Source organism: Papio anubis, chromosome 14 (genome assembly GCF_008728515.1).
Source record: "Papio anubis isolate 15944 chromosome 14, Panubis1.0, whole genome shotgun sequence".
Classification (NCBI taxonomy): domain Eukaryota; kingdom Metazoa; phylum Chordata; class Mammalia; order Primates; family Cercopithecidae; genus Papio; species Papio anubis.
The window spans coordinates 78,593,686-78,665,774 of NC_044989.1; positions in this window are offsets into that span (position 1 = coordinate 78,593,686).

A 72,089-nucleotide genomic window follows, 5' to 3' on the forward strand; every position below is an offset into this window, starting at 1 on the left:
GGCTGCAACTTTTTCCAGAGAGTGCAATTCACTGGCTGTGTACCAAGTCTCATGTGGGCACTGTGGTATCCCCTTGTGAGTCTTGTCAGGGCAAAGCCTTTGCAATTGCCTATGACTGAATGTGAAAAATGACACATAGGATTTTGATCTGAAACTAGACAACTAGGTCTGTCTATGTAAATGATAGTAGAAACAAGATAGTAGCCAACTAAGCTGGAAGTTTTTAATGAGCACAGGTCTTGGTTCCATGTATTGAATAGATCATAAGGGGAAGTAAGCGTGGGCATGGGGAAGTGCTTTACCCCAATTTTCTGGTCAGTGTAAATCTCCATGGAGCAATTGTAAAATTCCAGTGAGGAGGAAACAGTTCCCCAGCCTTGACCATGATTGAGTGAGATAAATATTTCTCACCCCCAAAAGACAAGATATTAAAGAACAATTAAATGGGATTAGAAAAATTAAAACAACGTAACATTTCTGAAACTGGAATGTATAGAGCAAAAATTATACAGCTATAAAAATTATACAGCTATAAAAATATACTAGTTAGGATTGCATTCAGGAGAAAGTAACAAACTAAAACTGGTTGCAAATATGAGGCCATTTTAAATTACCTAACAAGACAACAAGGTATAGGCAATTTTAGGTTTTGTGTAATGACTCAGTTGTGATTTCAACCCAGGATCTGTGTCATAATCCCTATAGTGCAGGTTATTTGTCTTTGTGCTAAATGCCTCACGATCGTTCAAAGAAGGTAGTGCTGTAGATGCCATGTCCATTATTGAGTCAGGGAGAAGGGATACAAGGGGCAAGTTAAGCAACTTTCTTTCATGCTTGATACTTTAACAGAGAGCAAGACTTTTCCAACCAGCCCCCCAGATGTCATCTGCATATATACCATTGGTTAAAATTGACTCATACAACTACTCTTATCTGCAAAGTAAGCTGGAAAACCAAGTAACTCTCTAACAACTGTGTAGACTTGAAGTCAATTTGTAGTCTACTCTGTAGACTTGAAGTCAATTAATTTGTGTACACAAATTAAAGCTCTATTTTTAGAAATTATTCTAATTCTTAGCATATCAGTATTTTCACTCATTATTCTACATTGAATAATAATTGACACCAGGTCTATAAATGCTTTGTTTAAGAAACGTTCTTAGGATTTAACTGCCTTGGGATTGTTATTGTGCCTCTGTCAGAAATGAATATTTAGTTTACCTGTGGATAACTGATCATACAGCCAACTGACAAAATTTTTTTAAAGTTAGACTTCTAATGATAAGTATATTTCTTGAGACCTTGAATTTTTGCATCCGTATTGCATCTTCCAGGGATTCTTATACTGTACATAGAAAACGTACAGAAGATAATCATGGCTTTTAATTGCTAAACAAAGGCAGTGCATCATATTAATTTTATGTTTATCTTATCAGAAATTGTCTTATTTTGATGTCCTTGGTACGATTTAGGAAAGGGATGAGCAAATACGTTTACCTTGAAACAAAATGCCATTAAGAAGTTTGCCCTAATATAAAATGCCATCAAGACAGGTTAATTCTCTTGATAGTAAAGATATATTTTTTTGTGAAAATATTCTCCATTTCAAATGTATATATTCAGCCATTTTTCTGTAAGGTTGAGAGTGGTACTGTTGAAAAATACCTGATAGTCTTGTCAAAGAAGATAGATTAAGTAAAAACAAATCTAAATTAATGTAAAATACCATACCTAGAATAATGTAAAAGTGCAATTTTTAATTGGAAAAATGTCCATTATGCATTCCATATTAAGAAAAATATAAAATAACAAATTTGAATTATTTGAACAAATCCCTGTAAAATATAAGTATGCACGTTTGTGTCAATTTCAAAATGCAAAGACAAAAATGTGGAAGATTACAAACCGATGTTAAAAGTTTATTGACAGAAAGTAATCATTGTGGTTGGCTACTTATGTATTACTCCAAATGTAAAAATAAGCACATTTTTATAACAAATGACTGAAGTAAATGTATTATGCAGGTAAAATTTAAATATTTCTGAAAGGCAGGTAAGCCCTCATTTGTGAATTACTGAAGTATATAACAGTGTCACATTTATTTTTAGCTTAGCCTTTATTAGTTTTTGAGCTAAGAAAAAGTATATGAGAGTATTAGTGCATTCTCATGCTGCTAAAAAAGACATATCCAAGACTGGGCATTTATTTTTTTTTTAAAAAAAGAGATTTACTGGATTCACAGTTCCACATGGCTGGGGAGGCCTCACAATCATGACAGCGAAGAAGGAGCAAAGGCATGTGTTACATGGTGATGGGCAAGAGAACATGTGTAAGGGAACTGCACTTTTTACAGCCATCAGATCTCATGAGCTGTATTCACTCTCATGAGAACAGCACGGGAAAACCTGCCCCACTGATTCAACTACCTGCCACTGAGTCCCTTCCATGACACATGGGGATTATGGCAGCTACAATTCAAGATGAGACTTGGGTGGGGACATAGCCAAACCATAACATTTCACCCCTGGAGCCTCCCAAATATTATGTCCTCACATTTCAAAACTAATCATGCCTTCCCAACAGTCCTCCAAAGTCTTAATTCATTTCAGCATTAACTCAATAGTTCACAGTCCAAAGTCACATCTGAGAAAAGGCAAGTGCCTTCCACCTATGAGCCTGTAAAATAAAAAACCAATTAGTTACTTCGTAGATAAAATGCAGGTACAGGCATTAAGTAATTACACCCATTCCAAATGCAAGAAATTGGCCAAAAGGAAGGGGCTATAGGCCCCATGCAAGTTCAAAATCCAACAGGGCAGTCAAATCTTAAAGTTCCAAAATAATCTCTTTTGACTCCACGTGTCATACCCAGGTCATGCTGATGCAAGAGGTGGGTTTCTATGGTCTTGATTTTTGTATGTGGTATCTAGTTTTATTCTTCTGCATATAAATATCTCATTTTCTTAGCATCATCTAATGAAGAAATTGTCTTTCCTCAAAGTATGTTTTTTGAAAATCAGCTGGCTGTAAATATGTGGATTTACTTGAGTTCTCCATTCTGTTTCAATGATACGTGTGTCTGCTTTTATGCCAGTACCACATTGTTTTGATTATTGTACTTTTGTAGTATATTTTTGAGACAGGTAATGTGATACTTTGGTTAATTGGGGTCTTTTGTGGTTACATACAAATTTTAGAATCTATTTCTGTGAAAAATGTCATTTGCATTTTAATAGCAACTATATTGAACCTGGGTATTGCTTTGGATAGTATAAAGATATTAACAATATCAATTCTTCCACTCCATAAACATGAGATGACCTTCTACTTTCTTTTGCATTCTTTTATTTCTTTCATCAGTGTTCTGTAGTTTTCACTGTAGTACAACCATTATGGAAAACAGTATGTAAGTTACTCAAAGAACTAAAAATATAAATATAATATGATCCAGCAATCCCACTGTTAGGTATATATCAAAAAATAAAATAAAACCAGTATGTTGAAAAATATCTGCACTCCCATGTTTATTGCAGCACTATTCATAATAGCCAAGATAGGGAATCAACCTAACCATTCATGAATGAATGAATGAATGAATGAAGAAAAAGTGGTATGTTTACACAATGAAGTACTATTCAGGCATTAAAAAATGAAATTCTGTTATTTGCAGCAACATGGATGATCCTGGAAGAGATTATATTAAATGAAATTAGCCAGGCATAAAAAGATAGTGATAGCATGTTCTTATTCTGTAAAAGTAAAAAAGTTGATCACATGGATGTACAGAATAGAATGATGGTTACCAGTAGATAAGACAGGTAGGAGGGAGAGGGAGATGAAGAGAGATTGCTTAATAGATACCTAGATATAGTTAACTAGAAGAAATAAGTTCTACTGTCCAATAGAAGAGTAGGATCATTATTAGGATCACTATAGTTAATAATACATTTCATATTTCAAAATAGTCATATAAAGAAGATTTGGAATGTTGCCAACACAAATAATGATGCTTTAGATGATGGATAACCTGATTACTCTGGTTCAAACATTATATATTATATGCGTGTATTAAAATGTTACATGTATCCAATAAGTATATATAAGTATTATGTATCAACAAAAATAGAAGCAGTGTGCTGAGAAGAGTAGAAATATAAAAGGAGATTAGGTTTCTAGTATCTATTGAGCCATGATACCAATCCGCAACTCCTTATTTTTCAATTCTCTTTTTGAAAGAGTCACATTTGTACTGTTCTGATTAAACCATTTTTATTTAGGGTTTCTAAAATACACAATTGAGTTTAATTGCTACTAAAGTCTAAAGATTTATGCCCGTTTATACGTACATGTATGCATTTTTATGTGTATACAGATAGATTACTGCAGAATTGTTACATACAATTAGAAAATTACTGCCAAAAATTGATATAAATTGCTAAAAATTCTCCGATGTAAGGATTTTTTAATACAGATTTTGATTTAAGAATAACAAGTATGGTTAAATGATTAAAACAATCATTCCTAAGAAAAAAATTACATATTAAGCATCACTAATTCAAATATTCAAAATCTGAAGTGCTCTACAATTCAAACCTATTTGAGTGTTGACATGACACGACATGCGCAAAATTCTACACCTGACACATTTGCTTTCTGATGACTCAATATTAGTTTGTTTCAAGCACAAAATTATTTAAAATATTCTATAACATTATTTTCAGTCTATTTGTATAAAAATATATAAAACATAAATAAATTTTGTGTTTAGACTTTGGTTTCAAATAACTCATTTATGCATATGCAAATATTCCAAAATCTGAAAAAAATAAATAAATCTCAAAAACTTCTGATTATAAGCATTTCCGATAAGGGATATTAAAACTGCATTTTATCTATGACGTTTTAAAAAATATTGTTCTTATGATGCTTTATCAAAATTAATTTGCATAGAAGATAAAATATGTTCACACACACACACGTGCACACACACACACTAAGCAATAAAGAAGTGGCTTGAATTAATTCTACTCATCATAATTAAGCTTTATCCAAGTATTATGAGTTTTTTTTATACATACATGTATTTGAAAAACTTTTACTAGGTTATCTTGTAATGAAAAATATAAAATATACTGAAAAAGAGAGAGAGCCATTTTGAATAAGCAAAGAGATAAAAATACATATAAACGATACGTACTCCTCAAAAGATTGAGGCAATACCTCCTTGTTAGTGGTATCTTTGCTATGGGCAGAGTGGTCTTGACTTCAGATAAATATTTATTATGTCAAATGCAATTTCGTAAAAATGTGCTTTTTGGACTCTAATCTTACATGGTTTTCTAATTCACAGTAAAGTTATTTTTCACTATCATTAGCTGCCCTATGTAACAAAAAATATAAATTACCACATCTGTTGATCTATCTACCTATATAGACATCTATATTTATATCTATATAAATTTCATGTACACTTCCTTATTATAGGAATTTTTTTGCTAACAATATTCAGACAAGAGCAATTCTTAGGCTAGGCAACTTGGTGCGAACTCAAGTAAATATGCTCTGGTAAAGAGCTTCAGTGATTAAAGCATACACTTGGAAATTAGTAAAACATGAACTTGTATGTTGATGCCAGGTCATCTGCATCCCTAATATTTCTGGTGAACACTGAATGACACTAAATGGATAAAATGTTCAAAAACTAATACTAAATATTTGTATAAAGCCTAAGTATTGTTTTGTTGGAGTCAAAAGTTCAAACTATTTAGTAAGTAAATTAGGAAGCAAATTTGAGTTATTATTGGTTTATATTCAATTGAGCTAATAAAGATGAGTTTTAATGGGAAATCTATTGGCTCTGCTTACTTATAGTCCCAAAAATGAGAATTTTTATTAGACTTATAGGATAACATTAGGAAAAAATAGTTGAAATAATAAATGTTCAAACCTGGAATCATTTTTTCCATAATTCTTCAATGTTTCAAAAAAACGTAAACCCATGCATATTTGTAGACATGTATACAAATAGCTAAAATATATCTATAGCTTAAAAATTGCTTATGATCTCAGAAATTTTGTTATAGGAACATTTCTAATGGAGATGTTGATATTATATGTGAGTGATAAAATGTATTCCCCTGAAGTTCTCCCTAATGGACTTGGTATAGGTGTTGACTGGGCATCAGATTTTACAGGGGTGGTGCTCCCAGAGGCTACTGCCTCCATTCAGTAAATAAGCACAATTGATCCTATCATCTTGTCTACCTTTTTCAGCTCTCTGAAAATTATTTCATATTTTGTGTTGATCTAACTTAGTAATTGATTTGGAACTACATCACAGGATTGATATCATCTTCCTAGAATAACCTGTAAGTAAAGTAGGTCAGCATAGCCTGGCAGCAACTGACAGAAAGTGTTTTTATAGCATCAGTGAATGTAAAGGTAAACCTTGGGCAAAATTTTGAAACGTGTAATACCGGCCACCTGCATCCATCCATACATCTCTTTTCTTCACCCCTCCCTTCTACTAGTGTCTTCTATCCTTTTTCCTTTCACCCAATCAAGATATGTTATCAGAAAACAATAGGATAAAAAGACCGATTGTCAAATAAAAAATAATTCCTGGCCATATCAGCACCTATGGCTTTCAGATGCAGTTACATCTCTAGACCCATCTCATTTTTAGAGGAACAAAAAGTCATATTGATAAATTACGTATTCTACTGCTAGTTCTGCCTCTGAATTAACTGGATGACTTTAGAGTGGTTGACTTGTCCTTGTAGATATCAGTTTCTCAGTTGAAAAATAAATTCAACTCTATCAGAAGTGTCGAAATGGGCCTTAGTGAGCTCTAGTATGCTCTGTAAAGATTCATGGAGCCAGAATTGAAGAAAAAGTCAGGCACAATCCATTAAATATACTTTCACAAAAAAAAATACTATTTACCTCAAAACTGATTCTGGGACTCTGCAACACTTTTAAATGCAACCATATCGAAAATCACATTTTACTCCATGATTTCATTGATTGTCAGACTAAACTTTAGGCCATATCAAGATACCCAGAGCCTCCAGATTCCTCAGGAGAAACTTCAAGCTTGCTTCTCCCCTAGCAGATGACATAAAATGGGAGAGTTTGTCCATGAGACAAGGAAGTAGAGAGTTTTTGGTTTTGTTTTTCCTGTCAAAGTGGTCACAAACTTCAATTTTTAAGGAAAACACATCTTAATATGCATTTCTCGTCAAAGTCAACGTATGTATCTACACTATTCTTTACCTTCTTGGATGTATTAAATGAGGGCAACTATTTGTTTCAATGGTGGAGTAAAGAAAAGGAAAGACTAGAAATGACAAGAAAAACTACCATACTAAGGTTTTAAGCTTCCTGACATATCACATGGGTCTGGTGAAAAAGCAGAGGAATGTGCATTTAAAGATTTTTTTAAAAAATAGGAGAGACAATTTGGGTCTATAGGAAGTAAGAAATGTGACCATGAACATGGGACTTTGGGTAAGAGTTTGGTGTTAGAAAGCAAGTCCATTTTGCTGGGAGGAAGCATTGTGCTATTCTCCTCACCACTGCTTCTTAACGTCTCATGGGTAAAGTGTAGTAAACTGTTTTTAATGTGGTTGTGAAGCATGTTAGTAAAATATAAAAGTGCTTTATATGCATGACTGTATTTGAATTGTTATAGCTGTGTTGACAATATCAACACAACTTCTTGGTAATGGACCTTCATTTTCCAACACATAAGATTAAAATCTAAGTTTAGGGAAATTCTAACGTTAATGTTACTCTAAAGACTTAATAAGGTTTATCACATAAAGTGTAACATATAATTATATTAGAAGACATTCTTCAATGCTCTAAGAAAAAAGGGAATTTTGTTCTTGTAACATTGTGTAAATTTTATTTGGACATGTTTTAGAAGCATAAGAAGTTAAAAGGTGATTTTCATTATTTTTGTCTATTTTCTCATTTGTTTTATTCTAAAACTAGAAGAGAAATTAAAATTCTTAGGTCTATCTATGATAGAAAAATCTTATTTAGTTCAGGAGCTGAGCCGTAACCCTCACTTTAACAGTTTACTTAGGTGACCCCACCGGCGAGTCCACCTCAAGTCTATTACAGTTCATGTACATTCATTTACTGAATAATAAAAGCTTTGAATCAATAGTTCTGAAGATAAAATTTGTGTCAGCACCCCACAAGTTGATAGTCACATTCCATTTCTTAAATTAGAGGTGGGATAAAATGACTTTGCCCAGTATGTAGTCTATGATTAAGAAATTAAAAGAGCATAATATGAAAATTTTCCAGTTAAAAAAATATATTTTATGTGTTTTCTCTCTTCAATTAAAAAGTAATTACTATTCCAAAGTACAATACCACCTGCCAGACAGCCAAAATATATTTTCTCTGAAATTCTTATTAACAAGAAATCAGTGTTACTTGTGTTTTGTGTTTTGTGTTTTATGCAAGATTGTAATAAATCTCCATTAACTAGGTAAACTACACGTCTTTTTCCTGAAACTTTATACTTTTAGTAATCTGTGATGATATAGTTGATTACGTATAAATCCAAAAAATACCACCAAAATGAAATATTGGAACCAACAAAGAAAACGAGCAGTTATTTTTAATAATCAGTAGTTTGTAGATAATATTTCTCAAATGCCATAATATATACATACATTAAACATCACCTTGTACCTGTCTTGTCCATTTTGTGTTTATTGTAACAGAATATCCGAGACTGGATAATTTATAAGGAAAAGAGGATTATTTGGCTCATCATTCTGGTGTCAGGAAAGTTCAGAGTTGGGTAACTGGTAATGGCCTCAGACGGCTTTCACTCATGGAGGAAAGCAAAAGGGGACAGGGTGTGTGCAAAAGGGGATCGCGGTGTGTGCAAGACAGGATGCAGGGAGAATGAAATTGAAGAAGTTAGACTCTTTAACAATCCAACCAATAACAGTAGATTTGTTTCCCAGAATCTGGGAAACCAATTCTTCCCTATGAGAATGCTTCCAGTTTCACCAGAATGGCAACTCGTTTGCTACTTCAAGTATGGCACCAAGCCATCCTGAGAGCAGATCCCTCATGCACAAATACCTCCCATTTGGCCCCACCTTCCAAGACCACCACATTGAGAATCAAGTTCCAATATGAGTTTTGGTGGGGACAAACACACCATATCCAAGTGACAGTAGTACTCCATATATATACAACTTTTACTTGTCAATTATATATATATATATATTAAAAGTTGAACTCAGAGAAATGGAGAGTCGAATGAAGATTATAAGTAGCTAAAGGAAAGGAGGATGGGAAAAGATGGGTCAAAGGGTGTAAAGTTTCAGTTTGATAGGATGAAGAAGTTTTTAAGATGAATTGCGCAGCATGGTGACTATAGTTAATAATAATAAAATGCATACAGTTAACTCTTGAACAACACAGGTTTGAACTCCATGGGTCCACTTAAATGGCAATTGTCCTTCTCTGCCATCCCTGAAACAAGACCAACCCATCCTCTTCTTCAGCCTACTCAATGTAAACAAGAAGAGGATAAAGGTTCTGATGATTCAGTTTCTCTTAACAAGTAATAAATACTTAGCTTAATTTATTGTAAGAATAGACTTTGTAAGACATATAATACATATAATATACAAAATATGTGTCAATTAACTGTTTATTTTATCAGTAAGGCTTCTAGTCAACACTAAGGTATTAGTATTTAATGTTCTTAGAGAATCAAAAGTTTTACACAGATTTTTAACTATGCAGGAGGTCAGCACCCCAACCCCTAGGTAGTCCAAAAGTCAGCTGTATTTCCAAATTACTAAGAAAGTAGATTTTAAATGTTTGCATCACACACACACACACACACAAAATTAGTGTATATGAGGTAATGGACAGGTTAACCAGCTTTCTTTAATCATTTCATAATGTATCCATATATACATGAAACATCTCTTTTAACCACATAGGTAAATATAATTATAATTTAAGAATGAAAATAAAACAATGAATTAAAATATATTTTTAAAAGAAGCTAAAAATCAAGGAAATATCACGGAAGTAAAGTTGAAGTTGAAAGGAAATACTAGTCACTGTGGAATGAACAGTTGAAAAACACAGTATATATAAATTAACAAAACAAAACAATAAAACAGTTTTACGATGTCAAGAAAATTAACATAGTCATAATAGGTAAGCAAAGAAGATCTAATAGATTGTAAATATATTTAGCCGAATAGAATAGTAGATATGCCTAATTGGGGCACAAACATAAGAAAACCAAATAATCAAATGTAAATCTAAGAATGCATTCAAGAAGTGAATACAGAGAGAGAGAGAGAGGGAGAGAGAGAGAGACCCTATATAAAGGATAACAGGAACAAAAGCATCAGCACCACAATATAACCTAGTAAAAATTCTGATCTTTTAAATATAAAGATTCCTTCTCTGGCCAGGATAAAAATATCAAGTAACTTATGAGAGGAAAAAATAAAGTTTGCCTTCAGATTTATTCACAGCAAAATTTAATGTCACAAAAGAATACAGCAATGCCTAAAAACACTCAAAGGAAGACATTGAGCCAAGAATTCTGTATCTAGCCAATCTGTCCTTCACTATAAAAGTTATAGAAAACAATTTTGAAAGTGTAAAAATTTTAAGATTTTTTTTTCTTGACACTGTTTTAAGCATTCTAAGAGTTCACTTGAGGAACTATGGCAAAAAAAGCTGTCAATAAGCTGAAATTTAAAATTTAGACTAAACAAAATACTTGTTTTAGAGTGACAGTGTAGAATGCCTCAATAATAGGGAGAAATAATTGAATTCAGACATGTGGGAAGAGGACAGAAGGAAGATAGGAAGTATCTTCTATTTTTGCCTCATCTGTTTATCCGTGAAGTTAAATATATCATTTTATTCTTACAAATCAAACAATACAACAGTTTTTACCAATTTCCTTATGTTTCTAAAAACAATGGGTATTATGAGGTTGTTCAGTAAAGCATTCTACGTGTATACAATAGGTACATTTAGTTAATAATGTTGTTCGATTCTTACATACTTTTACTGAGTTTGTGCAACATTTTTCTGTTTACTTGATACATTTCTGAGAGAAGTACATAAAAATCTTTCATTTCAGTTGTTTGCATGGGAAAATTAAGGTATTCGAGCACCATTTGTTGAAGAGACTATTCTTTTCCTATAAATAGTCTTGGCACTTATGTTGAAAATCAACTAATATTTCATGTTTGTTTCTATTTCTGGATTCTCAATTCTATTCCATTGGTTTATAGTTCTATCACTATGCCAGTACTGTGTCCTTTTGATTGCTGTAGTTTTGTAGTAAATTTGGGAAGGCCCCTTACAATTCCACATGAATTTGAGGACTGAAATAAACATTGGTAGAATTTTTGTAAGAGATTACAATGAATCTGGAGATCACTTCGGATAGTAAAGACATCTTAACAAAATTAATTCTTACAACCCATGAACGTTTGATGTCTTTCCATTTTTAAGGACTTTATTCCTTCTGCAATGTTTTATAGTTTTCTGTGTAAAAATATTTCACCTCCTTAATTAAATTTATTCATAGGTGTTTTATTCTTAAATGCTTTTGTAAAACCAACCATTTTCTTAATTTTCCTTCAAATTGTTTAATGCTGGCATACAGAAACACAACTGATTTGTGTGTGTTCATATTTTATATAGTTGTATTTTTAAAATCTGTAATATTTATATTTTAGTAGTTATTTAAAGATAACAATATGTAGCCTTAAATTACAAAATTTAATGTTAAGTGACATTTTTATTTTCTGCCTGAATAAGGCAAGCATCTTAAAAAATTAATTTTACCTCTTTCACTAAGTTATATATATACTATATATATTATATATGATGTTTTATAAATATTTTCTTAAGACATATGTTATTGTTGCATATCGTGTTGATTATTTATTATAATCCTTTTCCTCTTGGATAGTTTTTTATTTTTTCTCAGAATGCTCATTAGTATTCCCTTTAGTGTGGGTCTGCTGGTGACAAATTATCCCATTTTTTATTTATCCAAAAATATTTTTATTCATCCTTAATTCCTGAAGGATATTTCCATAGGTACAGTATTTTATCCCCTTTCAATACACAAAATACACATTTTTCTCTATAATTCATTAATTATTTTAAGAGGATAGGCTCTCAGATAAATTGTCTTTTTAAATTTTTATAAAATTCATTGTGTTTTAGAATCAGGTCTTGCTATGCTGCCCAGGCCAGACTTGAACTCATGGGCTCAAGAGATCCCTCTGCTTCAGCCTGTTGAGTATCTAGGACCACAGATGCACACCAATATATCTACCTAAAATTGTCTTTTGAAAGCCTTTATTCTCTGTTTTCCTTCCTTCTTCCTATACGATACTTTAATAGTCTGCTTTTTCACAGTGCACTGTTTTTGCTGATATATGTAGTTCTGTATTTTATCTTTTTGAACATAATAAGCTTAACTATGATAAAATTTGAAATGTTAAAGATGTAAGTATAGGTTAAGCATTCACAATCCAAAAACTTGAAATCTGAAATGCTCCAAACTCTAAAACCTTTTAAGGACTGATATGACACCACAAGTGGAAAATCCACACCTGATATCATTTGGTGGGTCCAGTCAAAACACAGGCACACAACAGTTCATTCAGTGACTCTAAAGTAAAAAGATCATCTCACCCATCTTCAGCTGGAATGTATCTGTATGAGTCCATTCTCACACTGATAATAAAGACATACCTGAGACTGGATAATCTATAAAGGAAAGAGGCTTAATTGACTCACAGTTCTGCAGGACTTGGGAGGCCTCAAGAAACTTACAATCATGGCAGAAGAGTAATCAAGCATGCCCCTCTTCACATGGTGGCAGCAAGGAGAACTGCAGAGCCAAAGAGGCAGGGGGAGCCCCTTATAAATCCATCAGGTCTTGTGAGAACTCACTCACTATCATGAGAACAGCATGGAGATAACTGCCCCCATGTTTTAATTACCCCCTACCAGGTCCCTCTCATGACATATGGAGATTGTGGGAAACACAGTTCAAAATGAGATTTGGATGGAAACACAGCCAACCATACCAATATCTTTCCCATGCATGCCCAGATTCCCCTATATAAGCATGCCACAAATGTTAACAAAATCGCACTTATGAAGGCCATACACATCAGTGGCAAGTTCCTTACAATGCTCTACATGGGGCCAAGACCTATGTCCACTAACCTTTGATCTGTAACGGAAAGGTATTGTATTGTTGAAAATGTCAAAAAGACCTGCAGATACCTACATCAGTAACAGTGATAAAAGGAGGAAACATTTTTTTTTATACTTAGCACAGAATTCAAGCTACTAGAGACTCTGAACAATGGTGAGAGTTTGAAATATACGGAAGAGTATGATACTGGAATGTCCACCATATGTGACCTGAAGAAACAAAAAGATAAATTGCTAAAGTTATATGCTTTAGTGATAAATAGAAAACACCGTATGAAGCTAAAAATGAAGATCTCAACTGTGTGTTGGAAGAATGAAACTGTTAACATTGTAGTGAACACATGCCACCTAATGGTATGCTGATCAAGAAACAAGCAAACATCTAAAACAACAGAAAATTGTAGAAAACTGTGAATATTCAGTGGGCTGAAGAAATTCAAGAAAATACATGGCATTAAATTTTTAAAGATCTACGGTGATAAAGCATCTGATAATCATGAACCCATGGAGAAATTCATTGACAAGGTTGCCAAAGTCATCACCAATGAAAATGTGATGTAGAACAAGTCTCTAATGTTGATGAAACATTAGAGTTTTGACATTATTGCCACAGAAAGACACTAATGAGAAAGGAACTGATGAGGCAGTTCCTACAAAAATTGAGAATGCCAAGGACAGAATAACTATGCTGGAATGTGCCAATGCAGCAGGCAGGCATAAGTGTAAATTTGCTGTGATAGGCAAAAGCTTGCATCCTCACCATTTTCAAGCAGTGGATTTTTTGCCAGTACATTATGCTAACAAAAAATCATGGAAACCAGGAACTTGTTTTCTGATTGGTTCCACAGAGAGTTGGTACTAGTGGTTTATGCTCGCTGCAAGAAAGCTGGATGGGATAACAACTGAAAGATTTTGTTATTTATTTATTTGTTTGTTTATTTATTTATTTATTTATTTAGACAACCGTTCTTCTCATCTTCAAGCTCAATTTTTCACCAAAATACTTTATGCTCTGTACTTTCCTCCAAATTTGACTTTACTGATTGAGCCATGTGACCAGGGTATCTTTAGATCAATGAAGAATAAATATAAACAGCACTTCTTAAATGCTTTCTTAAACAGCATTTTAGCAGCACTAAACGGAGGCATGGGACTGGAAGGTTTTCAAAAGGAATATAGCATGAAGGCTACTGTATATGCTGTTGTCAATGCTTGGAACTCAGTAACTAAAGACACAGTTGTGCATGCCCGGCACAACCTCTGGCTTGTAACTGTGTTCAATGATGATGATTAAGAAACTGCTAGCTTTGAAAGATTCTTTATGTTGAGTGGGAAAAAAATGGAGAGAAGATGCTAGTAGAAGGGAGGGATGAAGAAAAGAGATGTATGGATGGATGCAAGTCTGATCTTACATATGCAAAAAAATAAATATATCTTCAGAGTTTGTCAGTAAGCTGGAAGAAGTAGATATTGAAGATGTTTTAACATCAATGATGTGGCTCTGGTTGTTTATTCATTGGCCATTGGTGTTGATGAAGCAAGGTGATTATGATATCAGTGATGATGAAGATGATATTGCTAACACTGAGAAAAAATGCCTAGAGACAACGTGAAGAAAATGTGTGATGGGCTTTTTGAAGGATTAGAGTTGTGTAAATTGGTAACAACAAGTTTTTATGTTAGTTTATAAAGTCAAAGAAAGGTTTCTAAGACAAGAATGATTATTAATGAGACAGATGACTCTGGAGGAAATATTTTTAAAAGCCTTTCAACAGAAAACCTCCTCGCCACTAGAGGAACTGCTTCCTGGTCCATTAAATGCTTCTAATGTTTTTCAACAAAAAAATTAAAACCAGTGTATATTAATACTTTTTTCTGAGATAGAGTCTAACTCTGTTGCCCAGGCTGAAGTGTAGTGGCGCAATCTCAGCTCACTGCAACCTCTGCCTCCCAAGTTCAAGTGATTCTCCTGCCTTAGCCTCCCAAGCAGCTGGGACTACAGGTGTGCATCACCACACCTGGCTAATGTTTTTGTATTTTTAGTAGAGATGGGGTTTCACCACGTTGGTCAGCCTGGTCTCAAACTCCTGACCTCAAATGATCCGCCCTCATCAACCTCCCAGAGTGCCAGTGTACGTTAACTTGTATCAAAACACAGCGTCTTAATTGGAGACTGAAAGCCTGCAGTTGTTTGTTTTTGCTTTTGTTTCACAGCTGATCCAGGTATTCTCGTGATCTTAATGTGCTGCTTAGTTACACTGAACACATTATATTTTGCTGCATTAACGATATTTAAAATTTTTTAAGTACTTATGTGTGAATAAGTTTAAGAAATTTTCAGGCGAGGATGGTGCCAATCAACTAAGATTGTCCACATAGGTGGCTGAGATAGTGACATCCTTGCTTTCTGATGGTCCCATGTACACAAACTTTGTTTCACACACAAAATTATTAAACAGATTGTATGAATTACATAGAGGTTATGTGTCTAAGGTATATATGAAACACAAGTCAGATCAGAATGTATTTCACTAGACATTTATTCATAAATTATGATTTTATTAATTATTTTACATTCTGTTTTTGTTTATTTTATCTTAGCTAGTTTTTGACACATGTGCATCTTCAGCATATTATTTTCTTATTTATTTACACTGCAGTAGAATTTCATTGTAGAAGTTCATTGTAAGCAAGGAATAAAGTATAATTCATACCTGGCACCATATAGTTTTGATGTACTAATTTTACAAAATTAAATGTTATATTATTTACAAATCCTTCATAAGTGTTATATATATTATCAATCATCATTTATATATATTAACAAAATGGGCTAAAAACTGAGAAGCCATTGTTATTTTCAACAAAGGACTTGATTTAGAGAATGAAAAATGCCTACACACACGCAGACACACACACACACTCACATACACACATTCCTGATTAATAATGCAGGTTGTCACACAATTTAAGGAATAATTGAACTAAGCCTTTTTAAGGACAGGCAACAAAACCATTCTATGTATCTAAATAGCAGGTTTAAAGTATATGAGATAGAATTGACAAGATTCAATGCAATAATCCAATATTTGTGTCTCTTGGGGAAGACAAAATGCCTATTCTATCCTAATTTAGGGGCTCACTTTGATAGTAATCAACTATGAACCAAGTAGCCAAGTACATGGATGCGATTTAAGTGTTATCCCTGTATAGAGAACCATTCTTGATGAAGAATCTACTACATCAACTAAAAGAATTTAAGTCTAGCTTCTTTCATTTTTTAAAATCTGTCATGATGTTTTGATTAAGGTAAACTTACATGAAATCAGATAAAATGGAACAGAGACACACCCATTCAACAAAGAATATGGTCCCAATATTCTTTATGTGCTAGCTGTGGAAAATTGAGTAAGATATTTACTGTCTCTGTTCCTTGATTTCCTCATTTCTAAGTAAGAATAACATTTTTATTAGTGTTATTGTGAGGACTAGATAACTTAATGAATGAAAATCCTTGAAATTAAAATAGTGTCTGGTATATAACATAATACATAATAAAAGCATCTAAAAGTTAAAATATTATTGGTAATATGACTGCTTTTATTATTATTACTATTTTCACATGATAGAGATTTTTCTTGTGGCAGATAGAATGACAATATTATCTTTCTGAACCACAGTGGGCTCTTCAATGGTCTTGACACACTAAGAATTTTACACAAGAAGTTTGGGCTTACCACTGAGCAATTCATAATCTAGATAACTGTCTGGTAGGGTGATTGACAAGTTCAAAAGAGAAAAAGGTGCAAACAATGCGAAGAACACTTAAGGCAAGTATTCAACTACATATTTGGAAACAAGTGAATGAAATTGTTTATGTCTCAAATAGAAAAAATATTATAGCAGTCTACAGGTGTTGCATTAGTGTTGTGTGCTTGTCTTTACAACTGGACAGATAAATAAAAACAAATATGTTTTTAAAATTCCAACATGTTGTAGTTTGAAAGTGTGTCTCTCTCAGCAAGTGGAATCATAAAATTTGGCTCAACTTTTAGATAAATTTGGAGTTAAATACAAACACACACACGTGCTTCTAGATGAATTTATATATATATATATATATATATATATATATATATATTTTTTTTTTTTTTTTTTTTTTTTTTTTTGAGACGGAGTCTCGCTCAGTCGCCCACGCTGGAGTGCAATGGCCGGATCTCAGCTCACTCAGCTCAGTGCAAGCTCCGCCTCCCGGGTTTACGCCATTCTCCGGCCTCAGGCTCCCGAGTAGCTGGGACTGCAGGTGCCCGCTACCTCGCCCCGCTAGTTTTTTGTATTTTTTAGTAGAGACGGGGTTTCACCGTGTTAGCCAGGATGGTATCGATCTCCTGACCTCGTGATCCACCCGTCTCGGCCTCCCAAAGTGCTGGGATTACAGGCTCGAGCCACTGCACCCGGCCCCTGAATTAATATTTTTATTGTAATATGCACAACTATTAAAAATAACCAAAAGTGGTATATCAGTGACCAAAACAGAAATTCTTTACCCATCTTTTTCTCTCAGCTCTGGAATAAAATTATTGCCAATGTAGTTAAAGTTTCACTTGGTGTTACTAAAGGAAATAAATTATTATGCCAGTATCTTTGAGTAAGACAGTTCAGTGATTCATTATGCAATATTTTGGATGAAATCTCAGACAACACAGACATTAAAGAATGCTTGCCAGCTATTAAAGCCTGAGCTAAATTCTCATCATTTCTCCCTTCCCGTGGAGGGTAGGCTAAGGAATTCACAGAGAAGGAATGTGGTCGGCTGGCTTACTGCCTGTAGTCCTTGGAAGGATTGCCCAGATCTGCTAACCTTGCATGTGTCTCCACAGGTGCAACAGATAGCCCAAATCTGAGTGATTGGAAGAACATAATACTTGCAATGGCAGCAATGTGGGAGCAAAGAGACTTCATCATGATATCTCAGCAGAGGGTGACAGTTGTCCAGCTCATTAGATGCCAGGTAATAAAGGACAAATCTTTCCAAAATTCTACTGCCCATCTGTTTTCTTCTGCCTAAGCCATCCCAATAGCTTGCTTATCTGGGTACTGAGGTCACATGTCAACATGAACAGTCAAATAAAAATTGTAATTCATTTACAATGAATTAGTAATTTGAACAATCAAGACTGAACAGACTGAAAAAAAAAAGCAGAAAAAAGAAAAAAGAATGAACTCTTGGATTTATTATGGTTCATTTATAGGAGAGAATTTTAATACAATGCATAGAGAATAATCAAGGATATTTTAGCATGCAACACCAATAATTCTTTCTAACTGGAATAACATAACATGTTTATTTAGAAATGAATAGGTAAACCGAAGAGAGAAAATTCACTGAGAACATCAAAGAAAAAAAGTGATTTTTAAATAATTAATGTGATAAAAAATGGGGAGAGTAGAATACCTAAAACCTAAAAGTTAGTAATTTCAGATGAGAACATTAAGAAATGGTGAATTAATAATTACAGAAATAATTTAAAAATCAAAATCTCAATATTACTTAAGTTTTCGGTTTAAAACACTATCAGGAAAAATTAATGAAACAAAGACATACATATTTAAGATTAACTAGTGCATTTCCAGAATAATGAGAAAAGTCTTGAAAAAATGAGATGTAAGAAAATGAAACATAACCACACATATTAAGAGGAAAATAATATAAAAAATATAAGTGCATCTATTATCAAAATAAGTGACAAGTGACAGAATTACTTTTTAAAAAGACATTAATTTTAGAATTGACCTAAAGCAAAATTGATGAATAGAAAAATGTGAGCATAAAACGTACAAGGCAATCACAAAGAAAAATAGAATAGCAAAGTAAAATTTAAAGTCAATGTCTTCACTTTAAAAAAAACAAATGATTTAATTATAAAATATAAACTCAGTGTAAAATATATAGCCCTTGAACATTCATTCATAAAAATAAAGACATATACAGGGAGAACTTCATGAAATATATTCATAGCTAAACCTTTTAAAGTACATTCTTTCAATAAAATAAGTTGTGGTTTTATTTTATTTCAGGTTTGGGGGTACATGCGCAGATGTGTTATATAGGTAGATTGGGTACCATGGGACTTTGGTGCATAGATTTTTTTTCCACCCAGGTAATAAGCATAGTACCTAATAGTTTTTCTATCCTCACCTTCTTCCCACCCTCCACCCAGTGTTAGCAACTTAAAGGAGATCTTTTTTTTCCAAATTTCAAATAATATCACAATAATTCTTTCTAAATATTTATATTCCTTTAAAATTTCAGCTTCGCTGGATATGATAAGCTGATATGGCCTATACAATCTCTGTTTATGAAAATCATTGTAATTTTAGTTTTTTCTCACTACATAAATTTTCATGTGAAATTTAGAAAACACAAGTATGTATATATCCTTGGACTATAGGGCAATCCTTTGTGTATATTAATGGAGGCTTGCTATTTGTTAATCAAATATTCCACAGATCTTTGAATATGCGATATGTCACATTTTCATGTAGAAGTAGATTTATTCCTCAGAATTGCATATTTTTGAATGTTATTGTAAAACATGTTTTTTAATTTTATTTTTTATTTTCTCTTATAAGTAAAAGTACAATTGACCTTTTATCCAGTGATCTAATTATATCTCCCAATTAGTTAAAATTGTTAGTAGATACTTGATATATACATAATTTATACAATAATAATAAATAACCATAATGTTATTTTTATTTATTTTCAATATTTATATTTCTATTTTTGCTGTATTGTACTGAGTAAGAAGACCTCTAGAACAATGAGAAGACATTATTTAATGTCTTCAAAATGTCAAAAATAGAAGACATAATTTAAACATTAATAGATGTTTTTAAGTGAAAAGTGTAAACAAGACAAAACATGAGAAAATAGAAAAATTGCAACTTTGATGGAAAGAAAAAAAGAATGAATGCACTCACCCTGTGTTTTAGTCTAAATATTTGTGATTTCCCAAAATTCTTATGTTGAAATCCTAACCCCCAGTGTGATGGTATAAAGAGGTGGGGCATTTAGCAGGTAATTAGGTTGGTATATAGTAAAGTCATGAAGGTAGAACCCTCATGTATGGCGTTACTAATCTCATAAAAAGGACTCCAGAGAGCTTTTTTGCCCTCTTTTTGCCTTGTGAGAACATACATAGGAAGAATTCAGAAGTCTGCAATCCTGAGAAGGGTCCCCACCAGGACTTAGCCATGCTGGCACTCTCTTCTTGAACTTTTAGTCTCCAGAACTGTGGGTAACTAATTCATTGTTTATAAGTCACCCAGTCTATGCTACTAAGTTATAGCAGCCCAAACTAAGACGCGATGTAAAGAATTCTTTCAAATTACAACAAGACAATATACATTGAAAACCAGTCAACCATTTTAAAAGATTAACTTAACAACAACAACAACAACAACAACAAATTAAATAGCTAGAAGTCTTGGTCAACCTTAGTAATGATCAGTGAACTATGTTAAGGAAAAATACACAAAAATTCATTCAACTGTGAAAAGTTGGAAAAATTCCCAGTAAGTCCACTTATCTGAGTTGAATATGGTATATCATCTTATATTTTATAAATAATAGAAGGATTTTGTTTAAATTACAAAATTGTTTTGTGGGAATGATAAGGGTTCCCCTAAAATTAATAAGCTGAAGTCTTAACCCCAGTACATGAAAATGAGAATGTTTCTGATTTGGAGTTAAGGCATTTAAAGAGGTAATTAAGGTAAAATGGGGTCATCCAGGTGCTCCCTAACATAATATAACTGGAGTCCTTATAAAAAGAGATTAGGTCAAAGACAGACACCATATAAATACAGAATAAGAAGGCATCGATCTGCACGCCAAGGAGAGAGGTTTCAAAACACCAAATCTACCAACACTTTGATCATGGACTTCTAGCTTTCAAGATGGTGAGAGAATAAATCTCTGTTGTCTAAAGGACACAGTTTGTGCTATGTGTTTATGGCATCTCCAGCAAACTAATACAGAAGAAAGAACAAAATGGGACATGGTTTAGACGTCTCTGATAGATTAAGATTATGTACATATACACTTTAATGTTAATAGTTACCATCATTTATTTCTTTTCTTTTATTTGCCAACATTTCAGTAATATTAATCTGAATATTTACCAAATATACATGCAATATGTAAATAGCCTTAAATGATGTCCATGTCACTTGGAACATTTTATTTTCATTTATCCATGAATTTTTTCAGCAAGGGCTAAGGCATCATTATTAAGGACTAGTCCGCTGATTGTAGTTCCATACTAAATCTCTTGTATAAACCACAACATAATAAAAATTTAAAAATTCCTATTTTGAGTTTATTTAAAATGAAACCATTTTAAGAGAGCTATAAAGGAAACAGAGTACAGAAACTTTTTAGAGTACATATTTTCTAGAATTTTAGCCTATTTCACCTGCCTAAAATGATTGCAGTTTTTAAGCAAACTTACAGAATATTTCTCAATTACCCTAGCTTTCATACAATTTTCTTGTCAAATTCAAATTTTATAGACTTACATACTTACCACATGATACAGTAAACGGTAGTCTAAATAATACTTGCTCTGTTAGTGAGCTCAGGCTGCCATAACAAAATACCATAGACTGAGTGACTTAAATAATGAAAATTTATTTTCTCATGGTTTTATGGACTGGAAGATCAAAGACGAAAGTGCTGACTGATTCAGTTTCTGGTGCAGTTACCTACATTTTTGCTTTGACTTCACATGATCTCTCTTCCATATGGACAGGGAGAGAGTGGGAGCTCTCTTTCACTCTTCTTATAAAACCACCAACCCTATAGGATTAGGGCCCTACTCTTACGGCTTCATTTAATGTTAATTACCTCCAAAAGTCCTATCTCCAAGTACAGTCACATTTGGGTTTTGTGATCCAATATGTGAATTTGGGGAGGACACACATCACCCCATAACAGTTGCTAATACCATGGTAATCACTAGGGAACTAGTTGAAGCAAATGTGTACAGGCCTTTTGTCTGCATTCATTAAACACACCAGGGGTTTTAGTTTTAAAGGATTCATAAGGGAGAAGAGCATTTGTTACTCTTGTGAGCAGGTGACTTGAGCGCCAGCTGAGAAGACTGATTAATTATGGAAATGGAAGAAGTGCAGGAAGCAAAGCATTCAGAATATTATAGAAGGTATAATCTCATTCTAAAAAAAAAAAAAACAAATAAACCCTTTATTTCCGTCTCCTGCCTGATTGCCCTGGCCAGAACTTTCAATACTATGTTGAATAGGAGTGGTGAGAGAGGACATCCTTTTCTAGTGCCGATTTTCAAAGGGAATGCTTCCAGCTTTTGCCCATTCAGGATGATAGTCTCCGTTTGCAGATGACATGATTTGTATATTTATAAAGCCTCATCATCTCAGCCCCAAAACCACATTAAGCTGATAAGCAACTTCAGCAAAGTCTCAGGATACAAAATCAATGTACAAAAATCACAAGCATTTCTATACACTAATAATAGACAGAGAGCCAAATCATGGGTGAATTCTCATTCACGATTGCTACAAAGATAAGAAAATACTTAGGAATACAACTTACAAGGGATGTGAAGGACCTCTTCAAGAACTACAAACCACTGCTCAAGGAAATAAGAGAGGACACAATCAAATTGAAAAACATTCCATGCTCATGGATAGGAAGACTCAATATCTTGAAAATGGCCATACTACCCAAAGTAATTTAGAGATTCAAGGCTATCCCCATCAAGCTACCATTGACTTTCTTCACAGAATTAGAAAAAACTACTTTAAATTTCATATGGAACCAAAAAAGAGCTCATATAGCCAAGAAGATCCTAAGCAAAACGAACAAAGCTGGAGGCACCATGCTACCTGACTTCAAACTATACTACAAGGGTACAGTAACCAAAACAGCATGGTACTGGTACCAAAACAGATATTTGGAACAACGGAACAGAGGCCTCAGAAATAACACCACACATCTGCAACCATCTGAGCCCCGAAAAACCTGACAAAAACAAGCAATGCAGAAAGGATTCCCTATTTAATAAATGGTGCTGGGAAAATTGGCTAGCCATATGCAAAATACTGCAACTGTACCCCTTCCTTATACTTTTTACAAAAATTAACTCAAGATGGATTAAAGACTTACATGTAAGACCCCAAATCATTAAAGAAACCCTAGAAGAAAACCTAGGCAATACCATTCAGGACATAGGGATGGGCAAAGACTTCATGATTAAAACACCAAAGGATATGGCAACAAAGCCAAAATTGACAAATGGGAACTAATTAAACTAAAGAGCTTCTGCACAGCTAAAGAAACTATCATCAGAGTGAACAGGTAACCTTCAGAATGGGAGAACATTTTTGCAATCTATCCACCTGACAAAGGGCTAATATCCAGAATCTACAAGGAACTTAAGCAAATTTACAAGAAAAAAACAACCCCATCAAAAAGTCGGCAAAGGGTATGAACAGACACTTCTCAAAAGAAGACATTTATGCAGCCAACAAACTTATGAAAAAAAGCTCATCATCACTGATCATTAGAGAAATGCAAATCAAAACCACAATGAGATACCATTTCATGCCAGTTAGAATGTCAGTCATTAAAAAGTCAAGAAACAACAGATGATGGAGAGGATGTGGAGAAATAGGAATGCTTTTACACTGTTGGTGGGAGCGTAAATTAGTTCAACCATTGTGGAAGACAATGTGGAGACTCCTCAAGGATTTACAACCAGAAATACCATTTGACTCAGCAATCCTATTACTAGGTATATAACCAAAGGATTACAAATCATTCTGCTATAAAGACATATGCACACATATGTTTATTGCAGCACTATTCACAATACCAAAGACTTGGAACCAACCCAAATGTCCATCAATGATAGACTGCATAAAGAAAATGTGACACATATATACTGTGGAATACTATGCAGCCATTAAAAAGGATGAGTTTACGTCCTTTGCGAGGACATAGATGGAAACCATCATTCTCAGCAAACTAACACAGGAACAGAAAACCAAACACTGCATGTTCTCACTGATAAGTGGGAGTTGAACAATGAGAATACATGGACACAGGGAGGGGAACATCACATACCAGGGCATGTTGGGGGGTGGGGGGCTAGGGGACGGATAGCATTAGGAGAAATACCTAGTGTAGGTGACAGGTTGATGGGTGCAGCAAACTACTATTGCATATGTATACCTACATAAAAACTTGCATGTTCTGCACATGTATCCCATAACTTAAAGTATAATAATTAAAAAAAACAAAATCATATATTTGTAAAACCTTTTAGACTTTCCAGTGGCCTGACAATGGTCGTGGTTATAGAAGCTTTTCTACTTTTGCTTCTTGCTCATTTCCAGGCCTCTTTCTCCAGGCTTCTAAGTGAGTCTGTGATTCCCTAATATTGTTCCAGTAATTTCTTTTTGCACTTAAGTTAGCTAGAGTTATCAACAGTCAAGTAACATGAGTGATACAAAAACTGTTTTTATTTGTGGGTTAAAGACAATGGATCTGGAGTGCAAACATTAGATGGTCCTAAAAGCAGAGAAAAATCCAGTAACTACGGTTGTGGTTCAGCCTCCAGTATGTCCTTGTGTGTGTGTGTGCATAACTAGGCAGAATAAAGAAGTGCAAAGTTATATGTTACTTTTATTTATCAGAACTTAGTACTTTTAAATTACTGTAAATGAATTTGGTATTGGATGTGCAAAATTATTTTAACACACAATATCATCTTCTCTCTTGTCACAGAGCATTGATATGCTAATTACCAAATACTCATTTATTTATTAAATTAGTTCCCCAACTAGGCATTTATGCAAACTTAGTTCAAAAATACATTAGAGTAATTCAGACTATTAACACTATATTTCTTTTAAAAATATATAATCCATATTGTTCAGTAATTGCTTCCACATAAATCTCTTATCAAGCTATAATATATAATTTGCTAAGAATTATATCAGGATCATTTAACTCTCTCTCGCCCTTAAAAAAAATGTCTAAATATATGTTAGACTGCAGTTTAATTTTAAAGGAAAAGCATCTGGGAAAAATGGCTTACCATTACATTTGCAAGGGAGACTATTGTAAAACTTTAAAGTTCTTTATTAGTATAATCATGGATTATACATGTGCATTCAAAAATTTTGGTCTTGAGATAATTTTTTAATCACTAACAAAGCCCATATATTCTAACCATAGGTCCTATAGAGAAAAGAACAGCAACATTTATCTGAGAAATGTCATCTGTGCAGAACAAAAGGGACAATACACAGAGAATTTGCCTAGCGAGAGGTTATTAATCTTAGAAATCAATATCTATAAATTCTCATCAGTTATGTTTCAAATGAAAGTAATTATGCAATAATAACATTGATGGTTTAAAATATTAAGCTTTTTTGGTAAAGAAATAACTATTCTTTGTCATGTACAATAAGAACTGGAAGCATGAGCGGTCTATTCTTTATGGATGGTTATAAATTATCAAATATCAATATATTTTAAAATATAGTGGGATATTAAATTGTGTGATTATAAGGAAAACTGGTTTTACAATTAGTATTTTTCTGTAAGTAAGTTTATGTACCTTCAGAATATTAACAACTATAATCTGATAATATGCATTGAGGGAAATTCTTAACTAAGAATATTTAGCAGTATTCTGATTTTCTATGTGCATAGTAGAGTTAAGTCTATTGGATATTTCATAGACGGTCATGAGGTACTTTCTGAGATTAGAATTATAATAAAAATACAGTGATATTTCTTCTTAAGGATTTAATAATGGATTATTTCTTGAGACCAATAGTTGAAAAAGTAATTGTAAATATAATGTCAGTTCAAAAATAACAGCACATGGATTAGTTACAGAAAACAGGGCACATCCTACTTCACATGTATTTATTACTTTTCTGGCATCTGAGACACTACAGAGGTTATTTAGCCAGATATGCATTTCTTAAAGTAATATAATATTCTGCCTCCAGTCAAGTGCAACCAATTATAGGTGTTTTGATGTCATTAACATGTTGATTTTTATCTCCAGTTTATGCCCCCAAAACTCTGTTCAAAGTAATAATTTAAGATCTATAACTATCTAGAGCCCAGAATTATTCTGTAAAATGTCTTCTGTGACTAACATGACATCTAGAAAACGTCATGTAGAAATACTGATACAATAGAGGGTTTTACTAAACTCGGGAACTATAACAAAGAAAAATAAAATGGTTAGGAAGATTTTTTATCGTGTTTTAATGGGGATTTGCTTTGAGATATTGTGACATGGTAGGACTGCTTCCCAGAGTCATCAGCCAAGGTTTAAAAAGGAGAAGGCTAGATTGGAGGGGTTTTTGTGGGATCATATTAAATAATTTTTGAGAGATTATTTTGTGCAATAATGTCAAAATCACTTGCTACAAATTGGTAAGAAGATGATGTTTTCAAAACTATATGAATGAGTAGAAACTCTTAATCATTCACACAAAAACAAATACATATGCATGTACACATACACATTTATGATAATGACTCATGCTTTAGTAGAAAAATTATATTTAAAAAAGACTACAAATTATTTACCTCCAATATTAAGTAACATTATCAATAATGCAAAGATGTGCTATTAAGCCTATTAAAATTAAAAATAATCTTAAAAATTCCAAATCCTTTGCATTTGTATTAAAATCTCCCTAGAAATCTTAACGTTGAATGATGGCCCAAGATTTGTGTAATGGACTTATTTAGATCTTTTAAAGCACTTGTTTTGTTCGTTTCATTTTCAGATCATTTTATTATTGGAGTCCACAGATAATTTCTTTGAATGGTTTCTAGGATGCTGTTTACAAAAGAATATGACAGTGTGGTACTGCATCTGTATCCTACTTAGGATTTTTGGTGATGATTGTTCTATTTCTACCATATATTCTGGAGTAACAAGCCTATATGATAAGAAAATATGAATAAATGAGATGTCTAAAAAATAGAAAGAATAATATGAAAATATTGTTACTGAAAAATGAGATTATAAACCCTGAAAATCCTAATCGGTGAAAAAGTGTTAAAAACTATAGGGCCACTGCTTAAGTAAACATTATTTCTGATAAAGATAAGTAATTAGAATTAATATGAATAAACACGTGCACACATACACACACAAACAGAACAGACAGATTGGCAAAGAAAAGTTTTATTTCTTAATTGAACTTTACCAATATTCCCAATACATCTATATATTTTAAAAACCTGGGGTAGAAAAATCTGTGGAAAAATAAATGGGAATATTGATGAAATTAGTAATTGTGAAAGTTATGTAGCATTTGGATCTCTTGATTTTCTACCCTCGATTATGATTTTTATTCATTCTTAAACAGTTGCTATTTTTATTGCAAATAATATAGTTCTTGCCACACTGATTAGTTTACTTTAATTTTTTAAACCAAAGGACATAATCTGATAGTTCTCAGAGGTGTTATATTTATTATAGTGTATTTTAAAATCTATGCTAAAATTTAATGTTAACACATTAAATAAATGTTAACATTTAAAATAAAACTAAATATTATTCAATAGTCTATTTAAATTTGGCTTTGTAACATTCTAGAGTTTTATTACAACTATTAATAATGCATTTATTTTTAATATACGGAACATTACATAGATTTACTCTCTAAACACTAGAGTTGTGCATTATAATGATTTTTTTCACTTTCTAATCAAAGTGAGATACTTCAAGATAAGTTCATTTTTTCCATTTTTGTTTTTTATTGAGATGAAATATGCATAAAAAATTTACCATGCTTATCATTTTCAAATGTATGGTGCAGTGGTAATAAATATTTATATGTAGTTTTCCCCTCACCTCCCCCTCTCCACTATCCTTCCTAGCCTTTAGCTACTCTCTGTCTTCATGAGATCCACCTTTAAACTCCTATACGTGAGTGAGAACATGTGCTATTTGTCTTTCTGAGTTTGGCTTATTTCACTTAATATAATTACCTCAAATTCTGCAGAATTTCATTCTTTTTTATGGCTAAATAATGTTCCATTGCATATGTGTATCACGTTTTCTTTCCCATTCATCCATTGATGGGCACATAGTTGGATGCCATATTTTGGTTGTTGTAAATAGTGCTCCAATAAACAGGGAGTGCAAATATCTCCTCAATGTACTGATTTTATTTTCTTTAAATATATGAGTGGCAGAGGGATTGCTAGATCATATAGTGTCTCTAGTCTGAGTTTTTCTGAGGAGACTCCATAGTTTTCCATAGTGGCTGTACTAATCTACATTCTTATCAAAAGTGTAAAAGCGTTCCACTTTCTCCACATCTTTACTGGCATCTATTATTGCCTGTGTTTTTAGTGAAAGCCATTTTAGTTGGAGTGAGATGACATCTCATTGTGGATTTGATGTGCATTGCTCTGATGATTAGTGATGGTGAGCATTTTTACATATCCCTGTTTTTCATTTTTATGTCTTATTTGAGAAATGTCTACTCAGAATTTTTAAATCAGATTTCTTCCATTGAGTTTTCTTTATGTATTCTGGTCATTAATTCTTGTCAGATGGATACTTTGCAAATATTTTCTCCCATTCTATGGGATGTCTCTTCACTCTACTGTTTATTTCCTTGGCTGTGCAAAAAGATTTTTAGCATGATGTAACCCCATTTGTCTATTTTTGCTTTGGTTTCCTGTGCTTTTGGGGACTTATATAAAAAATTTTTGCTTAGAACTATGTCTTGGAGTGTTTCCCCCGATGTTTTTTTCTAGTAGTTTCATAGTTTCAGGTTTTTGATGTAAGTATTTAATACATTTAACTTGATTTTGGGGGAGACGTAGGTGTCCAGTTCTATTCTTCCACATACAGTTAATCTAGTTTTTCAGCATCGTTTATTGAAAAGACAATCCTTTCCCCATTGTATGTTCTTGGCATCTCTGTTGAAGTTGAGTTTGCTGTAAATGTGTAGATTTATATCTGGATCCTCTATTCTGTTCCATTGGTTTACGTGTGTCTGTTTTCATGCCTGTGCTATGCTGTTTTGGTTACTATAGCTTTGTAAAACTTTTGAGGTCAGGCAGTCTGATGCCTATAGCTTTCTGTTTGTGTTCAGGATTGTATTGGCTATTTGGGGTGTTTTATAGTTCCATATAAAATTTAGGATTTTTTTTCCGTTTCTGTGAAGAATGTCATTGATGTTTTGATAAGGATTACATTGAATCTGTAAATTAACTTGAGTAGTATTGACGTTTTGACAATATTGGTTCCTCCTGACAATATTGGTTCCTCCTATCCATGCTCAGGGAATCTCTTTCCACTATTTTGTGTGTCCTCTTCAGTTTCTCTCAGCAGAGTTTTATAGGTTTTCTTGTATACATCTTTAATTTATTGGTTAGATTGACTCCTAGATATTTTATATTTTTTGTAGCTATTGAAAATGTGATTGCTTTCTTGATTTCTTTCTCAGATTGTTTGTTGTTGGTGTATATAAATGCCACTGATTTTTGTATGTTGACTTTGCATCCTGCAATTTTATTGAATTTATCACTTCAAAGAGGATTTTTGGTGGCATCTTTAGGTTTTCCTAATATAAGTAATAATGGCTACAAACAAGGATAATTTGACTTATTCCTTTCCAATTTGGATACCATTTTTTCCCTTTTTTCACCTAATTGTTCTGGCCACAACTTACAGAGCTTTGCTGAATAAAAGTAAAAGTGGGCATCTTTGTCTTGTTCCAGTCCTTAGAGAAAAGGCCTTCAATGTTCTCCTGTTCAATACAATGTTAACTGTGGGTTTGTCATATGCAACTTTTATTATTTTGAGGTATGTTTCTTCAATAAAGATTTTCATGAGGATTTTATCATAAAGTGATATGGAATCTTATATGCTGTTTTGTCAAATAATAAGGTAATCACATAATTTTTATTCTTTATTATGTTACTATGATGGATCACATTTATGGATTTATGTATGCTTGCATCCCTGGGATGGATCCCACTTGACCATGGTAAATGATCTTTTAGATGTGTTATTGAATTTCATTTGCTAGTATTTTGTTAAGGATTTTCACATCTATGAACATCAGCGATATTGATCTGTAGTTTTCTTTCTTTGTTATGTCCTTGTCTGGTTTTGGTATTAGGGTAATGCTGGAATCATAAAATAGGTAATGGGATTATTCCTCCCTCTTCAGTTTTTTGAAGAATTTGAGTAGGACTGGTATTAGTTCTTCTTTAAATGTCTGGAAGAATTCGTCAGTGAAGCCATCAGGTCCTGAACTTTTCTTCAGTGGGAAACTTTTTATGGCTTTGATCTTATTACTCATTATTGGTTTGTTCAGGTTTTCCATTTCTTCATAATTCAATCTTGGTAGGTTGTATGTGTTCAGGAATGTATCCATTTCTTCTAGACTTTCTATTTTGTTGGCATATAGTTGTTCATAAAAGTCTGCAATAATTCACTGAATTTCAGAGGTCTCATTTATGTCTCCTTTTTAATTTCTAATTTTATGTCTTCTTTTTTGGTCTAGCTAAAGATTTGTCAATTTTGGTTAACTTTTTCAAATAAATGACTATTTGTTTTGTTGATCCTTTGCATTTTTTAGTCCTAATTTTATTTGTTTATCCTTTAATATTTATTATTTCTTTCCCTTTACTTATTTTGGGCTTTTTTTTCCCTTGCTTTTCTAATTCCTTGGGGTGCATCATTAAGTTGTTTATTTTAAATCTACTTTTGGATATAAATGTGTATTGCTATAAACGTCTCTCTTAGTACTGTTTTTGCCATGTCCTATAGGTTTTGGTATGTGGTATTTTTATTTTTCTTTGTTTCAAAAAATGTTTTAATTCCCACCTTAATTTCTTCATTGATCTATTTGTCATTGACTAGCATGTTGTTTAATTTTCATGTGTTTGTGTACTTTCTGAGGTTCCTCTCATTACTGATTTGTAGTTTTATTCTATTATTGTCAGAAAATAGTTGATAAAATTATGTTTCTAAAAAATTTGTTTACAACTTTTGGCGCCCTATGATATGGTCTGTTCTGTAGAATTTACTATGTGCTGATGAGAAGAATGTTTATTTTGAAGCTGTTGAGTAAAATGCTGTGTAACATCACTTAGGCCTCTTAGATTCAGTGTGTAGCATAACTCTGCTGTTTCTTTGTTGCTAATCTGTTTGGATGATCTATTGCTGAGAGTTAGATGTTAAACTCTCCCACTATTATTGTATTGTAGTCTATTGTTTCCTTTAGATCTATTAATGAGTGTTTTATATATTTAGGTGCTCTGGTGTTGAGTGCTTAAGTACTTATTATTGTCATATTTTGTGGCTGAATTGAACTCTTTACCATTATATAGTGACCTTCTTTGTCTCTATGTATAATCTTAGATTTGCTGTCTATTTTTTCTGATATAAGAAAGCTATTGTTGCTCCTTATTGGTTTCTAGCTACATGGAATATCTTTTTCTATACCTTCACTTTCAGTCTATGTGTGCCTTTGTAGATAATGTGTGTTTCTTGTAGGTAGCATCTAGTTAGTTCTTGTTTCTCTATCCATTCAGCCATGCCTTGTAATTGGAGAACTGTGATCATTTATATTCTGTGTTATTAATAATAAGTAAGAACTTACTACAGCTAATTTGTTGTGGTTTTTGGTTGTTTTGAGGGTTCTTTTTTTTATTTTTTACTGTCTACTTTGTGGTTATGTAATTTTCTCTGGTAGTATGTTTTACTTGGTTGCTTCATATTTTCAGAGATTCTATTATATGTTTTTGTGTTGTGGTTACCATAAGGCTTACAAAAAACATCTTGTAGATATAGCAAGTTATTTTAAAGAAATGACACCTTAGCTTAGATCACAAATGAAAGACTGGAAACATAGGCAAACACCCAAAAATTGCACACTTTACATCTTCCTTTCTACATTTTGACTTAATTGCTCAATTTACATATTTTTAAATTATCTATCTTTTAAGGGCCTCTGTTGCTATTAGTGTTTTGGGTAGATTTGTCTCTGTGGTTTCAGAAGAGATTTATAAGTAGACTGCACATCACAATTACAGCATTAGAGTATTATGGGTTTGTCCATGTTCTTAATTTTACCAGTTTTTAATCAGGGTTTTATACCAAAGAAAGTTGTCTTTTTTGCCTGTGAGTGTTTTATTTTCTTTCAGACTGAAGAAATCCCTTTAGTATTTTGTATGACGAGTCTGGTGGTGTTGAATTCTCTCAGTTTTTATTTGTCTGGGAAAGAACTTTATTTCTCCTTTATATTTGAAAGATAGTGTTATTGCAGGCAATGATTCTGAATGGCAGTATTTTTCTATGAGCACTTTAAGAACATTTTCCCCTCCCTCCTGGCCTGTATTGTTTCCATCGAGGAGTCTGCTGCCAGATGAATTGAATCTCCGGGATATGCTATTTGCTTCTTCTTTCTTGCTGATTGTAGGATCTTCTCTCTATTTTATTCTTTGAGAATTTGATTATTATATGACTTGAGATAGTCTTACAAGGGTTAAATCTCTGTAGTAGCCTTAGAGCTTCTTGTGCCTGTATATTTATATCTTTCTCAATGTTTGAACAGTTTTCTGTTATTTTTTCTTTGAATCCTCTTTCTACCCAATGCTCTTGAACACCATTATTTCTTAGATTTGGTTTTTTGAAATAATTTTCCATATCTTGTAGGCAGTCTCTGTTACTTTTGTTTTTTTCTTTTTTCTCTTCTATGTATTTTCAAATAGCCAGTCTTTGAGCTCACTCATTCTGTCCTCTGCTTGGTACATTCTGCTCTTGAGAGTCTCTATTGAGATTTTCAGTGCAGCAAATGTTATTTCTTAGTTCCAAGATTTTTGATTTTTTAAATTATTTCAATCTGTTTGCTAAATTCCTCTGATAAATTTTTGAATTCCTTTCTTGTGTTAGCTCAAAGATCATTGGGTTTCCTTAAACTTGCTATTTTGAATTCATAGTCACAAAGCTCACTAACCACCAGCTTCTTAGGGTCAGTCACCGGATTTTTGCTTTGTCCTTTTGAGAAAGTCATGCTTCCTCATTTACTACTGTTTCTTGTGAGTGTATGTCTATGTCTTTTCATTTAAAGATTATTTATTTCAGTTGTATCTTTCTGTCTTGATTTGTTTTTTACTGGATATATTTGCTTCACAAATATTGACTGTTAGGTCTCTGCCCTTTTTAAAGCTCATCTTGATGTCTTAAGCCCAGTGCTGCCTATCTCAAATGGTAGAGATGCAAGGAATCATCCTGGTAGTGTGGAAAGACTGGCCAGGGTTTTGTGCCCAAGGAATCCATGGGACATATCTTCTACAGTGTGCTACTGCTGAACAACTGCTCTGATTTCGCATTTCCTTGGTCTGAGTTACAGAGAAGTTTCCAGAGGTAAAAATTACAGTCCCACTTCCCCTTTTTGTCTCTGACTGACCTTAGGAATCGCTCTTCTTCAGACAGTCACATGCTTCCCATGGGTTAAGGAAAGGACAGGTCTCCTGCCAGGTAACCCAAGATGGTGGGAAAGCTGGTTAACCATCTCAATCTAACTATTTCCAGTGTAGTACCATGAGGTGGGGGATGATTTTTTGTGTGCTTCTTACAGGAGCAGAATCAGGGTTGAGGCACATCACTGGTGTAGAAGTTTGATTCTCCTACCATCTGCCCAGAAGGTTTTATTTTTGTTTATTTTTGTTTTTTGTTTTAACTTCTTTGTGTCCCTAGGATCTATCTTAATTCTCAGATTTGAGTTGTGATTTGTTGCTGGTAAAAATCTTGGCACTGTGTATTTGTTTGGGATTGTCTTGGAGCAGGCAGGATAGCTTGCTTCTATCCTGCATTTTCCCCAGTAGTAGAAGTTATTTTTTAAAAAAGAGGAGAATGCAAAAAAAAAAAAAAAAAAAAAGCAAGCTAAACATTTAAACTTTGAATTGAATTATATTAAAAACTATCAGATATGATGAATAAATTGAAATATGTCAATACATATGATGAAATAAGATTTAATTACTGTACAAATATTGATTTGTACTGTACAGTACAAATAATATTTATCATGAACTGGATAGATAGTATTTGGGAAAAAAACTATATAAATGTGATATATCTACTCATCATCCAAAATATCACAGCACTTTTTAAATAGTGACAAACCAATGAAACTTCAGTACTACCCTGGGTTGGAAACAATGACCTCAGAACTGTGTAAAATGTTTGCTTAGAAATTAAAGGAAATAAGATTTTGGCAGAACCAAATTTATATTCAGGAAGTTGCCTTCAAAATTATAGCTATGTCTTATCTCCATTATCTTCTGCTTTCATTATGGAGAGGGTGGTCATATGAACAAAAACATCTATATCTTATTATCTAATACCTATTAAATTTATTTATAGTGAAAAATAAGTTTATCTTCTCCAGGAAACAATATCCTTGATGTTTTTTGGGCTGCAGGACCACCAGGAAGCTAAAGAATGTTGACCTTTTTCTTAGAGTTGTATGAGATCATTTTTGTTTGCAGGTTACAAAAACTCAATCTGATCTACTTGGGCAAAAATTATTTGGCTCAGAGAATAAATCCACATGAAGAGTTTGAATGAAGTTGAACCCCGGAGGCAGGGTTTCAGGGGGATACGCCAGTCTCCATTCTATCTAAATATCTGCCTATGTCTGCATGCTGATTGTATTCTTTCCATTTATCCCACATCATCACATCCTCACCATCAGACAGAAAGACTTGCTTTCATTGGTTCCAATTAAAAATTCCCAGGAAAGGAATTTCACTGATGTGGAAGTGGGGGAGATAACATTTTCGCCTTTGATTGGTACCCTGGAAGTTGATTGCAGTAATCCACAGTCCCCACAAGAGCCACATAGAGTCAGACAACATAGAGTTCTTCCAAAAGGAGGGCAGCTGGGAAAAATTAATTAATTTTGAAAACAATACATTTCTATCAAATATAATATTTAACAAGTTGCTCCACATTCTCCTTTAAGCCTTAATGATTTTGTAAAAAAACATATTAGAAATGACGAGATTGAGCCCCAGAAGACTTAAATGGTTTACAAAGTTAACATACATACTAAATGCCAGATATTAGACAAGAATTTAGGATTTCACACTTTGAGACCCAAGTTCTCTCTACATTTCAAATTAGGTGCTTGCATCACTTATTCAGACTGTCATAACTATTCAAAGTCATGCATTCATAAATCTTTTAATATTAGGAGCCTAATACTAATTATACAAAAGAATACTGTACAAAAAGAAATAGAATAAGTTGAGCCAAATAACAGAAGGTTGTAAAAATCTCTTCTTACTCTTTTTAATACCAACGTCCCACTAATGTTTCCTCTATATTTCAACCACTCCCTTCTAATGCTGAATGACTTGGATTTCAAAATGAATTTCCTTTCTCATAAGATTTGTAATAGAGAGTATTTGCCTCATGGTAAATATTATGAAGGTATTATTTCCTGGAAATAAATGAAGACATTGTCTTTGAGGAAGTAGATATATAGAGTGTATATTTCCTGTACTAGGTATATAAAAATCCACATGATTTCTGATTATGGATGTCTGGAATAGTCACAAAAGTATTTGACTGCAGAAGATTAGGTGGAACATCAATGATCAGAATGAGCCAAATATTCCCCAGCTTCCTATTTTACCTCTTTACTAATAGAACCTTTTATAGACTCCAAATATCTGAAAATGCTAAATATGATCGTGACTAGTGTTAGTCACAAACATACAGAAAGTACACATGATGGTGCAAAACCAATGGGAGTCCGGCCTTTTTCTGTCTCAATTATTCTTCTTTCTTTTTCTTCCGCCTATTAGCCTTGCCCTCTTCTGTCAGATTTTTCCATTTTTTTTCCTTCACTTTTACTGGGCAGACCATTGTAGATTCCTCATTTGCCCTTGATTTGGAGGCTTACATTTTCTGATTACTCTTTTTTTAATTTCCAATTTTTATTTTAAGTTCAGAGGTACATGTGCAGGATAGGCAGCTTTGTTACATAGGTAAATGTGTGCTATGGTGATCTGCTGCACAGATCATCCCATCACCCAGGTATTAACTCTATCATCCATTAGCAATTCTTCCTGATCCTCTCCCTCCTCCCACCCACTACCTTCTGCTAGAGTCTAGTGTGTGTTGTTCCTCCCCAATATATGCATGTGTTCTCATCATTAAACTCCCACCTATAAGTGAGAACATGCAGCATTTGGTTTTCTGTTCCTGTGTTAGTTTGCTAAGGATAATGGTCTCCAGCTCCATCCATGTCCCTACAAAGCACATGATCTAGTTTCTTTTTTATGGATGCATAGTATTCCATGGTGTATATGCACCACTTTCTCTATCCACTATATCACTGATGAGCATTTATGTAAATTCCATGTCTTTCTTACACCATATACAAAAATCAACTTAAGATGGATTAAAGACGTAAATGTAAAACCCCAAACTGTAAAAACCCTTCAGAAAAACCTAGGTAATACCATTCAAGACATAGGTACAGGCAAAAATTTCATGATGAATACACCAAAAGCAATTAGAACAAAAGCAAAAATTGACAACTGTGATCTAACTAAACTAAAGAGCTTCTGCATAGCAAAAGAAACTATCAACAGAGTAAACAGACAACCTAGATAATAAGAGAAAATTTTTGCAATCCAGCTATCTGACAAAGGTCTAATATCCAACATCTATAAGGAACTTAAATATAATAAAACAAGCAAACAAACCTATTAAAAATACACAAACTACATGAACAGACACTTCTCGGAAGAAGACATACATGTAGCCAACAAACATATAAAAAAGAGTTCATCACTCATCACTAAAGAAATGCAAATCAAAACTTTGAGATACCATCTCATAGCAGTTAGAATGATTATTATTAAAAATTCAAAAAATAACACATACTAGTGAGGTTGTGGAGAAAAACGAATACTTATACACTGTTGGTGAGAGTGTAGATTCATTCTGACTACTTTTTAATACTAATTACCAGAAAGTGTTGTCTTGTATCATGTAATTTTGATGTATTATTATGTTGACAATATCTTTTGCTTTATTCTGTGTTCATGATACATTTTTTAATGTCGGGAGAAGGTAAAAACCATTTCATCCTTGTACTATCACATAGTATTATAAAATATGTGTTCTGTCTTCACTAAATTATCTATTGGAGAGACAGTTGAGCAAAAGATAAATTTAGTACCAATAACACTCATGTTGAGCTGTTCACTTGTATTGGTGAACTTCCAGGCATTGTGGTAGAAACTCTCCCTAATCATGAAGGAAGTGAAAGTTCAACCATCAGTAGAATACATATTATCATTTATACTAGCAATAGCTAAAAGGAGGGATTATGCCCTGTGAGGGCTGGGTAGTAAGGACTCTTACATTACAATCTCCCAAGAGGAAATCCCACCACCTTTGATCCTTCGACTCCTTGTCTGTACATTTATCTCAGGCGAATTATTAGATGGATGAATCACAGTAGCTGAACAATTATACTCTCACCTAAAATCACTATTTATAAAGCATATTGTCACTGAGAATTGGTTAAGTGTGGTATATTCATGGAAAGGAATTTTAGGGAGGCATTTTAAAAACACAAAGAATGCTTTAAGCTAATATAAGCAGTTGTTCACAGTGTGTCGTTTAATGAAATTGCAAGCTTCCATAGTTTATATCCAGTATGTATCATTTATGTATACTTTTTAATCAAGGTAGTTATATCAAATGGCTATTGAGTGTTCATCATATGGCAGGCTGTGTGACTGGCTGTAGGAATAGACTCATAAACAAGGTAACCAATTTTTTAAAAAATTGCATTATACTAAAGAATACATGCACAAAAGCAAATAAACAGAGGATAAACATTGGTATATTTATATTTAGACTTAGTCAAGCACTTTTACTGAAAGATCTGTTTCAAAACCAAAGTTACACTGAAGATTTCAGTGTTAAAGAAAATAATTTTAATTACAAATAAGAAAAAAGAATCCCCTGTGCTTATTGCAAATTAAGCTTTATTTAAAATGATTAGCAAAAGTATAATTTATGAGTTATATGTCTTGCAAATATGAATATATGTATTGGCCTCCTGTTGGTTATCTTATACTTCTGGAAGTCAAAGGACTATGGGTACCCCTGGGTTAAAATCCAGGTGTTGGCAGTGCTGTGTGTCTTCCAAAAGCCTTGACCAGAATCTCTTCCCTTTCTTTTTACAACTTCTAAACCTATCTTGGTCCCTTTTTTTAAATAAATTTTTCTTTTGAAAATTTCCATTGATACATATTATTTGTACATTTTTATGGGATATGTCTGATACTTTGTTACGTGCATGGAATGTGTAGTGATCATCAAGTATTTAAGTATTATAACCTCAAGTATTTACCATTTCTACATTTTACAAAGATTTCAAGGTCTCTCTTTGGTTACTTTAAAATATATAATGCATTGTTGTTAACTATAATTGCCCTATTCTACTCTCAGACATTGCAATTGATTTCTTCTAGCTATTAGGTTGGTGCAAAAGTACTTGCTATTTTTGTCATTAAAAGTAAAGGCAAAAAGAGCAAAAAACATTTGCACCAACCTAACTCAAGTATGTGTACCAATCAACTAGTTTCCCTTCATTCCCTCTTAAAGCCAGGAATACCATCACTTAGACCTCTGCTTATGTTGATACGTCCCCTCTGATTATTTCTGCTACCTCCTCTTTCCTTTAAAAAGAAACTTGTAATTACATTGGGCTTATCAGATATGCCAGGATAATTCCCCCATCTCAATATATTTAATTTAAAAATATTCACAAAAACACTTTTACTATGTAAGGCAACATTTCCAGAGGTTTGGATCTACAAGGGGCTATCTTTTTGCCTACTACAACATGCTATACAATTTTCAACAATTATATAAACTGTGCATCACAAATCATTGTTACAAATATAGAGGTTTACATTTCAGATGGGTCAAGTACAGCTTTTTAATAAAATAGTTTGAAAATGATGGGGTCCTTATCTTTGTGCATCAGATGACAGGAAACTAAAACAGTATAATCAGTCACATTAATAAAGTACAGAATAAATATAAATTTAACCTTAATTGAAAGCTTCAAGTCAAACTAGTTAGTTGTTCAAATTGTTTAGCTATCTGTATTATAAAAAAAGTGATATGTTTCAGAAACATATCACTTTTCAGTTTAAAAATTCAGCACTGCATTGTGCCATGAAAATATAAATATATCAGTATTACTCAGAGTGGTGTCTGCACCAGCATCATCACCTTCAAGGGAGAACGAGTTAGACCTACAAATTCTTGGAACCCAACCCAGCTATGTTTAGTCAAAAATTATGTGGGCGTGGCTCAATAATTTGCATTTTTATAAGTATTCCATGTAATTCCGATGCACATACAAGTTTAAGAATCACTGGAAATAACAAAGCAATTTTAGAAGTCAATGATTTGCTTTTGAATTTTTCTCTAATTAACATGGGTTCTTTATTATTTGTTATTTACTTATTAATTCATTTTTTTATTTTTTGAGACAGAGTTTCTCTCTTGTTGCCCAGACTTGGGTGCAATGGCACGATCTGGTCTCAATACAACCTCCACCTCCTGGGTTCAAGCGATTCTCCTGCCTCAGCCTCCCAAATAGCTGGGATTACAGGCATGCGCCACCATGCGAAGTGAATTTTGTATTTCTTTAGTGGAAAGAGGGTTTCACCATGTTGGTCAGGCTGGTCTCAAACTCCTGACCTCAGGTGATCCACCCGCCCCTGCCTCCCAAAGTGTGGGATTACAGGCGTGAGCCACGGCCCCTAGCAGTTCCTTTTTAAAGATTGCTAATTCTGATTTCATATTTACCTGTATCAGAGAGAGAGAACTAAAATTATGCTTTTTCTATATATGACCTATATATTCTTTACTTGCAATTTGCAATAAGTTTTATTAAGTGTGCAAATAAGAACCTTAATTTAGAAGCCTACTTTAGTCAGGGAGATTCCTAAAAAAAGTGAAATTTAAATCCTAACCTATGAAATTAAAGAAGTAAGTCATTTAGAGAATGGTCAAGAACATTCTAGGTAGAGTATCATTTCTAGGACAGAGATGAACTTAAATAATTTGAATAAATCTTAGTTACGCAAGGGTGCCAGAGACAGTGAGCCAAGAAGTGGACAAGATCAGATCCAACAGAAAGAAAAGATCTGGACCCGTAAATCTTGTACATCTAGTAAGGAATTTGGATTTGCTTTAGAGACAATGGAACATATTTGAGTGGCTTTAAGTGACGTAAATTGAGACATAAACAAGCATGCACATGTGCGGATGTCTGCATTGATTTTATGCTAGAAGAATCAAGGCTGCACCCAGGAACGCTGGTTCAGAAGACATTGCAATGATACAAGTGATAGACTGATAGTCCATGAGCAGAGCTAATGATGCTAGAGATGGTCAAAAGAAGGTAGATTCAAAATTTATTTATGCATGAATTTATTTTACTTTTTATATTATTATTGTTTTTCCTGGTTTTCTTTCTTTTAATGTTTGGTAGAAGTCACCAGTGAAACCATTTGGCTCAGGAGTTTTTCTTGTTACAAGTTATTTTACTAAAAATTTCAATTATTGAATAATTAAAATGGATATAAAATTATTCAGATTATTTCTTCTTGACTGAATTTTGATAGATTGTGGATTTTAAGGAATTTGTTCATTTTATCAAAGCTGTCAATTTTGTGGACATAGTGACATAGAGTTTTTTTCAATAGTATTTCTCAATTATCTTTTTAATGTAGGGTGATATTGCCTATTTTGCAAATCTTTCTCTTTCTCTGTGACTTCTGCTTCCACCATTGAATTTCCTCCTTTCGTCCTCCTGAATCCTGCTTTCATCTTTTAAGGCCCCTTGTGACTGCATTGGGCCTTCCTGGATAATCTCCCTATCTTAATATTCCTAACTTAGTCACATCTACAGAATCCCTTTTGTCATGTACAGTAACGTATTCACAGGTTTGAGGGATTAGAATGATGGCATCTTTGCAGAGACTTTTTTTCTACCTAGAAATTGACTTATTTGATAATAATATAACTCTACCATCATTTACACTTTTTAAAATCCAAACTAATAATCTCTGTCTTTTAAATGTTGTGTTTAGACAATTCACACATAATGTCATTATTGATATGATTGATTAAATTCAACCATCTTGGCAGCTCATATTCAATTTGTACGCTCTGCTCCTTTGTTTTTCTCCTTTCTTTCACAATATTCTCTTGTGTCAATTCAAACCTTTTTGTGTTTAATTTTCTGTCCTCTTCTGGCATATCATTTATACATTTAAAATAAATTAAAACTACCAATTAAAGAGAGTCTGAATTACACTACATTAAAATAATACCATTTAGCATGAAGTTTTAAAACTTTTCAATACTGTTTTTTCAAAACCCTCCTCCAGTCATTTGGGCTATGCTGTCATGCTGCTTACTTTTACATATGTAATAAGTAGAAGTACTTATTTCATGATGTAAAAAGTATTACATCATGAAATAGTCCCATTTCTGCTTTCAACGGCCAGTTATCTCTTACAGTAATTAAACACACACAAAAGAGTAATTTTATTGCACTTTTATATATTCCTTTTCCAACGTTTCTTATTTTATTTGTATAGATCCAGATTATGCTCTAATTCCTTATAATTTCTTTCTGAGGAACTTCTTTTAACATTTCTTGTAGAGTAGTTACGTAAGCAAGACATTTTCTCATTTTTGTTTGCCTGAGAAATATGTATTTCTCCTTCAATTTTAAGGGACAGTGGTGTTCATCCTGCTTGGTCTTCTCTGGGCTTTTTGAATATGGGATTTTATCATTATATCATTAATTTAGAAAAACTCTCAACTGTCATTTTTTCAAATGTTCCTTCTGCCTCTTTCCTCTCTTCTTGAATTCCAATTATCAACATGTTAGATCATTTGATATTGTCCAATATTATTGGGATGTTTTATGCTTTTTTTCTTTCATTCTCTCTCTCTGTGTGTGTGTGTGTGTGTGTGTGTGTGTGTGTGTGTGTGTGTTTTCTTGACCTGTCTTCAAGTTGTTTGGTTCTTTCTCATTTGTGTCAGATCTATCCGTGAGCTTGCTGGAGGCATTCTTCATCTCTGTTACTGTCTTTTCCATTTCTAGCAGCTCCATTTGGTTATTTCTTATGATTTCCATCTTTCTGATCATATTACTCATGTGCTTTTAGATGTTACTCAGGAATTTTTCTGCATTTCACATACTAATTATAATTATTTAAAAACTCATGTCAGAGAGTTTCACTATATGTACCATATTTGTGTATTCTGCTGATTATTTTATCTCTTCAAAGTGTGTCTTATATTTCCTTTTCGTATGCTTTTACATTTCTTTAGAAAGCCAGATATTTTGTATAACACATTAGAGACTAAGGTGAATTATTTTTATGCCTTGAAAAGAGCAAAGCATTCTTTGTGCCAGGCGTTTGTCGTGTTTGAGTTAAGCTAGGTAGGGGTTTGCCTGTGTTTGAGGTTTGTTATACTATGTGCATAGTACATGGTGCATCCCAGGCTTCAAAGTTTATAGCAGTGCTTTGTTTACAGGGTGGGTGTAGATTTACTGGAGCATGTTTGATTCAAAGCTTTCACCTTCCCCTTGAAATGTTATCAGAGAGGACCATTCTTCAGGACCTTGTTCCTCTCCTTTCTCTCTCCCAGTAGTGTTAAGCTGTTGTTATTTAAGCCTTATTAGCTTGGTGCTAGGAGTCTCTTATTCTAATCATTCTAAGGTTTTGAATGTGTCCTGGAAAGTCACAGATGTGACTTTCTTAGTTCTCCTGTCCTTTCCTTATTTATAGCCGTGTAAACCACTGTCCAATGTATAATGTTGCTTCTGCTGCAAGAGTAGAATTTTTCCTGTTTTTTTGTTCCCCCAGCTGCCATGAGTTTTATTGATGACAAAGGAAAGCATTGCTTCTTTCCCCTTTCCCTTCAAGTTCTGAATTCACCCCTCCTCCTGTAGGGAGCGAATTATCTGGGTAGAGTTTCTTGCCTTTTGCATACAGTTCCCAATACCTTTGCCCTCCTCCCACCTCCCAGCTAAGATCTACACCACTCTGAACCCTTCTTAGCAATCAGTGGGACTGCTGAGAAAAGAGAAAAGAGTCAGCAAAAGGTCTTGAACTTCCATCAGTTCTGTGGCCCTCTGGGGGTTCAAATTGGCCTACCAGCTTGCTTTCCATCCTCAACAAGTCATCAACAGTTCTGGCTAAACTCGTCTTACTTGTGATCAGTCATGTTAATATACTCCAGGTGAGCAAGTACTTGAATATCATCTCTCCCTGCTGGTCTTTCTATTTGATTTGGGGCTAATTGTTTCTGTTATCTCAGCTCCCAATGGGTTAAAAAAAATGAATATGAAATTATTTCAGATATTTTCCTGTTGTAGGATGAAAGCAACACTCCTTCCAGCTTTCTATGCTTTTAATGTAATTTTAAACATAATCTTTTATTTATTTATTTATTTATTTATTTATTTATTTATTTTTGAGATAAAGTCTCGCTCTGTTGCCCAGGTTGGAGTGCAGTAGGGTGATCTTGGCTCACTGCAAGCTCCTCCTCCCGGATTCACGTCATTCTCCTGCCTCAGCTTCCCGAGTAGCTGGGACTACAGGTGCCCGCCACCGCGTCCCGCTAATTTTTTGCATTTTTAGTGGAGATGGGGTTTCACTGTGTTAGCTAGGACGGTCTCAATCTCCTGACCTCGTGTGATCCGCCCGCCTTGGCCTCCCAAAGTGCTGGGATTACAGGCGTGAGCTAACGCGCCCGGCCTATAATCTATTACTTTTAACATAATATACTAACAACTTGGAAGTTACACTGTTTTGAAGATGACTTCTAGCTTTCTTAGTTAAGTACATAATTGCTTAACTCTGTGATCTCATTAGCTCCCATGGATTTCAACACATCTCTAGTCCAGAAAAATTTCCTTCATGTATATTTTGTTTTACTATCAAATTATTAATATTTTTTCACAATTTTTGGCATATACACAAACTTAAAATGTCCATAAACAGGCTGGGCATCGTAGCTCATGCCTGTGATCCCAGCCCTTCGGGAGACCAAGGCGAGCGGCTCACATGAGGTCAGGCGTTTTAGAACAACCTGGCAAACACAGTGAAACCCCGTTGCTACTAAAAATACAAAAATTTCCTGGATGTGATGGGGGATGCCTATAATCCCAGCTACTTGGGAGGCTGCGGCAGGAGAATCGCTTGAACCCAGGAGGCAGAGGTTCCCGTGATCTGAGATTGCACCACTACACTCCAGCCTGGGTGACAGAAAGAGAATCCATCTCAAAAAAAACAAAAGTCCGTAAACACAAAAGTGCATACACAAAACTTAATTCTTGTTTGTCTCCTGAACTAAGGCACTTTACACTGCTCTAACTTCTGTCTTCCTGAATTCATAAATCACACAAATATTGTTATAGTTTAATACATGTCATATTAAATGATAACACAGCTCATGGGACAGCCACAAACTTAATTCAAATAAGGAAATAATTATAAACTTTGTTGAGTGCTTTTGAAAAAATGTTGCAGAAGTACAATGAGGAGGATGTCATGCCATGTCTTGCTTGAGATGCAAGCCGAATCCTAAAAACTCAGAGAAGTCTCAGGGGGCCTGTTGCAAAGAATAGAGCAACTGGGCAAAAGACAGTGGGGGTAAGAGAAGGCAGATTATTGAGATAAATGGATAGATAGATAGATAGATAGATAGATAGATAGATAGATAGATAGAAATTTTGCAACAAAAGGCCTCTGGTGGTAGTCTACCTGTGTGGTATTTACACAACTTGTGCAATTGCAAGTTATAATATATTGTGTTTATAATTTACTGCTCTACTACACTGGTGGATTCAAATTTTGTATAGTGAACTTTTTTGGACAATTAAACATAGGATAATAGAACTTCAAATTTGTAACATTAAACATTTGACTACCAACTAAAAGGTAAACTAAAGCAATTACATAGTTGTTTTGTATGCCAGCTAATAGTTTAATTTTGACTTCATCATATTTGGCTTTAAAGATAGCTTTTGCAATTATGGAATATGTTGCTGCTTTTTGATTTGTGTTTAAAAAGAAGAGAATGGGCAGTGGAAGAGCTTCTACAAAATAGAAAGTTTAAATATCAAAACTGGGCCAGGCACGGTGGCTCAAGCCTGTAATCCCAGCACTTTGGGAGGCCGAGACGGGCGGATCACGAGGTCAGGAGATCGAGACCATCCTGGCGAACACGGTGAAACCCCGTCTCTACTAAAAAATACAAAAAACTACTTGGGCGAGGTGGCAGGCGCCTGTAGTCCCAGCTACTCGGGAGGCTGAGGCAGGAGAATGGCGTGAACCTGGGAGGCGGAGCTTGCAGTGAGCTGAGATGGCACCACTGCACTCCAGCCTGGGCGACAGAGCGAGACTCCGTCTCAAAAAAAAAAAAAAAAAAAAAAATCAAAACTGGAAGACAACCAAGAAACACAGGTACCAGAAATAATCCAAACGACAATAACTTCTCAGGACTTGCTCCTTCCACAAAGCATAAAAAAAGTGTTTAATTGAGTTGGGGAGTTCTATATTTTTGTAGACTCACAAGCCAAAAGAATCTTTTAATTCTGAATCAGTAAAATGTAAAACTTTTAATAATAGATCTTAAATCTCAAGGTGGAATGACAAATGAATTTTAGCAATCTAACCCAAATCGAGACCAACACAGGGGCTGTCTCCACATATAATACAAATACCAGACAATTAGGTAACTATTCTCTAATTGAAAAATGATATGATCTCATTCATTCATACACACACACACACACACACAGCTACCCCAAAGTTAATGACTTCTTTCATTATGTCTGTTCAACAAGAGCTTTTTATGTGGGATCAAAGTCTCTAATGCAATTCTGAGGTTATTCCATTTAGCAGTCAGCTGATTGGTAACTGCCTTCAGGGACCTCTGAGTCTACCCCCATTTAGAACTTGCTTTAGGAAACGTGTTCTGCATACTGTATGTTAACAGAGGCTGTGCGTTCTATAATTATAATAGGGATATGGGAATTCTTAATTAAACATACACCACGTTTTATAACTTCTAGTGGCATGAGAAATGAAGTGAGGAGACCTTCAGGAAATCAGAAAGACCATTCAAATACATTTTATTTTATCAAGGTAGTAGTGTAATTAAAGTCATCAATACTTTTATGAACTAATATTTAACTCTATATATTAATCACAGTTTCTATTTTGAGAATATTATATGGGTCACTGGGCTCATTATGTTATATCTTTTCCCATATAATATTTATTTTAAAAATCTAATAAGATAGTTATTACTAGTGCTATTTTATAAACAAGGAAATGGAAACTGATGCATAAAGTAATTTTGAAAAATACATACAGCTCGTAATTAGTAGACTTACATATTTATTTATGGTGTCTCTGACTCCTAAGCTAATATTTTGAATAAAAGAATAACCAAACTACAAATCCTTTGTGATTCTTTTCACACATTGTCTTTTTTATCCCGTGCTCTGGGACACAATTATTTTGCAGTAATCTTGCCTTTTAGGTGAATTCAGGTGCATGAATTGTAATTTGCTGATCATCTTGATTCTATAATATTTTAAACTTGTGGGGGCTTATAAACATTACCTTGCACTCTGAAATTGAACAGCTATGGAAAACTGGTTAGCCATATTCAGAGAATTGAAACTGGACCACTTCCTTGTACCATATACAAAAATCAATTCAAGTGATTAAAGACAAATGTAAAACCTAAAACTATAGAAGCCCAGGAAGATAACCTAGGAAACGTCATTCTGGACACAGGCCCTGGCAAAGATTTCGTGACAAAGACACCAAAAGCAACTGCAACAGAAATTCAAAAATTGACAAATAGGACCTAGTTAAATTAAAGAGCTTCTGCACAGCAAAAGAAACGATCAACAGAGTAAACAGATGACATACAGAATGGGGGCAAATATTTGCATACTATGCATCTGACAAAGGTCTAATATTCAGCATCTATAAGGAACTTAAATTTATAAGCCAAAAATAACCCCATTAAAAAGTAGGCAGAGGAGATGAACAGAACTTTTCAAAAGAAGACATCCACATGGCCAGAAAACATGTGAAAAAATGCCCAACATCACTAATCCTTAGGGAAATGCAAATCAAAATCACAATGAGATAACATCTCATACTAGTCAGAATGGCTATTATTAAAAAGTCAGAAAAATAACAGAAGTTGGTGAGGCAGCAGAGAAAAGGGAAAACTTGTACACTGCTGGTGGGAACGTAAATTAGTGCAGCCACTGCGGAAAGCAGTTTCATGATTTCTCAGATAACTTAGAACACATCTACCATTCGACACAGCAATCCTATTACTGGGTATATACTGAAAGGAAGATAAATTATTCTACCATAAAGACACATGCATGCCTATGTTCATCTCAGCACTACTTACAATAGCAAAGACATGGAATCAACCTAAATGCCCATCAACTATAGACTGGATAAAAAAAATGTGACACATATACATCATAGAATACTATGCAGGTATATAAAAGGATTAGATTATATCCTTTACAGCAATATGGATGGAGGTGGAGGCCAACATCCTAAGCAAACTAATTCAGAAACAGAAAAACAAATACTACACGTTCTCACTTATAAATGGGAACTAAACTTTGAGTACACATGGACACAAAGAAAGGAACAATAGACACTGTGGCCTACTTGAGGGTGGAGAGTGTGAGGAGGGTGAGGATTAAAAAAATTACCTATCCGGTACTATACTTATTACCTAGGTGATAAAATATTCTGTACACCAAACCCCCATGACATGCAATTTACCTATATAACAAACTTGCACATATACCTCTGAAACTAAAAGTTTTTTTTTTAATTTTAAGAAATTGAATAGCTAAAGTTGAATTCATGTTTCAGTATTCCAAATTTTTAAAAAATCCTTGTGTGTTTTAAACAATGTAAATATATTTGTGTAGTTGTGAATCTTTTAGAATTCTTAAATGAATGCATGTTTTTTCATGTAAAATTATTTTGACAGTAAAATTTTTATTATAACAAGTACATACATAAAATTTAACTTCATTGTAGAATAGTTTGAAAGTACAATTGAGTATGACACTCTACAAAAGAAAACCTGCCTCATCCCATAACTGAGAAAAATCTTTGTTGGTTACCAGAACACATCTCTTAGTGTTTGGGTGTCACACACTCAGCAGGTGCTGTCCTGCTTGGGAACCACCATTTATCCTCCATTCCACTTGGGGCCCTGACTTCACAGGTGCCCTGCTCCAGGGCAAGCTCTTATTTTCTACTCATGTCATATTTCTTAAGACATCAACTCCATTCTGCTAATACATGATGCTTACTTCTCCACTGTAAAATAGAGATATACGTTTTTTTCTTTCTTGAATTTTAACACTTTCAAAAGGATGGCATAACAGAATTACTTGGGTCTCGGTAGTGTTTTATTGTTGTTGTTTGTTTGTTTAAATAAATTTAGCTTACAGGCTTTCTCAACCCAGCTTGGACAAATTCTGCTAATGGTGCTATTTTTTTGCAATAGGCATTAGAACAAACAACCAAAGTGTACCTGGACATACCACTCATATATAACTCTAAAGTTAATTGCTAAGGCTGACTAATATTGCTAGATTTTCTCAGTGTAGAGCCGTTGCACAGAGTTCTTGTGTCTGCTCACATTGATTTACATGATGTAATTTCTGAAATATACACATATACATTTCTAAGTACAAAACAGCTTATTTTATAAGCAATGACATAAAATTATTCTATGAAACATATATTTTTTTAAAAAATCAATGTAATAGTTACAATCTAGTAAGGCTAATCAATTAAAAAGGAAGAAGATACAAATATATAGATGAAAAATAAAATATAACAAATATATTGACTTGAGTACTCAAGAGATTAGAAAAATTAAATAGTAATATATTATAGCCTATGCTAAAACTTAGAAAATATTGATAATATATAGATTGATAGAACTATCCCTGTTTATAGGAAGCCTGACTAAATCAATAACACTGAGGGAAAATAAAACAGTTGTTACAGAACTATTTCTCACTACAAGTATAAGACTCTGGATTCAGACTTGTATTTCATAGGAAAGAAAAATCTTAAGTCGCTTTTATTGTTCTAACATGTAAATTAATTATGTTGTATTTCTTTTTATTAAGGTACTCTGTAGTTTAAGTATATCATATATAGATTTCTGACAGCTAATGCAGTTTTTTCAAACATCATTTAACTTTCCATCCATTACGTGGATATAAATAATTTAGATAGTACTTTGTAAGTTTATTTCTTGTTTTTTGTATTGCAATAATAGCAAAGCATTTACTATAAAAAAATGTTCATCTGTATAATTCATTACGTATCCTTGGAGTAAAAATTCAGGAGAAAGATAAAAGCACATTTATACTCTCACCCATGTAGTATGAAAAAACATGGTCATCTAGGATTTTAACACTCCTGCTCTCACTTTTGTAGGTTTTATTTATTCATTCTATTCATGACTTAGATTCTTGCTCTTTCCTGATTTTATGCTTAATATTCTTATGATGAATTTCCCATATTTAATGTAACTTGAGTATTTGTTCCTTGCCAAAATAATCAGCTAAATAAAACAAAATCAATCTATATTTAAAGTATGGTATGTGACTTGGAAAGTGCCTCTTCCCTCCACTCCTGTCCACCTAGAACCTCAGAATGTGATCATATATGGAAACAGGGTCTTTGCCGATGTAATTAGTTAAGGATCAAGATGAAATAACCTTGAATTCAGAATGGACTCTAAATCCAGTCATTGGTGACTTTTTAAAATTATATTATATTATTATTATTGTTATTATTATTATTATTTATTTATTTATTTATTTATTTTGAGATCGTGAAGTCTCTCCTCTGTCGCCTCAGGTTGAGTGCAGTGGCGCTGATCGCCTCACTGCAAGCTCTTACAGTCTCCCGGTTCACGCCATTCTTCCTGCTCAGCTCCAGAGTAGCTGGGACTACAGGCCCCTGCCACCACGCCCGCTAATTTTTTGTATTTTAGTAGAGCCAGAGTTTCACTGTGTTAGCCAGGATGGTATCGATCTCTCCTTGACCTCGGTGGATCCTCACTGGACTCCCAAAGTGCTGGGATTACAGGCGTGAGCCACTGAACCTGGCCGTCTTCTTATTTATAAAAACATTTCTTTCAATACTTTTGCATGTATAATTTGAGTACTTTTGTGTACTACTTGAAAAATATCTACCTAACCCAAAGTCATTTTTCAAAATTTATTGTTTATAGAAGGAATATGTTAACTGAAGATTTATGATTTATTTAGGGATTGTTTTCATGGAATTTGAGCTTGATCTTTCTTTTTGTTCTCCATGTGGATATCTGTATGTCTCACTACCATTTGTTTAAAATACTATTTTTTCTTGTGTTATACCAACTTGTCATCTTTAGGAACTTTGTAAAAAAAAAAATGGATTATATATGAATAGGCCTATCTATTCAGTTCCATTGGTCAATGTGACTATCCTTACAATAAGACCAAAATGTGCTTTTTTTAACTTTGTTGAGTCTTGAAATCAGATAGTGTCAGTCTTCCAAAAGTGTTCCTTTTTCAAAGTGTATTTGACTATTCTAAATCCATGTCATATAAATAAATTCTCAATATATCAACATCACCAAATTATATTTTCTTTTCTTACTAGAAAACAGGTCAGGAATTTCCTCGACATAGTAAGACTCACTTCATTTGTTTCTTGTTTCTCAAGAATCATACTTTGCCGCTGTCTATTGTACAATAACTGAAAATAGATGATTTCTAGTTTTTTCCTTGTTTTCTAATTATTTTCATTTAAGTATAAATCAAGACCATCTTACCTTTCCTTTTTAAAGCCAGATATGTAAATCTGGAATTAATATTATTTATGTCTTCATGTATCAATAATATTTTTTTGTTGTTCTGTTTTTGAATCCTTGCATCACTTTTTATTTTATGGTAGGTAAGGTAGCTAAGGTGTGTTATACTTATCGCTTCAAGGAAGGGATGATTGATTAGAGTACAGGCAGAAGGAAAAAGAGGGCCAGATTTTAACTTTTTTATTCTCAAATGTCAGGACCTGGTAAAAGCAAAGTTTATGGAAGAACACATAATCAATAGAAAAAAGTTCTTTCAATCCGTATCATATAGTAACCAAAACTGAGATTCTACAGGTTCCACAAAAAAACATACTTAGAAGGATAAATAAAAAGAGTTCATATACAGTTGGGCCCCTAAGAAGGGCTCTCTATCATGCATTATTTTAATGTTAAAAATAAATGTTATTTTATATATTTAGGTATACAACAAGATGTTATAGGATACATACAGATAGCAAAAAGGTTTCTGTAGTGAAGCAAATTAATATATTTATTGTCTCACATAGTTGTCCATTTTTTGTGTGTTTTTATGGTAAGAGCAGCTAAAATCTCCTCATTTTGCATGCTGCCATTAGAAAAAGGTCTAATATCCAGAATCTACACAGAAATTAAACAAACTTACAAGAAAAAACAACACCACTTAAAAGTTGGCAAAAAGACATGAACATATACTTCTCAAAAGAAGACATTTATGTGGCCAAGAAACATGAAAAACAGCTTAACATCACTGATTGTTAGAGAAATGCAAATCAAAAACCACAATGAGATACCACCTCATGCCAGTCAGAATGGTAATTATTAAAAAGTCAAGAAACAACAGATGCTGGTGAGGCTGTGGAGAAATATGGGTGCTTTTACACTGTTAATAGGAATGTAAATTAGTTCAATTATTGTGGAAGATGGTGGGGCATTTCCTCAAAGACCTAGGAATAGAAATATTATTTGAGCCAGGAATCCCAAAGGAATATAAATCATTCTATTATAAAGATACATGCACACGTAGGTTCAATGAAGCACTATTCACATTAGCAAAGACACGGAATCAACCCAAATGTTCATCAATGATAGACTGGATAAAGAAAATGTGGCACATGTATACCATGGAATACTATGCACCCATGAAAACGAATGACATCATGTCCTTTGCAGGGATATGGGTGGAGCTGGAAGTCATTATTCTCAGCAAAAGTTAATGCAGGAACAGAAAACCAAACACCACATGTTCTCACTTACAAGTGGGGGCTGAACAATAAGAATACTTGGACACAGGGAGGGAACAACACACTCTGGGGGCTGTCAGGGGTAGGGTGTAACTGGAGGAAGAGCGTCAAGAAAAATAGCTAATGCATGCTGGTCTTAATACCTAAGGAATAATACCTACTACCTAGGTATTAGGTGATGTTATATAGGTAAACACGCACTTACCTGTGCAACAAACCTGCACATCCTGCACATGTATCCCAGAACTTAAAATAAAATAAATAAAACAAAAATAAAGATATAAACATAGAACTAGCATATGACTTAGCAATCCATCTTCTGAGGATATACCCAAAGGAAATTAAATTACCACCTAATAAAGATACCTGACCTTCCATGTTCATTGTAGCATTATTCACAACAGCCAAGATACGAAGTCTCTGTCAATGGATAAGTGGATACATAAATCATGGTATATGTATATATGCAATAAAATATTATTCAGTCCTGAAAAAAGAATGAGATATTGCCATTTGCCACAATGTGGATGAGCCTGGAAGACACTGTCCTATCATGCATTTAACAGTGACAGATACCGCAGTTAGTTTTTATAATACAAGAGCAGAGTTAAATATATTCCTAATCTGAGGAAGAATTCAGAAACGTGGTAAAACTGCTAAATGGAGCAGGAACAGCAAAACATCTGTATTTTTTCTTATTTTAAAAATTGATTTGGTGAAATCTAGTCAACTTCACTATTTGTATCATAGTGATATAGTAGAATGTTTTCAGTATGCTTGAAGGTAATGTGAAAACAAAATATAAAACCAAGATCGCTATCTCAAGATTTCCTTGAGAAAGGAAACAGTGACTGAATTACAGATGAAAATGAAGCAACAATTGTGTATAAATGAAGACAAGAGAGGTCAGACTCTTTTATCCTGTTGAGCAAGATCTGTGCCTATTTCTAATAAAACCACACGAAGAATAATTTATGATGTATTTTATTGTACTCATTGCATTTTTGACTAACTATACACCCTAGACTACAGTCCAGTACAGGCCATCTAGAGGCAATTCTCATGTTCCTTAACAGAATTCACATGTAAATTTATCATGGATTTTCAAAATATCCCATGGATTGTGATAAAGCAGAGTTGCAAAAAGTGATATAACAGGATTTAGATATTTGACAGAGATGTGATAGTTGTCAGAAAGAAAGAAAACTAAGCAAATGCCTCCTTTCTGGAGTATGCTGATAAGATTAATCTGAAATCAGAGCTTCCTAAATTACTACAACCCTTCCAGGGAAGAGAAATAGACTTAGTTCTGCCTTCCTCAGCCAGAAAGCAAAGGAATGTTATTATCCCCAACAAACTGGTACAGCATTAATCTGTACTGAAAATTGTGACCTGAGGGCTGGCAGAAAAACTGTTTTAAACAGATAGAAGTGCATGCCCAGATCACAAGGAAATTCTAATTGTCAGTGCCCACCTGGAATAATTCTTGGACACACAGCTACATCTAAGGAAAGATATTGAAGATGTTCATTACAATACATTTTTCCAACAACTGAAAAAACAAACAAATTAAAACCAGTCCCCTTTAGAATAATAAATATATGTTTCCCTTTTCAATGGAATACCATATAGCAGCTACAATGAATAAATTCAAGCTACATGTATCAATGTGACTCTCTCCAAAAACATAATCTTGAATGAAACCATCAAGTCCTAGTGTGTCAAAATGTATTTAAATTTTAGAAATAGTACATTTCTCTAAAATTAAAAATCACATATTAATCTTTTATGCAAATGCATAAATAAAAAAGAAACAAAGGCAGACCAAAGAGCCCAAAGAGAAAGAGGAACACATATTTCAGTATATATCTTAGTACTCTCTTCTTTGAAATTATCAAATGGTATGTAACGTAAATTTCAGTCTGATAGAGCAGGAGCACCATCATCTCACACAAACACCACCACTTTAAATTCCAGCTCCCTTTCTAACCTCATGCATTTCAAGTATATCATTTCTCTTGGAACTACAAGCAGCCAGAAAGAGCAGACCATAAAACACAGATAAGACAGCTCGGGCACAGAGGGAGGTGGGAGAAAATTTTCGAGTAACTGCCAAACTTCACTTTCATACAATGGGCCCCAGTAAAACAGTGGGCCTTAATAAGCACATTCCTTTCCTTTCAGGTGCACTGAGATAGGGAGGCTAAAAGCAGTCTCCGCAGCGGGTATGCCTGCAGCTGCAGAAAGATGTATGGGAACAGACACACAATTCTCCCTCCCAGATAAGCACAACAAAGAGGCACAGAATCAGTCCAAGCCTCTGATAAACTCTCCCACCCTGAATCCTTAAAAACTCTTAGTCTATAAGAGAGTATAACTCTGACCTAACTCGGTCAGCTGCCCCTCTCAGGTTTATTCAAAATAAACCTGTCACTGTTACTGTCGAGCCGCCCTTTATGTTTCTCTCCTCTTTCTCTAATTGTTACACAGTCTATAGCATTATGTACTTTGTGATAACAAACCCAAAATTAATATTTGAGGCTACATTTTACCAAAGTGGAACAAATTTAATCTTTAAATTTAAATGAGATGTGTTTTAGATTATGGCTACATCTATGTCAACACGTTTATTTCTTTTCCCCACCATCTCCCAGTTAAAGAGTTCTCTATTTGCTTTGTTCCTATAACATTTTTAGTTTTATCTTCTATTCTCAGAATGTCACAGAATATTTGAAGTTTAAAAGGTGGTTAAGCGGTTTTTGAGAAAATATTGTAAGAATTTATAAATATATTTTATTCAGATGTAACTGTCTTTGCAAATACTCTGTATATACTTTATTATAAAAGTGAATGACAGGCCAGGGGTGGTGGCTCACGTCTGTAATCTCAGCACTTTGGGAAGCCAAGGTGGGCAGATAGCTTGAGGTTAGGAGTTTGAGACCAGTCTGGACAACATAGTAAAACCCTGTCTCTACTAAAAATACAAAAATTAGCCAGGTATGGTGGTGCATGCCTGTAATCCCGGCTCCTCAGGAGGCTGAGACAGGAAAGTCGCTTGAACCTGGGTGGTTGGAGGTTGCAGTGAGCCAAGATCCTGCCACAGCACTCCAGCCTGGGCAACAGAGCAAGACTGTCTCTAAATAAATAAATAAATAAAGCAAATGACAGAGAATTATATTCCTGCAGGAGGAAAAAAAATTAAATCAGATAAATTCTTTAACAAAGGATAACTTTATTTATAAAATAAAGGAAAATTACATCATAGAAATGAAATAAGACAAATATATGTTGTTGTAGTTTACAATCATTTAAAAGTAATTTAGTAAATATAAAATTCTGATTTCTACTCACCCTAAGACACATCTCCACAGCCAAATTTAGGTTTTTTCCACTTAAATATGTAGATTTATAAATAATATTGTGTATGACAAGAGTATTACCTCATGTTTAAAAAGCAATTCTTTCTCCCTCTTTTAAAATTTTTCAAAGGAAATATTTTGTTTCACACTTGTGATATTATGATCAATAAGGAAGAGTACACTTTTCTAAATGTGGGATTTTCATGCTTTGTTGAAGGATAAGTGGAGTTATATATGCATATGTTTGTGTATTTACATGAAGGTTGAAGTCTCTTAACTTGTAACAAGGTACTTCTCACAACATTTATAAAGTTTATAAACCCCTATATTCTAAGTTGATATCTCTCCACTCTTCCTGACTTAAGAAACGCTACTTCAATTAGATTTCTATCCATTTTTCTTAAAAAAATGGTACTGATATCAGATTCTCCCCTCTTTATCTCTTAAAACTATATTAATATTCAAAATAATTTTTTAAAATAAATTTCAATTTTAAAAACTTTATGTTTGAGATGTTGATTACCTGATTACCTAATATTTTATTCATATAATTAATTCACTTTAACATGTCAAATCTATGTTGATATTTATGCAATTTCAATTTTTACAAATAAATACAATATAAACTTAAAATTCACACACTTTTTAAATTCAATTATAATCCTATTTTTTAAAAATTTCCCTTAAATTCAAGTTTATCATACTATTGCATAAGTAAATTGTTCTTTGTTTTTTACATACTTCAAATATTAGAATTTCCAGAATCTGCTAACTTTTTCTCATTAATCATGCTATTTCCAACTATCTTTATTAATCTTTTTCTTATGTTTTATTTCTCATGTATGACCATGTAATTATGTTATATATTAGCCCATGATTTTCTTAATGATTTAATATGTGACTTCTAATATGTAATATATTATTATAATTAACGTAATCTAACATATTGATAGCACATACTATGTAATTAATATATAACATAATTATATATTAAATATTTTATCCTATATATGTAATATATAATTATTTTGGCAATGAATGGGAATAAAATGCAAAGCACTTAATCCTGTCTCCAGTAGTACGTGAGGATGAAGTGGGGGAAGGCAGGCTTCATATTTCAAAGGTAAACATAAGAAGAAATCACAGAGGAAGCTGTTTTAAAATGTTGGGTATTAACTTAGAGATCAGTAGTCATTAGAAAGCATAAGGTACATCTTTATGTGACAGAAATTTTCCGGAGAATTAAGGGATATTGGTTCTTTGCAGGATATATTTGCTTCTTCTGTAATTCTTACATATCTTATATTTTGATAAGAAAATAGAATATTTATTTAAAATATACCAGTGCCAGATATTTTATGCAATGGGAATAGTAACCAGTATAGTAGAAAGGGTACCTTGAGACATTTTTCCTGAACTTAGGAAAAACAGATAGATGGTTCTAATATAATGATTGCAGTATAATAGCAAATGTAAACAAAATTAAAAAGAAAATCAGAAGAAACTTTTACATAGAATTATTTCAGGTGAGAGAAAATTGTAAAACAAATAGCAGAAAATTGCACTAATTTTGAGAAAAGACACGCATCTTCAAGTAGATGTGGTTCATTATGTACCAACTACATGGTCATTTGTTTTCACAAAATTCTTGGTTATTTCAATCTCCTTCTCTGTCAAAGTGCCCTACTCCGTATTATCCCCTTACTCTGATGGCATTCCATAGATTTGCTCATATTCCTACACACAAAAATTGCAACTGCAAGTGCTCCATTTTCTTTACAACAACTCCATCTCTCCACATCACTCCGTCTTTCCATATTCATCCTATTACCTCAAAACCAACAATTCTCTGAGCTTCTCAGAAACCACAAATTATTACTCCTACAACTTTTTCCTGAATTTTACTTTTCTTCTTTTTCACCCAACCCAGTATTAATTCATTGCTCCAGTAATCTAATATTTCATCATATACTCATTCAACTTTTGTGCCCCTTTCTTTTTTTTTATACTTCCTTGGGAGAAGCCAATATTCTGCCTGCCTTCTACCTGGACCCCTGCTACCGTATTTGTTTAAAGAAATGACTTTTAGGTTGGGGGTGTGGCTTACACCTGTAATTTCAACAGTTTGCACTTTAAGAGGCCAAAGAAAAAGAAGAATTGCTTGAGGCCAAGAGTTTGAAACCAGCCTGGACAACATAGCAAGAGATTGTGTCTCTATAAAAAATTAAAGGAAAAGAAAAATGGTTAGGCATGGTGCTGCACTGGTAGTCCCAGCTACTAAGGAGGCTGAGGCAGGAGGATGGCTTGAGCACAGGATGTTTTGCCACTGCACTGCCCTCCAGCCTGGGTGACAGAGTGAGACCCTGTCTCTATTTAAAAAAAAAAAGAAAGAAAGAAAAGAAAGAGAGAGAATGAAAAAGAAGAAAGCAAGAAAGCACAGAAAGCAAGAAACTAAGCAAGCAAGAAAAAGAAGGAAAGAAGGAAAGAAGGAAGGAAAGAAGGAAGAAAGGAAGGAAGGAAGGAAGGAAGGAAGGAAGGGCGGGAGAGAGGGAGGGAGGAAGGGAGGAAGGGAGGGAGGAAGGAAGGGAGGAAGGAAGGAGGAGGAGGAGAAGAAGAAAGAAAGAAAGAAAAAGAAAGAAAGAAAGAAAGAAAGAAAGAAAGAAAGAAAGAAAGAAAGAAAGAAAGAAAGAAAGAAAGAAAGAAAGAAAGGAAGGAAGGAAGGAAGGAAGGAAGGAAGGAAGGAAGGAAGGGGAAGGAAGGAAGGAAGGAAGGAAGGAAGGAAGGAAGGAAGGAAAAGAAAGAGAGAAAGAAAAAAAAAGAAAAGAGAAAGAAACTCACTTTAAAAGTCATAACCACTAGTGCTAGAGTGGCTTTTTAGCACTCAATTATTTCAGGTTACATTTGTATACAGTATAGTAACAAAACAAAGACATTTAACATACATAAGTTTATTTTAAAACAGCCACTTAACATACATATATTTATTTTCCACCCACGCAACTCTCCTATAGGTTTGTCACATTACCAAGATATCTCACATCCAACCTACAATTGAGCATGCAGACTTAGCCCACTCTTTGATGGCACCATTTTGAAAGGTGGCTTCCATTGACTTCAGATGAGAAATTACACATGCTTTTTCTACTCAGAGTCAATGGGCAGAACACATCACATTCAGCCAAGTAACTGCAAAGATGCTTGGAAGAGTAATCTTCTTTTTACTCAATAAAGAGAGGTTTGACCATGAGTGCGCACAGAAATAGTTTGCATAGCACTTGCCTGCACTCATATTATATTTCCTTAGTCCAAACATTCTCTCATGACAAGTATTCTCTACTTTCTTCTTTCTCCTCAAATATCTGACATATACTTCTTAATTCTTAATTTCAACTATGTTTTGCTTTCTAGAGAAAATAGGATAAACTTAGAAACTCCACAAATGTCCACAGTCCCATTGCCATTTATATGTGCTTGTATAAATAATTACCTTCATATCTGTTGCCATGACTTAAAACTTTATCCTTGTAAATAGGATTAAAGTATTATTTAAACATTAGAACCCCTCTGATAGGATTTGGCTGTGTCCCCACACAAATCTCACCTTGAATTGTAACAATATCTACACGTCAAGGGCGGAGCCAGGTGAATGTAATTGAATCATGGTAGTGGTTTCCCCCATACTGTTCTCATGGTAATGTACAAGTCTCACAACATCTGATGGTTTCATGAGTAGGAGTTCCCCTGCACAATCTCTCTTGCCTGCTGCCACAGAAGACATGTCTTGCTTTCCTTTCCACCACGATTGTGAGGCCTCCCCGGGCATGTGGAACTGTGAGTCAATTAAACTTCTTTCCTTTATAAATTATCCAGTCTTGTATATATCTTTATTAGTAGCATGAGAATGGACCAACATAGTAAATTCGTATCAAGACTGGGTTCTAGAGACTTGTTTAATGACTTTGACCAAAATACTGATAGTGATATGGACAGTGAAGTCCAGGCTGAGGTGGTCTCGAATGGAAATGAGGAACTCGTTGGGAACTGGAGTAAAAGTCACTCTTGCTGTGTTTAACAGAGACTGGGGGCATTTTGCCCCTGCCCTACAGATCTGTGGAACTTTGAACTTGAGAGAGATGATTTAGGGTATCTAGCAGAAGAAATGTCTAAGTGACAAAGCATTCAAGAGGAAACAGAGCATGAGAGTTTGGAAAATTGCTGCCTGACAATGCAATAGAAAAGCAAAGCCCATTTTCTGGGGAGAAATTCAAGCCAGCTGCAGAAATATGCTTAAGTAACGAGGAGACAAATGTTAATCACAAAGACAATGGGGAAATTGTCTCCAGGACTTGTCAGAAGTCTTCATGGCAGCTACTCCCATCACAGGACGAGAGGCCTGGGAGGAAATATTAAATTCCTGGGCCAGGTGCAGGCCCTTGCTTCTTTCTGCAGTCCTGGGACTTGGTGCCTTGTGTCCCAGTCATGGCTAAAAGAGGCCAAGGTACATCTCAGGCTGTGGCTTCAGAGGATGTAAGCCCTAAGCCTTGGCAGCCTCCACATGCTGTTAGCCCTACGGGTACATAGAAGTCAAAAATTGAGGTTTGTGAGCCTCCACTTAGATTTCAGAAGTTGTATGGAAATGCCTGGGTGTGCAGGCAGAGGTGTGCTGAATGGGGCAGAGCTTTCATGGAGAACCTCTGCTAGGACAATGCAGAAAGGAAATGTTGGGTGGAAGCCCTGACACAGAGTCCCCACTGGGCACTCCCTAGTGGAGCTGTGAGAAGAGGGCCACAGGCCTCCAGATCCCAGAATGGTAGATCCACTGACAGCTTGCACCATGCATCTGGAAAAGCCACAGACAATGTTAGCCTGTGGAAGCAGCCAAAAGAGGAACTGTACCCTGAAAAGCTACTGGGGTGGAGCTGCCAAGACCATGGGAACCCATCTCATGCATCAGTGTTACCTGGATGTGAGACATGAAATCAAAGGAGGTTGTTTTGGACCTTTAAGATTTGACTGGCCCATTGGATTTTGGAATTGTACAGGGCCTATAATTCCTTTGTTTTGGCCAATTTCTCCCATTTGAAAAAGGTGTCGCTGTCCACTCATCAAAAACATTTGAAAAACATTCTGGAAATATATAACTAACTAGCTGAAATGTTTATTCACTTTGCCAAACAGTTCTCTCTATCCTAAGAAATTATACATGATTATATATCTAATGATATATCAATAGATATATAAATATGATAAAAAATATAAGCATTGTGAACAATTTTGTGCTATTGTGATGACATAGATGTATGCAGATTGGGTGAATTTTCAATTGCAAAACTTGAAGGAAAAAATGTAGAAATTAAATGTATTTTTAACAAAAAACCTTAGCACGTTAGTGAAGGTTCTATTTATTCTGGCAGTAGAAAAGTTAATGCCATGAATCCAAGGAAAATGCAGCCACTTTAATGTATTTTTCAAATTTCATGAAAAAGTAGCCATGGTAGTAAGAATGAAAATTATGCATGGGCTCAGAAACATGAACTTCCACACACCAAAATCAGCCTGCCTACAGCACTGCTGAGCACCCAATCTGTCAGCAGCAGAGATCAACACTGACCCCCTGATATGGCAGCATTCCAACTACCTAGTGGCAGGTCGATTACACTGGACTATTTCCAACATGGAAAGGCAAGTGTGTTGCCTTTATTAGAATAGACACTTACTCTGGAGAAGAATTTGCCTTCCCTGCATGCAATGCTTCTTCCAAAACAACCACCCATGGACCTACAGAATACGGTAAGCCTATCCACAGTCATTTTGTTCCATGTAGCATTGCTTCTGGTCAAGGAATTCAATTTAGCCCAAGAAGTGTGGCAGTGGGTACATGGGGGCATTCGTGGAATTCACTTGTCCTACCATGTTTCCTGCAACCCTAAAGCATCTGGCTTGCTAGAACAGTGGAAAGGCCTTTAGAAGATTCAGTTACAGCACCAGCTAGGTGGCAGTACCTTGCAGGATTAGGGCAAGGTCCTCCAGAGGGGTTTATATACTCCAAATTAACATTATTTGGCACTGTTCCTCTAATAGACAGAATTTATGGGCCTAGGAATTACGGGGTGAAATTGGACACACTAGCAAATTTTTAACTTCTTGTTCTTGTGCTCTTATGCTCTGGGGGCCTGTTGGTCTTACTTTCAGAAGGAGGAATAGTTCTACCAGGAGACACAACAGTGATTTCATAGACCTGGAAAGTAAGACTTCCAGCAGGCCACTTTGGGTTCCTCATACTTCTGAATCAATAGGCAAAGAAGGAATTACAATGCTGTTGGAGATAATTGATCTTGATGAACAAAGGGAAATTGGACTACTACTATCACCTAGAGGTAAGGAAAAATATGTCTTAAATATAGGAGATTCCTTAGAGTGTCTCTCAGTATTACCGTGCCCTGCAATTAAGGTCAATGGAAAACTACAACAACTCAATTCAGGCAGGACAACTAATGGTCCAGCCCCTTCTAGAATGAAGATTTGGGTCACCATACCAGGTGAAGAAGCAAGACCAGCTCAGGCGCTTGCTGAAGACAAAGGGAATACAGAATGAGTAGTGGAAAGAGGTAGTTATAAATACCAGCAATTAAAATGTGACCAGATACATAAGTGAGGACTGTAATGTCATAGTTTTTGTAAATTTTTTGTGCATATGTCTGTGTGTATTCCAGTTATATATCTATTCATATATCCACATTGAAGTCAAAAATTATAGCTATGGCTATATTTCCCTGAAGTCATTATTGCCAAATATAACTTTAATTCCTATTTAGCTTTAATTCAATTTAAATTCCTCAAGGCAAAGCCTTCAGACTATTTTTGTAACAACTAAAAATAAAAGTCATTGTGAGCTATTGAGCACACAACTTATCTTTACCAAATTTTAATTGATAGTAAATAAGAACTTCAAGTAAACTAATTAACTTCTTTATTTTAAGGAATAACAATTTAACAATCTCTAATGAGTTCCAATCACCATTGATATTGTAATAAACGTGCAAACAGTTTTATCATTAAATGCTTTTATCAGAATGTAGGTAATAGATTCATTATACTCACTATATTTATCTTTTTAGTAATATTTTCTCAGTCATCTAATTCAACTGATTTTGTTAATGACTGCCCCAATATAGCTTCTGCCAACTTCCTCTGAAAACAAAACAAACAAATATAAAATGTCTTATCCCTCAAACTTTTAAAGATTATTAGCAGTAGATTTCCGGTCAGTACAGTATTGTGAGTTAATATTTTGAAATTCTCAGAACCAAATAGAGAATAATGATATGTTAAATATTAAACTAAAATGAATTAAATATATCTACATTAAATAACAAAATAAACATGTGAAAGAACAGAATATAGATTGTAAACAAAAGGATTCCTAGAACTGAAGCTGATTGACAGCTGCTTTTTATTTTGTAAATATAAATGAGAGGTAGCTGCTGAAAAGAAAAACAACAACAAAAATTGTTAATTCAAGATGAGGAACAACATCAGCTTCATTGCTTAAAATTTGAAGCTGTATATTCATCTTAAAGGAAGCTGAGAAACACAGCATGTGTTTTTGGATTATATAAAGGGGCTTAGAAGAGAAGTTGGGGTGAACATATGCAAGCATGCAGCCAAGAAAGACAAGGCACCTACTGAAAGGACAATCCAGCGACTGGATTTAAAGTATCTCTAATATAATTGTAATACAGAATCTCTAACCCACAAATACAAGACTTAGTTCTGTATCTCAAGTTTAGCAGAAGGCAACAGACAATGCCATTTGCATGGATGAGAATACTCAAAATCACGTCACATGCGGCATATCATAAATAACCACATTAGCTTTTTCCAAATTTATATATTAATTTCAAGCAGCATCGATAAAGACATGTAAAATATTAAGCTGATCACAATGATATAGAGAAGAATACAGAAGTAGAAATAACCAAGATTATATTTTAAGAAGAAACATGAGAAAATTTGACCTTTACTTAACAGTTACTAAGACTTATTGAAGTTATAGACATATTGAAGTTATATATAAAAAAAAAATACTGTGGAGTTGGCAGAGTGAAAAGCTAACAGACCAATAACTAAAAAATAGAGGACAAAATAAACTGACCCAAACATTTAAGGACAATTGTGACAGAGAAGAAAACGGCATGGCAAATCAGTGGGGATTAATTCAAGTGTTCAATAAATTGTATACAATAATAGCATCTGCATATGAAAATGAAAATTATGCTGCCACCTCATAGCATACCAAAAATCCAAATAGATTATAAAACTATTGGTAAAATGAAAAATTTGAAACTTTTATAAATACTCATAGTAGTATGTTTTCATATCCTCTAGGGATTGAAGCCTTTCTCAATGACACCAAAGTACAAGCCATTAAGAAAAAAAAAACTTGCTCAGACTAAAGTTTAAAACTTATTATTGGTATGGAAAATACTCTATAAGGTAAGACTAGAAAAATGCCACGTTGGGGAAAATGTATTTTCAATGTATATAACCAACAAAATTGAATACTCAGAATTTACAAAAATTTATTTCATTTAAAAAAGATTCCACAGCCTAAATGGAAAAATGTACAAAGGATATAAACAGGTAACTAACAGAGGTGGATACTAAAGTAGCCAATGTGCATGTGAAAAGTGCTTTTGACTAGGAATCAAGAAAGCATAAAATGAGTACATTCATAACTATCAGATTAGCAAAATTGCAAAGATTGACATTGTCACTTTGTATTAAGGATTTGGAAAGGTGGAGCTCTCTTACAATAAAATAGGATATAAAGACCCATTCATTTTTGATAACAATTTGGCAGTATATTTTAAATTTTAAGGTTGAAATATTTAACTGCCTATTGAGAGTGGCAGGAGACAACCAAATACCTAGGCAAATAGGGGCAGGTCCCCAGTAAAACGCCACCTCCAAGCTGAAGACAGTTTAAAGCCTGAAATGCAAGCTACAAGTTAAATCCTCAGAATGGATTGAGAACTTGTCTTCCTGTTTGACATGCTTTCCTCTGATTGATCCCCACCCTTCACCGATTTTACATATACCTACCCTTTCCTAACTGGTCTTTTACACTATTGTGCCTACCTTTGAGTGGTGTCTTCACTTTAATCTTTTTTTGCATACTCACAAACCAATTAACACACTTATGAATCCATAAGAGGCCCCAGAACCAGTCACATGGGAGACTTTCCCGCCTTTGGATAGGGGAACCACCCGCCCCCCGTCCCTTCTTTGCTGAGAGCTTTCCTTTTGCTTAATAAATTTTACTGTCTCACTCTATGGTGTCTGTGCACCTAATGCTTCCTGGTGAGACAAGAACTTAGACCAAGCTGACCTAAGGAGCAGAAAGACCGTAACACTATCCATTGTTTCCTTTATGAATCTGTCTTGGATAAATGTTTACATATACATAAAAATATACATGCACAAGAATAATCATGGAATATGCTTATGATGTTGAAATACCAATTTATGTTTACCACTAAAAGAACTCCAGTAAATTTTTCAAAGTATCTTCACAATTATTTATGAGACTGAAAATTGGGAAATAACATAGTGCCTACCAGTTGAAGAAAACATAAATAAAATATAGAATATTCCTTCATTGAATCAATACAGCATTTACAACTTATAAACTGTATTTCTCTACATATCTAATTCTAAAACATCATATTTCTTGAATAAAAAGGTCAAAACGCCTGAATAGTATGATAGATTTATGTAAATGTTAAAAAACAATACTATGTTAAAGAATAAATACATTATTATGGATATATAGATGCTTAAAACACACAGAAATTGATTTCCTTTAGAGAGAGAGGAATGAATAAATATTAATTCAAACTATGTTACAAATGGGGGTACAAAGTATGTTTTAAATACAGTTGTATCTGTGTCAGTTTATTAGCTGATGGAAAATGTAAAGAAAATATGGCAGAAGACTTAGTGGTACATGTTCATTACATTAGTTTAACTTGTTTATGATTTTATTGAATTTATATTTATTTATTTATTTAAGACAAAGTCTCACTCTGTCGCCCAGGTTGGAGTGCAGTGGCACGATCTCGGCTCACTGCAAGCTCCACCTCCTGGGTTCGCGCCATTCTCCTGCTTCAGCCTCCAGAGTAGCTGGGACTATAGGTGTCCGCCACTATGCCCGGCTAATTTTTATTTTTATTTTTTGTATTTTTTGTAGAGACGGGGTTTCACCGTGTTAGCCAGGATGGTCTCGATCTCTTGACCTTGTGATCTGCCCACATCGGCCTCCCAAAGTGCTGGGATTACAGGCGTGAGGCACCACATCCAGCCCTATTTATTTATTTTTTGAGAAAGAGTTTCGCTTTTGTCACCCAGGCTGGAGTGCAGTGGTGCAATATCGGCTCACTCACTACAACCTCCGCTTCCTGAGTTCAAGCCATTCTCCTGCCTCAGCCTCCCAAGTAGCCAGGATTACAGGCATGTGCTGCCGTGCTCGGCTAATTTTGTATTTTTAGTAGAGATGGGGTTTTACCATGTCAGGCTGGTCACGAACTCCTGACCTCAAGCGATCCACCTACCTCAGCCTCCCAAAGTGCTGGGATTACAGGAATGAGCCACTGCTCCCAGCCACTTTTTTGTTATTCTGGAAGAATAATATTTACAAAATTTTGCTAGCCAATATTTATTTAGAAGTTCAAAAATTAAATTAGAATGCACTATTATGGAGATAGAACTTCATGGAATGGTGTGGGGACAGTGGAGAAACACAATAAATTCAGTCAGGCTTCAGTGAAAGTGAGAAGTTTTTTTTTATAATTATTATTCCCTACTGGTTTTTTTCCCTGAATTGGGGAAACAATCTCTGCCAATCAGATAAACAGATAGATAGCTAATTCTATCTGCTGTACTTCTACTAGTCTGATATGTTTCTGCTCAAATAGTATTTTTCATATTTGAGAAGGGAATATTTTAAGAGAGTAAGTCAATATGAAGTAAGTGGCATGGAGAATAACTGGCACTGATGTAAGCAATATTTAACAACTTCAGTCATTTTTATATCATCTTAACTAGGTAGTGTACCTGCACACCACTGTGTTACTGTTACTTATTTAAATCCACTTGTTCCTCAATTTGTTAAAAATTACTAAGAATTATATATCATTTCATTTAAAGAAATTCCCAGTTGAGCTCGGTGGCTCACTCTTGTAATCCCAGCACTTTGGGAGACCAAGGTGGGAGGATCTTTTGAGGTCGGGAGTTTGAGACCTGCCTAGCCAACATGGTGAAACCCTGTCTCCACTAAAAATACAAAAAAATTAGCAGGATGTGTTGGCGCATGCCTGTAATCCCAGCTAATTGGGAGGCTGAGGCAGGAGAATCCCTTCAACCCAGGAGGCGGAGGTTGCAGTGAGCCAAGATAGTACCTCTGCATTCCAGCCGGGGTGACAGTCTTAAAAAAAAAATTCCCATATCACTTGCCAAATTAAATGTAAAATAATGAAATTTAAAATAGAATATCAAATCATCATTTAATTAAATTAAAGACATATTAAAATGAGATTGATTATAAAACGAAAGTCTTGACCTAGTTTGCGAAGATATATTATCTGTAAATAATTTTAAAGAAAAGCATGAGGCTGAAAACAGTCAAAACAATTGATAATTGCTTGATGTCACCTAGTTAAAAATTAGAAATTATAATGCAAAAATTTAATTCTGTCCTATAGTTATGATGCTCTGTATCTTGAGATTTTCAACTCATAGATACATAGTCATGAATGGTCAAAATTGTTTAACTGTGATTTCTCCTAGGATAGGTTATTATGCATAAATTTCTTAGTAAAACAGAAATTGTGTGTAACCAACTCACCTCAAAAATTCATCTGAACAAGCTTCAGATTCCATCTGTCATCTGATTAGTTCTTATCGGGTAATGCTCAGAGAGCAATGGCAAAGTTCCTCATCTACACACCAACACTAATTCGTTTGGGAAAATAGGGCTTTTAAATGGCTTACTAAAGCCATTTAAAAATCTCTTCCTGAAGTTCAAAATATTTTTAGTGAGTTCTTAGATGAAACTATAAATCCAATTACAAAAGTCTACACGTATTTCACCAATTTTTTAATCATCAAGTTAAATTTTCTGATATAAATGTGTCTCTAAAGATAAGTGAATTAACGAAGTCTGCTAACATGCAAAGCTAAACAAAGGATGCGTGTACTATCTCTGAAACAAAAGTCTTGTTCAGAAGACCGTAGATTCTTTGAATAATGTAGGAAGAAAAGGTTAGTGTAGAAAAGGCCATAAATAAGCATCACTGTAAAACGAGTTGTTTATGGTCTAACAGAAAGAGAGATAAAGAGACAATGAGGGACATAGGGAGAAAGAGAGAGAATAAAAATTGAATGGCCTGTTATTATATGATTTACACATTTCTTCATGCAGTGTATGTGGGGAAGTGGACTTTCATGTGTGTATATTTGAGTCCATTCTGCACCCAAAGCAGCAAAACTGAAGTAACTGGGATTTGAGGAACAATACTCACATTAGACTCACTATGGCTTTAGCATCCTGTGTGCATTTTCTAAAACATAGTTTCTAGGCTGAGTTTCATTTGTTTCCAAATAAGTAAGTTAGCAACCAGTTTGAAAATGATCTTTTTCAGTTATAGGTATAGGACAAGTTTACAGACTTTCTTGTTTAGAAATTGGAAATTCTTGGGCAACTACTATCTGATAAATGTCAAATGACTGACTGAATTTATTTATTTGTCTTATCAACAGTTGTCAGTGAAGAGTATTAGCTTTGTTACTAGGTGTAATCATTGATAAATCAAGATTCTGACAATGTCTATAATTCTATAACTTACCATATAGTTTAACTTACATCAAACATTGTGCATATTTTGCTACTGATTATATGTTTACCATTAAAATAACTCCAGTAAATTTTAAAAAGTATCTTCACAATTACTTTTGTGGCTCCAATGTTTTTTGCTTTTTGCCTTTTTAAAAGGCTTTTTGCCTTTTTAAAATTTTTATAGATTCAAGGGGTATACATGTGAGTGTATTATGTGCATGTATAGTATGTTATGTGCATATATAGTGTGTTACGTGCATGTTATATGCACTATATTGCATAATAGTGAGGTTTAGACTTTGAGTTACCCATCACCCCAATTAGTAAACATTGTACCCAACAGGTAATTTTTCAAACCTCAACTGTCTCCCACCCTCCCTGCTTTTGGAGTTCCCAGGGTATATTATTTTCATTTTTATGTCCATCTTTACCTATTGTTTACTTCCCACTTATAAGTGAGAACATGCAGTATTTGATTTTCTTTTTCTGAGTTATTTCACTTGAGCTAAGGGCCTCCAGCTCCATCTATATTGCTGCAAAAGACATTATTTCATTTCTTTTTATGGATGTGCTGTGTCCCATGGTGTATATATGGCACATTTTCTTTATCCAATTATTTGTTGATGAATCATGCAAGTTGATTCCACAATTTTGCTATTGTGAGTAGTGCTACAACAAACATACAAGTGCAGTTGTATTTTGGATAAAATGATTTCTTTTCCTTTTGGTAGATATCCAATAGTAGGATTGCTGGGTAAAATGGTGATTCTATTTTCAGTTATTTGAGAAATCTCCATAGTAGTTTTTATAGAGGTTTAACTAAATTACATACTCACCAACAGTGTATAAAGCATTTCCTTTTCTCCATATCCCTGCCAATGTCTGTTGTTTTTTGACTTTTTAATAATAGCCAATCTGATTGATGTGAGATGATATTATACTGTGGTTTTAATTTGCAATTCTCTGATGATTAGTGATGTTGAGCATTTTTTCATATGTTGGTTGGCCATTTGTATCTTCTTTTGAGAAATGTCTATTCATGTCCTTTGGCCAGATTTTAAAGGGGTTGTTTGATTTTTCCTCATTGACTTGTTTGAATTCCTTGTAAATTCTGCATGTTAGTCCTTTGTAGGATGCAGAGTTGGCAAATATTTTCTCACGTTCTGTAGGCTGTCTGTTTATTTTATTTCTTTATCTGTGCAGAAGATTTTTAGTGTAATTAAATCCCATTTGTTTATTTTTGCATTTGTTGCATTTGCTTTTGAGATTTAAATCATAAATTCCTTGCATCGGCCAATGTCCAGGAAAGTTTTTCCTAAGTTTTCTTCTTGTATTTTTGTAGTTTCAGGTCTTATGTTTAAGTCTTTAATTCATCTACAGTTAATTTTTGTATAACGTAAAAGGTATGAGTCCAGTTTCATTGTTCTGCCTATGACTATCCAATTTTCCCAGTGCCATTTATTGGGTAAGGTATGTTTTCCTTATTGTGTTCCTATCAACTTTGTTGAAGAACAGTTAACTATGGGTAGGTGTCTTTATTTCAGGGTTCTGTATTGTATTCCACTGATCTGTGTCTATTTTTGTACCAATGCCATGCTATTTTGGTTACAGTAGCCTTGTAGTATAGTTTGAAATCATGTAATGGGATGCCTCTGGCTTTGTTCTTTTGCTTAGGATTGCTTTGGCTATTTGGGCTTTTCTTCTTATTCCATGTAAATTTTAGGATTATTTTTGTTAATTCTGTGAAAAATGACAATTGATAATTTAATAAGAATTGTGTTGAATCTGTATATTGCTTTGGGCAGTATGGCCATTTTAATGACATTGATTCTTCCAATCCATGAGCATGGGGTGTTTTTTTCCTTTGTGTCATCTATGATTTATTTTATCAGTGTTTGCTAGTTCTCCTTCTAGAGATCTTTCACCTCCTTCATTAAATGTATTCCTAGGTATTCCATTTTTTTGTGATTATTGTGAATCGGATTGAATTCTTAGTTTGGTTCTCAGATTGAATGTTATTGGTATACAGAAATGTTACCGATTTTTGTACACTGATTTTATGTCCTTATTAAATACAGGAGTGTAAATGATAATTATTTCCTATTCTAATTCTCCCTGCATATTTATTTTTATGATTACTGAATGTTTATTATTTCTAAAAATAGGTTTTGCAAAATCATTCTTTGCTTTATTTTTTGGCTTTGAAATTCCATCACAAATGGAAAGATTTATGGATGATTCTTTATAGATGAGTGAAAATAAAATAGACCTACTCTCTTTGCCAGCTCCCTAAAGATCAAATATATAATGTTAGTGTAAATTTTTAGGCAGTTATTTGCTGAGTACCAAAATACTGCTAAGTTATTCACTAAATTGGTATTCATATATATACAAAGATTATAGGAGTATTTTCTTAAAATTGCCATGAGTATTTAAATTCAATGCCTTTGTGATTTTAAAATTCTATTTTTAAGCACAGCCTAACAATACTTCAAAAACCATCATCGTCACTATGACAGCAACAAAACAAAGTCTCACTTACTTTTATTTACTATATATGCTTTCACAAACTTGATTTAAATAATGATTCTTTCTAAAATTGGTCTTTAGACATCACTAAAAAGAATGTATAGAAAAAAAAGTGTATAGAAATTTAGTTGTCAAAAATATATATATGAGATCCATATTATCTATATCATTCACACTTCCAGATATCTATAGAAGATGTAGGCAACATATTAGCCCCAAGTAAAGCCTTGGGTTAATGATAATTAATCACATTTGTTTTACTTTTATAGATTTCGACCAATTTAGAGATACAATACATACTTTAATTAGATTTTTACTTTTCCTATCTATCTATCTATCTATCTACCTGCATACCTACCTATATATCTCCACACATATACATGATTGAAAGGGTAGTTCTTTCCGAAGTTCTCATATTTCAGATAAAGGGATTCCACTAAAGCTGTGGTCCTTGTCATTAATTGCACATTGAAATAACCTGGAGAGCTTAAAAATCTGTTTCCTCCGGAGATTCTGATTTGTCTGGTCAGGTCTCCAGGCACCTCTATTATGCTTCCTAGATAGAGAATCACTGCACTAGAGCAACCCTTCAAGCTTCTTATGCTACTACTTCACTCTCTTTTAATGAAAAAAAAGAAAAGAAAAGCCATAGAAAACTCTTTTCTCTAATTCCCTTTCTGGA